The sequence below is a fragment of the Acinonyx jubatus genome, chromosome C1 (genome assembly GCF_027475565.1).
Source record: "Acinonyx jubatus isolate Ajub_Pintada_27869175 chromosome C1, VMU_Ajub_asm_v1.0, whole genome shotgun sequence".
NCBI lineage: Eukaryota > Metazoa > Chordata > Mammalia > Carnivora > Felidae > Acinonyx > Acinonyx jubatus.
In genome coordinates this window covers 30,891,349-30,958,389 of record NC_069381.1, presented here as the reverse complement: position 1 = coordinate 30,958,389, position 67,041 = coordinate 30,891,349, and the positions used below count along the sequence as shown (strand labels likewise).

The 67,041-nt window shown below is 41.3% G+C and overlaps 1 protein-coding gene and 1 long non-coding RNA gene across 3 annotated transcripts; one reads left to right on the top strand and one right to left on the bottom strand.

Moving 5' to 3' along the window:
- The first annotated feature begins 17,795 nt into the window (after positions 1–17,795).
- On the top strand, positions 17,796–20,269 carry LOC128313463 (uncharacterized). 2 transcript variants are annotated; one of them, XR_008294214.1, is made up of 3 exons: positions 17,796–18,025; positions 19,312–19,803; positions 20,033–20,269. It is a non-coding gene; the product is annotated as an uncharacterized LOC128313463 (long non-coding RNA). The 2 variants fall into 2 exon arrangements; XR_008294215.1 differs by having other exon boundaries at positions 17,832–18,025; positions 19,312–19,513.
- On the bottom strand, positions 18,376–66,276 carry SMAP2 (small ArfGAP2). Its single transcript, XM_053212175.1, has 10 exons — positions 65,738–66,276; positions 34,564–34,697; positions 33,217–33,302; positions 32,166–32,244; positions 28,745–28,831; positions 27,632–27,713; positions 26,274–26,383; positions 25,293–25,458; positions 24,522–24,838; positions 18,376–19,735 (listed from the first exon to the last, which is right to left on the bottom strand). Exons 1-10 carry the CDS (start codon positions 65,838–65,840, stop codon positions 19,610–19,612), a joined length of 1,290 nt encoding a protein of 429 aa, XP_053068150.1. The 5' UTR covers positions 65,841–66,276; the 3' UTR covers positions 18,376–19,609.
- Between the last annotated feature and the right edge of the window lie 765 nt (positions 66,277–67,041).

The following is a 67,041-nucleotide window of genomic DNA, read 5'->3' as shown; positions in this document are numbered from 1 at the left end:
GAGTGATTAGCCCAGTCTGTGGAAGTTTAGGAACCAGTGTGTCTCTGACCATCGCAAAGTAAAGTGCCCAGAGGGATGCCTCTGAGCCACCCCGCTTAATATGGTTCAGGTGTAGCAACTCCCAGTGTCTGTTACCCAATTCAAAATTCTAGATCTTGGCAAGATCATTTGATCAGGGAGCTGTGACCAGGTGGGCAGGCAGTGTCCTAGTAGACCTAGTTTCTGGGCTCTCATGTGAGTAAGGGGCAGTTCTCAACAAAAGGAGTGTTCTAGACTAAGAAAAAAGATGTATGTTCCTTGATTCATTTAATGACACAAAAAACTTCAATGCTAAAACATGGTTTTTTTAAGTACAAAAGAACAAATAGATAATTTACGACTTCATTGCAAGTTTTCTAAATAAAATGTTAACAGGTAGAACCAGAAATGCACTAAAGACATAATATATATGACCAAGCAAAGTTTTCCCATGGTGTTTCAGTACCAGGAAATATATTCACACAATCCATAAGGTCAAGAGAACTGTATGATCATGTCAATAGTCACTGAAAAGGGCATTAAAAACCTTCAGCATTAATATACCTTTATTTGTTTAACAAGTAGTCATCGAGCACCTGCTCTCTGTCAAGTATTGTTCTAATTAATATACTGAAAACTCAAAGTAAAATGGGAATAGAAGGACACTACTTGAATCTAACAAAGACTATTTATAAAAGACCATAGCAAATAGTATTCTAAATGGTTGCAACACTAAAACCATTTTGATTAAAATCAGAAACTTGCCAGCACGTTACTTCTTAACATTGTCTTGAAGGATTTATCAAATACAATAGTATAAGGAAACTAGCAAAAATTTTGGAAAAGAACAGTTAGAGCTATATATCCTTATGCTGATAATATGATGGACCATCTAGAAAAACCTAAGTCTCAAATAAAAACTTCTAAAATTAATAGGGGACATTCATGTGAGGAACTTACCTCATCAGAAATACATATAAAGTAAGTATCTTTCTTGCTCTAGAAACGAGCCCCTAGAATGGAATATATATGAAAAAAAGTGGAAACAAAAATTGTTAAAAGCCATAAAATAAGATTTGAATGACTGTAAAAGCCTATTCTACTTGAGGAAGGTTTAATATCATACCTGTCAAATAATATAAAACTTCATTGTAGTTCCTATTAGAATTTCAACAGGGTTTCACTTTGATTTCTGAACTAGATAAAAAGATCTTAAGATTCATATGCAACAATAAGGTCCAAGAAGACACGAACAACAACAACAAAAAAAAAGTGAGGAAAAGAACGGTGATGAAGGGCTTGCCTTCCAGATACTACAAGGCACTGAGAAGTCGTTATAGCTATGTAATTATGATACTGGTGAGAAATGACAAAGAAAACAATGTAACAGACTAGGGAATCCCAAAATAGATTCTGGATTCTGTGAGATGTTCTTAAATGACAAATATGGTAGTTTAATGAATGAAACGTATCGAATTTAAATATTTAGCAACCTGAAAGAAAATAAAAACGGATCTCTGTCTTAAACCATTTTAAGAAATAATTCCAGCTGCATTAAATCTTTACATGTAAAAACAGAACAAAAATCTTGCAAGAAAATCCAAGATAGTGAGGGAAATGCTTTTAACCAAGTCTGGGAACCTAATCAACATGCTTGACTGTATAAAAATTAAAAACCTTTGTAAGTAAAAATGCCTGAAACAAAGTCAATTTGACACAGAATATATTTGTTTTAATTTTTTTTAACGTTTTATTTATTTTTGAGACAGAGAGTGACAGAGCATGAACAGGGGAGGGTCAGAGAGAGGGAGACACAGAATCGGAAACAGGCTCCAGGCTCTGAGCTGTCAGCAGAGCCCGACGTGGGGCTCGAACTCACGGACTGCTAGATCACGACCTGAGCCGAAGTCGGCCGCTTAACTGACTGAGCCACCCAGGCGCCCCGACACAGAATATATTTGTAATGCCGATGACAGACAAAACATGTATTTGATTGACTCCAAAATACCATTTGTGTTAAAATACACCATTATGTATGTACCACTAATACAGAAAAATTCTGCAATTAAAGTATGCACAATGCTTTCTTATAGCTCAGAATTTTATGTTATACTTAATGAAAGAGCTCTTTAGACTATTTTTAGACACTGATTTTTATCACATCTGATGCTGCTGTGTTTCTGTGCCTTTATGAACATGATAATTTTTTTTAAAATTTATTTTTAAGACAGAGAGAGACAGAGCATGAGTAGGGATGGGGCAGAGAGAGAGGGAGACACAGAATCTGAAGCAGGCTCCAGGCTCTGAGCTGTCAGCACAGACCCCGACGCGGGGCTCGAACTCACAAACTGTGAGATCGTGACCTGGGCCGAAGCCGGACGCTCAACCAACTGAGCCATCCGGGCGCCCCAAACATGATAGCTTTTTTCATTGTAATGCCAAATTACTTTGTAACTTAAGACATTTAGAATAGTACTCAAATTCAACACATCTAATACCACTAATGCACATAACTGATGCCTGGGCAATCACAGTCGATGACAATATCTTAACTACTGATTTCAGGTTAGCTTCAGGCCACTAAAAGAGGTGGAGGCAGGAGGAGAAAAAATAACCTGATAGGACAATGGGCAAAGGATATAACTAGATAATCCACAGAAGAGAACTCCAAATAGCAAGCATATGGAAAATAGCCAAACATGCAAGCTAAAAGTAATAACGAGATACCACTTGATACCCAAGTTGGTCAAAAATAAGAACTATGACAGCGACTGCAAGTAGGAATGCAGGGAGAGAATATTCCCATACACTGCTAACAGAAGCGTGCACCAGCCTTTTGGAAAGCAAGCTGGCAATATTTCTCTCTCTTTTTTTAAAATGTTTTTATTATTTATTTTTGAGACAGAGAGAGACAGAGCATGAGCTGGGGAGGGGCAGAGAGAGGGGGAGACACGGAATCCGAAACAGGCTCCAGGCTCTGAGCTGTCAGCACAGAGCCCGATGTGGGGCTCGAACTCACGAACCGTGAGATCATGACCTGAGCCGAAGTCAGACGCTTAAACGACTGAGCCACCCAGGTGCCCCAAGCTGGCAATAGCTCTTAAAATAAAAAAATATAGACTCCTTTTTTTTTTTAACGTTTATTTATTTTTGAGAGAGAGAGCATGAGAAGGGGGAGGGGCAGAAAGAGAGGGGAACAGAGGATATGAAGCAGGTTCTGTGCTAACAGCAGAGAGCTCCACGCAGGGATTGAACTCGTGAACCGTGAGATCATGACCTGAGCGGAAGTCAAGCCACCCAGGTGCCTCTAGACTTCTTTTGACAAAGCATTCCCACTCCCGAGGATCTATCCCTTGAAAGCAAAAGCGCTGTTACAACTGTTACAAGCGCTGCAGAACTGTTTCCATACGCAGAAAATAGGAAAGTAAATGCCGACGACTACAGAGACGGCTGAATGATAATACACCCACACACCAAGGCCTTTGACAAGAATTAATTAGAGCTATACATCACTTGGCAGGATTTCCATGAAGTAGTTTTAAGCGAGACAGTATTAGATTAAACCATATGAACTTCCTGATATTTAATCATTTTTAACATACAGAAAGGCAATTTCATATGTTTTAGCCTAATAATTATCCCATAAATATGTATATTCTTGTGTGTGTGTATATATGCACATACATGTTAGTGAGGATTATCTGAATATAGAGAAAAATACATGCTAAGTTGTTAACATGTGCAAGTGAAACAAAAGGCATATAACATGATCTAAAAGCAAGCTAGTATCTCATAACACTGAGCTTGAACTGGGGACTTATGCCAAACGATGTTGGCTGTATCATATTGAAGGTCTCAAATCCCTTTTTTTAAAAAAAAATTTTTTTAAGTAGGCTCCATGCCCAACATGGGGCTTGAACTCATGATCCAGGATCAAGAATCAGATGCTCTCTACCCACAGAGCCTGCCAGGTGCCCCTCAAATCCCTTTTTTATTTCAACAAATGTATTAAAAAAAGAGAGAACAAATTTGTCTACTGTAAATAGGAAAGCAGCAGTGTCACAAAATGTGATAAAAATATTAAATCCAATACATTAAAGTTTTAAATAAAACAATGAAAATAAGTGATGATAAATCCAATTTCTAAAGTACATATCTGAAAATAAGTCTCAACGCAAAGAATAGAATCGTTTTTCAACTTAAAAGGGGAGATATATTTAGGTTGCTGCCACTTACTTAAAAAAAAAAGTTTGGGCTTTTGTATTAATAAGAGGTTTCCATTTTGCAGTATGGATATGAGCCAGCACTGGAAATCCATGCATAGTGTATAAGGGCAAGATACTCAACTGTATTCTCTGATGGAGCTAGACAGTCACCAAAATTATTAGAAATTTTGTTTAATAAACTATTATTTCCATAAGACATCTAATACAATATCTAGAAATGGTTCTTCAAACTATGCCAGGTTATTTGCTTATGTGTACAGAGGTGCTGGGGAAAGGACTCATCTATTCATCTCTGCCATTAGATTCAGAAAACCCTTATGACGACACTTTATGAAGTCTTTCCAAAGTCTCTTCGCAATCTTCAAAATACAGACTCAAGGAGTAGTTCAGAGGAGTTGGTAACCGTATCATCCAAAGAAAAGGCCCCAGCTCACCCTTTTAAAGAGGTATGCCCCACAACTCCGGTTACACAACCTTAATACACTTGATCTCTCAAGTAGAAAACAGGTTTAAATCTTCCCTTGCAGGACTGGATTTCGATTGTTTGCACGGGCAACGTTCTGAAAGGAAAAAATAAGCAGTTCAGCCAGCGAAATCGAGTTGACTTGGGAATAGCAGAAAAACTGTAATTCAGGACAAGCAAACTGTGGTGAACCACAGGCGAGTCCAAAGTACAAAGGCGGAGAGAGCGTCCTTTTACGGAGGAAAGAAGGAAGCCGGGAGGGGTTGTTTTGAACAAAAGTTCACTGGAGGCAAATGAGAGTTCTAGCCGTGGTACCTTCTCACTGACTTGCAGGAGGCGGAAGTGGTTACGACCTCTCACTGACTGCTTGCTGTTGCCAGGCCACAAGGAAATCTTCCTTCTGCTGGACGATGCAAGCTGTGACTAGTGGTGCTCAAGTAAGAGCCCTCCCCTCCTGGCCTCTCAACTCCACTTTTTGAGTTAGGTTTCCTTAACGCATTTTCACAAAGTGATACGTGGCTCTTGAGCCAATGCTGTTATGCACGTGCTCTCACAAAAGTGCATGTGTTCCAGAAAGATGAAGCCATTTCATCATCCCGATGAGACAAACGGGGGATTCTTCAGCAGAAAAGCCAATGAGCTTCTGAATGAAACAGAAACTGTTTGAAATCATTGCCCATCTCTTAACGGAACTGAGAAAAAGGGAGAATTCAGTGACCCACTCTCATATAAACTGACCACCTGAACAGCTTCATCAGGTATTTGTCACAAATGTTCGTCCTCAGGTTCTCCTCATGCATAGTCAGTATATTTTCTTCAAGCCACCATAACTGTTCATATTTTCATTCCAATTTTCAGTCTTTTAGAAATACCTTTTTTTTTTTTTTTTTTTTTTTACCCCAGATTTATGATAGGGTCACGAGGAAATTGACATTATCAATACAGAGTCAGGCTCAATTCCAATTGACAATTATAGAGTCTTCTACGCATTTTTGGTAGCAAATGATTGTCAACTTCCAGCAGGAGAACGTTGAAGAGAATGCAGAAAAAATCCATGTTGGCACTCAGCATCATCTGTGCTGTCCACGCTTCCAAGCATTTAGGATGGAAAATGTAGTTACGGTAGCTAATGCTGTTGGTGTCCTGTGCATGTCCTTCAGACCTTCCAGTGTGTTCCAGTGGACGTCAGCTGCCAATGTCTGCACCTCTGCACCTGAAGCTGGGCTGCCTCAAATGTCCGGGACTGACACTGACTACCCTCCCACCACCACAACCGCCCCCCCTCAAACCAGGACTCTTGGTAGTTGGTAAGAGAATGCCCAGCCTGCTCACCACTAGGTGGCATCATTCTGAGCTTTGTATTTTGCAGTCCCAGAGTTTCAGTGAGACTGAGCTCCAGTCTCCTACAGTGGTAACCGGCTTAATAGTATGCACATTACTGGCTCTCTTCCTTTGCCTGTATTGTTTCTTCTACTTGCCTACAGGTATTTCTTGTATCCCCTAAATAAACAACTTGCACATCAATCCTCGCTTCAGAGTCTGCTTTGGAGCGGTCCCAGATGGAAGCATGAACAACGATCCTGGAAGTTATACAGTCCTTGTAAGGTGAATTATCGTGCCCTACCAGACTATGTTAGCCTCATCCCAAGCAATATTAATCTTAAAATTCCGTATTTGATGTCCCAGTTATGGTTCTTCAAATACAAAGTAAAATTAGATAGCTAACCACTTCATCAAGCTATCCATATTTATCATTTGTGTACTTTCCTCTAGGTAGGATACACTTCAATCAAACAGTTAAAAAGATGAACACATAACTACTAGAATTGCCTTTCCAAGCCGCAGTCACCCCTGGCTCTGAGCTTCTACTTCCAGTGAATTCCTTCAGTTTATAAATTATCTCACCACTCCACTTAAATAATCCAGAATTTTGCTGGAGTCCTTCTTTCTGCTTGGGGAACAACCTTCACTAACACATGAGAGTGCAGAGCAGTTATTCTCTCTTCTCTGGAAGAAGCTCCAGAGTTTTGTGTTTCTTTGCAACTACTGGTTTCACTAGGGGTGGGTTCTCAAAACTATTTAATGCCCCTGCTCCATTCTGGGAAACCATAGGATAGAGCAAAGCCATCTTCATTTTGCTTTTCTTAAGCCTCCACAAAATGAGTAAGTCAGACACTATAGTTTTGTGACACTTTTTATGGGAGAGTCAGAAAACTTCAGGACTCAGTTTGTAATTAACTTGAACTCTCTTAAAGAGAACGTACTTGACAACATGGGACTTCTCAAAGACTGTGGTCACAACCCACATCCTACAGGCGCCTCTAAGTTTGCAATTCCCTCCCCTGAAAAAGGACACACCTTCACAAAAAAGGGTCTCACCCCTGGCCTTTCTGCTTTCCCAGCCTTTGTCTTCTGGTCTTACAGGCTAGTTAAAGGGAACAGATGAAATGCCCCACTCCCTCCTCACAAGACCCCATCATAACACAGAGAAAGGGATTTGGAACCAAAGCCATAAACTCACAGGGACAAACTGAATAGAGGGAAAAAAAAAACCAATAAAATTTTGGAAACTAGAAAATGGATGAATGATGACAGACTTGTGAGTTTTGCAAAGGCTGGATCCTGCACGAGCAGTGGAGAAAGCCAAGAAGCAATCCAATATATATCACAGAATCCCAAAAGAAAAAAAAAATTGGTTGCCTGGGGAACCTCTGAAAATGGGGAGTGAAAGTGAGGCTAAAAAAAAGAATATTGATTGCAAATCTGCTGCAGGAGCAGTTAGATTTCCAGCACCCCCCACAGTATCTAGTCAAGTGACTGTCCTTCTTTTAGCTTTCTGCGGGAGAGTGGAAGACTAGTCTCAGGAGAGGGTAAAACAGAGAAGACTCTGAACTGAAGGACACCAGGCACAGTGGAAGCAGTGGAAGAGGAAAGGGTAAGGACACATGAAAATGTACACATTGAACTTAAGACTCCCAACCTTCTTTCCAGAATGCTTCCAACCAGGTCCATACTCCCTGGGCAACACATGTGAAAAAAGACTTCTCCAGTGACTCCAATTGGCTTATGAGAAAAAGATCTAAGTAGATTGATACTGAGGGTTTCCCAAGGATATGGCCCAGGCAGACCACCACTCAGTTCATGATGGGTAGCTGTGGTCCCATGGCACCTAGGGTCTCATGATCTGGGATTCAGTGCCAACCAGAGCCAGGTAGGAAAATAATTACTTGCCCAAGAGGGCATAGCTTTGAAAACCATAGTTGCCTCCTTGGTGGTTCTTTCATTGGAACTGTAAGAGTCCCCATGCAGAATCCTGATCTGTTACTGATGTACAGAATCTTAAGGGCCAAGGGCAGAGCTGCCTAGAGCCTGAACTAGGAGAAACCTCTTTTATTCTGGGCTCTTTTCAGGAGGCCACTTTTCAGGTCAGTCCAATAATTGGCTGGGCCAATACACCCAACCACAATATATGTGCTTAACAAATCCAAAGAGACTCGCCAAGTACTGTACTTCTCTTTTGATACAGAGGCTAGAAAGTTCAGGACTTTAAAAGGGTTATCCCTTGGAAACCAATTTGACAATACATTTCACATTAAAAAAAAAAAATAAAAGGGTTATCCCTGAGGCGCCTGGGTGGCTCTCAGTCAGTTAAGCATCCGACTTCTGCTCAGGTCATGATCTCGTAATTCATGAGTTCGAGCCCTGTGTCAGGCTCTGTGCTGACAGCTCAGAGCCTGGACCCTGCTTCAGATTCTGTGTCTCCCTCTCTCTGTGCCCCTCCCCCACTCATGCTCTGTCTCTTTCTCTCTCAAAAATAAATAAAAAAATAATAAAAGGGTTATCCCAACATGCCTCAAATGATTCATTGATGTAGCTGGATTCCCTATATATTAGATTATATTACAGATTGCCTATTACTTCCTGCTTAAAACAACAAGAATGTACTATCTCTCATAGTTCCCATGAATCAGGAATTTAGACAGGGTGCATAGTGAAGACAGTTTGTCTTTGCTCTGTGACATTGGGGTCCTAACAGAGAAACTCGAAGGCAAAGAGCTGGAATCATCTAAAGGTGTATTCATTATCAAATATGGTGTCTGGGTTTGAAGGAAAAGAGTCCTGAGTGGGGTGAGGAGTGGTAAGCCATGGTGCCCTTTTATAACCTAGCCTCAGAAGTCATACTGGGTCATATCTGCTGCCTTCTATTGGTCAAGGCAGTTATAAAGGTCTATTTATTCAAGGGGAGAAGAAATAACCCCACCTTTCAATGGAAGAATTCCAATGTCACCTTATAAGATAAACATGTGGAATGGGATATGCATTGGTGCGGCCATCTCTGGAAAATACAATCTACCATAGTGATGGAGTCCAAGCCTCTATAGACTAGATTATGGCAGAGATCCGCCATATTCTCCATCTGCTGGACCACCTAGACTGACAAGTTAAAAATGAACATGTAATAGGAATCATCACTGCTGCATCTGTTATGCCTCTCTGGTCACACTCATCTCTACAGTTCCCCCGGGCATGTAGTACTGTTACTGACTCATTATTTTGGTAGGGAGAAGCTCTGGGAAAAGCGTCCTCTTCTCCATTCATTTCTTAACAGTTCTTACTTCACAGGCCAGCAGAACAGTGTGTGAATTCCATCAGTTGCTAAAGACAGCTTTTCCAACTAGAGACTCAGGAACTTAGGGGAAATACTATAGGAGGTACTTAAGGTTCCACTAGGCCTATGATGAGGTTGACTTGGGTCCAAACTCCATTACCTGATCCCCACGGGCTCCCACCCTAACATGCGGACAGTGACATTCTGGGCAGTTAGGAATTAGTGATAGCTAACAGCCAGTACCCAGATATTGTCCAAGTTTTTTTTTTTTTAATTTTTTTTTTCAACGTTTATTTATTTTTGGGACAGAGAGAGACAGAGCATGAACGGGGGAGGGGCAGAGAGGGAGGGAGACACAGAATCGGAAGCAGGCTCCAGGCTCTGAGCCACCAGCCCAGAGCCCGACGCGGGGCTCGAACTCACGGAAGGCGAGATCGTGACCTGGCTGAAGTCGGACGCTTAACCGACTGCGCCACCCAGGCGCCCCTTGTCCAAGTTTTTGTATAGTTTCCCCAGTGTAGTTACCCAGATCAAATGGTAATGGGTCCCTTTGGGGAAAGCCAGGAGTAAGATACACATTATGGACTTACAGAGCACTTACCAAGCTTCCTCCTCAAGGAAACCTGGCCTCCATATTATTCAGTAGGCTGTACGGCAGGTCTAACAATAGAATGCAGGGCTCCATTTCTACCGTGATGACCTCTGTCACCAAACGTGGAGAAATTTCAGCCATATAGTCATATAGGACTATAGTGTACTGCCATTTATCTGGGACTCTATCCTCAATTAATCACCTCCAAAGATCTTGGTATCCATTCTGCAACCATAAATTTCAGGCCAGTCACTGTTGAAGACTTCTATTTTGGAATATCCCAACTCCACCAAAAATAGGAACTACACATTGCTAGCATTCTTGACCTACAGGGAACATCTACTAAGTCATGTTTTAATTATTCTAGTACTTCTATAACAAAATATGCCTCATGCCTTTGGTAAAGGGAAGGTCTTCAGGGTTCTTCCAGAGACAGTTTGGGGGAAAGGGGTGACATATTTGGTAATTCATTTCAGAATCCTTGAATCTTGGATTCTTTTCTCCATATTATACAAAGAAATTCCATCATCTCAGCTTTTTGGGATTGGCCAATATTATGTTTAGTTTTGTCTACTAAAAACATGCCCAGATGCTAGATGAAGGACATTATTTTTTTGTTTTTTTTTGTTTGTTTGTTTTTAATATATGAAATTTATTGTCAAATTGGTTTCCATACAACACCCAGTGCTCATCCCAACAGGTGCCCTCCTCAATACCCATCACCCACCCTCCCCTCCCTCCCACTCCCCATCAGCCCTTAGTTTGTTTTCAGTTTTTAAGAGTCTCTTATGCTTTGGCTCTCTCCCACTCCAACCTCTTTTTTTTTTTTCCCCTTCCCCTCCCCCATGGGTTCCTGTTAAGTTTCTCAGGATCCACATAAGAGTGAACACGTATGGTATCTGTCTTTCTCTGTATGGCTTATCTCACTTAGCATAACACTCTCCAGTTCCATCCACGTTGCTATAAAGGGCCATATTTCATTCTTTCTCATTGCCACGTAGTACTCCATTGTGTATATAAACCACAATTTCTTTATCCAAGAAGGGCATTAAATCTAAATAAAATCTGTGGTGCATCCATATCAATACATACCACTGTACTATAAATTATATCTTTCCCTTCTTGATTGAACACCTTAATATTTTCATACTAATGCAGCTTATTTTTGCCAATTACTGTATAAGTCCCTTTTTCTGGGTATCTTTTGCTCCCTGGAGTGATAAGATGTACCCCAAATAAACTATGAGATATTCCTGCCAACATATTTAACCTGAATCTAATTGGTCCTCTAGACCTAATTTCCAGTTTCCAGGTAGATAAATAATGTAGAAATTTTTGGGTGCCTGGGTGGCTCATTTGGTTAAACATCCAACTCTTGATTTCAGTTCAGGTTATGATTTCATGGTTTGTGAGATGGAGCCCAGTGTCAGGCTCTGTGCTGACAGCCCAGAGCCTGCTTCGGATTCTCTCTCCCCTTCTCTATCTGCCCCTCCCCTGTGCTCTCTCCCTCAAAATAAATAAACAAGCTTTCTTTAAAAAAAAATGTAGAACTTTCCAACAATTGGATTGAGTCCTTCAAAAAGTCAATGGCATGGGGGGGGGGGGAGAAGTTGACACGGCTTCAAACTAAAAGAAATCAAGTAGACATAGTAATCAAATGCAATGGTTAAAAAAAAAAAAAGCAACAAAGGACATTCTTGGGATAAGTGGCAAAAGTTGAAAATGGACTGAATTTTAGGTGATACGGAATTATTAATTTACAATGGTATGAAAATGGCATTGTGGTTAGATAGACAGGAGACTATATCATTCTTAGGAAGTGCATGCTCAGATATTTAGGGGGGAAGCATCACTACGTCTGCACCATACTTTCAAATAAAATAGTGAAAAATGTGTTCAGTGTTAAGTTTGTGAGATTCCTCTATGTGGTTATGTAGAACTGTAGTTCGATAATATCCACTGCTGTTTAGTATTCTATTGTGTGAGTATACCCCAGTGTATTCATTTTTCTGCAGATGGACGTTTGGGTAGTTGTATCCATTTATACTCCCACCAACTGTGCAGGAGAGTTCCCCTTGCCCACGTTCTTGTCAACACTTGGATTACCTTTTTCCATTTTAGCCATTCTGGTAGGTGTTCAGTAGTGTCTCATTATGGTCTTATTTGTATTTTCCTAATTACTCATGAGATTGGGTATCTCTTCATATATTTGTTAGTTATTTGGATATCCCCTTGAAGTGGCCAATCAGGTCTCCATTGCCTAGTTTTTGCTAGGTTGTCTGTCTCTTTCTAATTTTGTAGGAGTTCTTCATATACTCTGGATACAAGCCCTTAATCATGCGTTTCAAATATATTCTTATTCTGTGGCAAGCCTATCCACTGGCTTAATGGAATCTTTTGACAAACAGTTCTTAGTTTTAATCTAGTCAACTGTATAAACCTCATTATGATTAGTGCTATTCAGTTTTTTCCTTCTACCACAAATAGATATTCCCTCATATGACCTTTTCGGAGCTTTATCATTTTGCACTTCACATTTAGATGTGCAATCCACCTAGGGTTCATTTTTGTTATGGTGTGAGGTAGAGGGTCAACTTTCACTTTTTTCTAAATGTATATCTAATGTCCCAGCATCCTTTATTTGGACAACTTTCCTTTCACTACTCTGCATTGCCGCTTTCGTAAATCAACGTGCCTGGGGCTGTGACTGGGCTCTATATTCAACTGTGTTGATCTATCTATTCTGCACCAATTCCACACTTACTCTAGTTTCAGAATAAATCTTAAAATCTGGTAGTGTAATCTCTCCAAATGTTTGTTCTTTTTCCAAAATTATCATGCTATTCTAGGTCCTTTGCAATTCCAGATAAATTTTAGAATCAGACTGGCAGTTTCTACAAAAAAGCCTGATGGAGATTGTTTTATGCACTGATGGTAGATCATCTCTTTCCCCTTGAAGTTCTATAAATGTCTGCTTTATTTTGAGGCTGTTAAAAATGCATACTGGTTTAGAATTATATTTTCCTAAAAAAAAAAAAGAAAAAGAAAAGAAAAAGGGCGCCTGGGTGGCTCAGTCGGTTGGGTGTCCGACTTCAGCTCAGGTCACAATCTCACGGTCTGTGAGTTCGAGCCCCGCGTCCGGCTCTGGGCTGATGGCTCAGAGCCTGGAGCCTGCTTCCGATTCTGTGTCTCCCTCTCTCTCTGCCCCTCCCCCGTTCAGGCTCTGTCTCTCTCTGTCTCAAAAATAAAATAAACGTAAAAAAAAATCATATTTTCCTTGTGAATTGAACTGTTAGTTATTACAGAAATCCTCCGTTTCTAATACTGCTTTCTGCCTTAAAGTCTATTTTGTCAATATATTGACCTCTGCTCACTTTCGATTATTTGCTTGATCTTTCTTTTTCCATTCTTTCATTTTAAACATTTTCCTGTCCTTATGCTTCTGGCAAGACTCAAAAAGACCTTCACTAAAGGAACTTCCAAAGGATACACTTCAGTTTAAGGCAAGTGGTCTTAGAAGAAAAAAGGTCTAAAAAGCAAGAGAATGGATTTTAATTATCCAATCTGACAATCTCAATATTTTGAATATTCCATTTATTGTATTATTAATTCTATTCTACCTTTCTATTTTTACTTTTTATTCTTAGTTTGCCTTAAGCTTACAGACTCGATATTTTTATTTATTTGCATTTTCTTATTCCAAAGTTTCCCTCTTTATTGGTTTGTGATTTACATACCCTATTTCTATTCTTTTAAATTATTATTTTTTATTTTTATAATGTTTATTTTTGAGAGAGAGAGAGAGAGAGAGAGAGAGAGACAGAGAGAGAGGGAGACACAGAATGCGAAGCAGGCTCCAGGCTCTGAGCTGTCAGCACAGAGCTCGATGCAGGGCTCGAACCCACAAACCGTGAGTTCATGAACTGAACCGAAGTCGGACGCTCAACCGACTGAGCCACCCAGGTGCCCCCACTATTTATATTCTTAAGAGTAATCATTAGGGACACCTGGGTGGCTCAGTCGGTTAAGCGTCCGAATTTGGCTCAGGTCATGATCTCGCTGTTCGTGGGTTCAAGCCCCATATGGGGCTCAGTGCTGACAGCTCAGAGCCTGGAGCCTTCTTCGGATTCTGTGTCTCCCTCGCTCTCTTCCCCTCCTCCGCTTGTGCTCTGTGTCTCTCTCAAAAATAAACATTAAAAAAACCTAAAAACAAAAAAGAGAAATGCTTAAAGCTTACCACGTACTGAATAGAGCTTGTTTCTCTACTTTTTCAGCTCCTTCGATTCATTCCCCAGCCCACCATACTCTGGCTTCTGGCCCCACCATTCCACTAAAACTGCTTCTGCATAAGTTTCCAGATGCTGAATTAAATAGTCCTTTTATCAATCCATTATCTCACTGAATTTTCCTGCTAATTTGATATTTGTGATCATCCCTCCTTCTTGATATTCTTGTCCCTAAGGCTTCTTGACATTGCACTTTCTTGGACTTGTTTTGTTTTGCCAGGGGCGCCTGAATGGCTCACTCAATTAGGCACTGGACTGTGGACTGCAGCTCAGGTCCTCATGAGCTGAAGCCCTGCATCTGGTGAGCTCTGCTTCTCTCTCCCTCCCTGCCCCTCATGGGATTCTCTTTCTGCCCCTTGCTCACTTGTGCCCCTTCTCTCTGAAAGAAAGAAAGAAAGAAAGAAAGAAAGAAAGAAAGAAAGAAAGAAAGAAGAAAAGAAAGAAAGAAAGAAGAAAAGAAAGAAAGAAAGAAAGAAAGAAAGAAAGAAAGAAAGAAAGAAAGAAAGAAGTGGAGAGAGAGAGAGGGAGGGAGGGAGGAAGAAAGAAAAAGTAATGAATAATTCCCCCAAGATTCTGTGCCCAGCCCACTGCTCTTATTTTTTTTTAAGTTTATTTATTTTGAGAGAGACAGAGAGAGAGAGAGACGAGAGAGAGAGAGAGAGAGAGCATGAGCAGGGGAGGGGCAGAGACAGAGAGAGAGAGAGAGCGAGAGAGAGAGAATCCCAAGCAGGTTTCACACTGTCAGTGTGGAACCCGCCAATTGCGAGATCATGACCTGAGCCAAAACCAAGAGTGGGATGCTTAACTGACTAAGCCACCCAGATGCTCCTGCTCTTATTTAAAAAAATCCATCCTGTATGATCCCCTCCAATCCCATGTCATCGATTACCACCTCCATGGGGCTGACTCTCAAGTTCATTTCTCCATCTTGGCTTCTTCCTTGAACAAACCTCAGACTCAAATCCATTTCCAGCTGGTCAACCAGACCTGAATATACCACAGGCATTGCAAATTCACCACGCCTAAAACCAAACTTCTAATTTTCTGTAGCTGCCCTCTGAGAGGGAAAAGCCAGCTTTTCCTCCTATTAATTCTCTCGCACAAGCTAGAAATGTGGGAGATTTGATTTCTTCTCTCCCTCCATCCCACATCTCATCCATTACTGAGACCTCCCAATTCTCATTCCTAAGATATTTTTTTCTGGTTGTTTTCCCCAAGTAATATTCTATAGTTATTAGATATTCCAGATAAAAAATGGATGTCACCAAAAAATGTCTTGGTAAATGCTAGAAAAACACACAAAAAAAGGTCTTACTCAAGAAAATGAAAAGACAAGCCACAGACTGGGAAAAACTACTTGCAAAAAAACACCTCTGAAAAAGGACTGTTATCCAAAGTACACAAAGAACTCTTAAAACACAACACTAAGAAAACAACCTGATTTTTAAAATAGGCAAAGACCTGAACAGACACCTCACCAAGGAAGGCATATGGATACCAAGTAAGCATCTGAAAATGTTTTCAACATCATGTCAGTAGGGGATTACAAATTAAAACGATGAGATACCACCATACCCCTAGTAGAATGGCCATGATAGAAAACACCGACAACACCAAAGGCTGACGAGCATGTGGCACAACAGGGACACTCATTCATTGTTGATGGGAATGCAGCATGGTTCAGCCACTTTGGAAGAGTTTTGGCAGTTTCTTACAAAAGTAATCATACTCTTATCATATGACCCAGCAATTATACTCCATGCTATTTACTCAAATGAATTAGAAACTTATGTCCACACAAAAACCTGCACATGGGTGTTTACAGCAATTTTATTTATCCTTGTCAAAACTTGGAAGCAACCAAGATGTCCTTCGGCAAGTGAATTGATAAGTAAACTGTGGTACATCCAGACAATGAAGTATTATTTAGTGCTAAAAAGAAATGAGCTCTCAAGCCATGAGAGACATGGAAGAATCTTTTTTTAAAAATGTTTATTTATTTTTGGGTGCCTGGGTGGCTCAGTTGTTTGAGCGTCTGACTTCAGCTCAGGTCATGATCTCACAGCTTGTGAGTTCGAACCCCACGTCGGGCTCTGTGCTGACAGCTTGGAACCTGGAGCCTGCTTCAGATTCTGTATCTTCCTCTCTCTCTATCCCTAACCCACTCACATTCTATCTCTGCCTCTCTCAAAAATAAAGAAACATTAAAAATTTAAGAAAAAATGTTTATTTATTTTTAAGAAAGAGAGAGAGACAGGGTGTGAGTGGGGTAGGGGCAGAGAGCGAGGGAAACCGAATCCGAAACAGGATCCAGGCTCTGAGCTGTCAGCACAGAGCCCAATGTGGGGCTTGAACTCACAAACGGTGAGATCATCACCTGAGCCGAAGTCAGAGGCTTGACCAACTGAGCCACCCAGGCGCCCTGGCCTATTGATTTTTTTTTTTTTTTTAAAGTCTTTACCACAGGACTTTTCAGAGCCATTACTATGTGGATATTATATTCTAGATGCACAAGAGGCGATATTAACATGAGGTCTTTCCCAAACTTATTTCGGTGTTGTGGGGCACCTTTTAGCATCTCACATGCCTCATACGCAGTTCATGAAATGCTGCTCTCACTCCATTCTCCCCTACCCCCACCTACCATGGCCTGGGTTCAGCTTTCGCCATCTCTCTGGTCCACTAGATCTGGTCTTGTTCCCTCGAACACTTTGTTCTCAGCAGTGCAAGAGTGAGCAGCCTCAAACGCAACTCTGTGTCACTCCACCATTTACAACACTAAGGCTAACTCCTTCCTAGGGCATAGGAAGCCCCCACGATCTGGCTTGGCCATACCTCAGTCTCACTTCGCATACCGACTCACATCAGACCATACAATGAACTGCTTGCGCTTCCCCAAATGTTCTTGCTCTTTATCTTTGTTCACAGGGTGCTGTCTTTTATACTCTTCTCCCCGCTCACATCCAACCTGCTGGTTAACTCCTACCTCCCCTGTAAGACTAGTTCTGACACCCTGATCCTTAGAGAGTTATCCCTGACTGGGCTAGGAGCCCCTGAGCTCCCGTAATATACCGTATAAGCAATTCTAAATCTGTTGTGCCATGAGACTATGAACTTAAGAGCAGAAACTATGTCAGATTCATTTTTGCTCATCTGTTCTTCCCAAATTCTACAAGCTGATGGGTCCCAAGGCTCAGTCCTCTTCTCTCCACGCTTTCTCCTTAGGTACTTCATCTGGTCTCACGGCTTCACACACCATCCATACCCTGATGACTCCCAAACCAATACCTCCAGCCAAACAATTTCCAAGGCAGACATTTACGCTTGCTCTATTGTCTTTCCAAATCTCCACGGAAGTGGCTACTTATTCAGGTCTCAGTTCAAATGTAACTTCCTGACTACTCACTCCATCTTGGTGGTCACGCACCCACTCTCTCCTCTTGACTTGTCCTACCTTGTACTGTTACTATCTGAAATTAAACAGTCTATTTACTTGTTTTCTGTCTCTCCTACCACACTTATCCCATGAAATTGAGGAGTATTGATTCATTGCTTAGTGTTTGGCATATTGCAAAGACACTTATGAAACCATTTGCTGAATGAGTTAATGCCCAGCATAGGCCTGGCCCACGATACTTGCCAACATTTGAATGCTCAGGGTCCAACGCTGCGCAGAATGTACCACAGGAATTGCCTCATTTGACCATTGGCTCCACTTTACACTGAGACCCAGGGGTTCGGTGGCTTGCCCAGGAGTGGATATGAATATTGGCAGCCTGCTCCAGAGCTTACTTTCTTCGCCACTGTGCTATCCTCTCATTACCTCTGAAGGTATTTAGAAGGTGTCCTCGAAGGAAAGAAGGGAGGGTGGGAGGAAGGGAGGTGGCTCTCGGCTTCTCTATCTGTTGGGGAGTAAAGGACTTCTGACTTCTGGGTTCCGTGTTCTGTGGCTCTAGCGGGAGCGGATATGCACGGTTCCCTCAGCACACGCCTCCAGACACCACTGGACAAAGGACAAAGGTCCCCTCTCTGACCACCGGAGCCTGGGCCCTGTCCTTGGGGCATGCCCAGTATAGAATTTTTTTAGAATCCAGGAAGTGGGGGAACTGCGCCTGGAAAGCAGAAAACCTAGGTGCAGCTCCCCCTCCTCCGTGAGTGATACACAGCAAGAGCCAAGCAAATGGTCCTTCCCTGCAATATTTATTAAGGAATTTACACATACACAGGAGAAAGGCAACCAGGAATTGTGGTTCCCACAGGTGAAATCTTTTAAGCAAAGTTTTCTCGTTTTAATTTTCACGTAGGGTGAATAATGACCGAGAGGAAAGCTCCAGGCTCTCTGCCTCACACACCTGGAGAAGGTGGGGAAACAGCAGCCTGGGATACCATAGGCATGAGAGAGTGACTGGCGGATTGGGAGAGAAGGGGGAGGAGGAAGAGAGCGATCTGTGAGACTGCAATTTTTTTAAACTATAAGAAAAAGTGGCAACAGTTTTAGGCTGTTGATAAATTAACTCCTCTCTGTGTAAACCTAAAACAAAACAAAACACCCAGAGCAGATGGGGAAAGGATCCACACGCACACACACGCACACACACCACACACACACACGCAGTACACACATTAAGCTCTGCATTCCCGCTGGAGGGGCTGGTCCTCCAGCCATACAGCCAGATCCCACTGCAGGTAGCATGGAGGCGGGGCAGGGTGTGTGTTCTCGTGTGGGACCTTCGTAAAGTCTTTGGTGCTAATAAATGCTGACTGAAGCGGCGAGTCCTGAAGCCTCGATTCAGGGCAAAGTAGAGTAGTATTTTTGCTCATCCCTACAGCAGGGTGTTTGCCTCAGCTCAGGGCTAGGGCCAACCTGACCTAAGACGCAAGGGGTATTTAATTTGATTTCAGTACTTTCTTCTTTCCCATAAATTATGGGAGCATGATGCCTCCCTCTTCAACCAAAAATTTAAACATGCAGAAATAGCTTAGCAACACATACGGAAGTACCTCTGCACCTTCCCCTCTTTGCCTAAAAGACAACACCTACAGACCTTCCTGAGAGTCTGATAGGAGGTTTAACCTCACGGGAAAGGTACTCAAAGGTGTGCACTTTTCTCCCACAGTTTAAGTGCCTTCTGCCAACAATTCCTAAGGTGCTGGTGCCAGGAGAGGACTGGGGCTGAGGCTGCAGAGGAAGGCGGGATGGCGAGGGGACATGTTCGTCATAAAGCAACAGAGAGGCCTGCGTGTCCGGGAAGTGGCTGGGCTGGGCAGAATGCCAACCCCCAAACGACAGATTGCGTAATTTCTAAACCAAACAGAGAGGTAGGAAAGGGGGATGGGGTGGGAGGAGTTGGGGAAAGAGGAAAAGTGGGGGAGAGAGGGCTGAGGAGAGTGGTAGCCATACAGGTGTTTTGTTTTTTATTTCCACATCTGAGGGCTGAGAGTCTGATTTGCTGCCTGTCCATTTCCGCCGCTCATCGACTGTCCATAGCTCAGCATGCCATGGGCTCCACAGAAGTTCATCCCAGCCATCTGCTGGGTCATCTGAAAGGGAGAGAGGAGACTTTCAGACCAGGCTGTGGGCATGCAGCCAATTACTGCAAAAAGACAGGGTAGGAGTCCTTCTGTCTGCGGGGAGGGGGCAATGAGACAAGGGGAACTGTTATGGGACAGATCTGCCCTGAACCTTAACAGATCATTTTGAGGGCTCCAGATCATGTAAATGAAGGACTTTTCAGAAAGGAGATGTTGACAGAGACGAGTGCTCAGGGAAGGAAAGGAGTCCTAGGGCTAGTCAACATAAAAGCATCGTGAGAAGCTATTCTCTTTTTCCCTCTCTAGTCTTTCCTCCTAAAAAGAAGGGGCCTATTGTTAACTTGCTGGCCCCGAGAGTTACAGACGAGCCCCGGACCAGCGCTCCTGTTCTATCTCCAGCAGAGTTATTACTGTCAGTGTCAGTGAAGTGCTTGTGCACACTCAAGCACAGAGAAAAAGAAAGAGAAACTGGACTGTTCAGAATGAACAAAGGAAGGCAAAAAAAAAAAAAGAAAGAAAGAAAGAAAGAAAGAAAGAAAGAAAGAAAGAAAGAAAGAAAGAAAGAAAGAAAAAAAGACCAACATGTCTTCAGTGTGTGAGAAGGGAAGTTGCTGGGTGAAAAGAACCAATGGAATAAGGTCTGGGTGGGGCTGAGGCCTCTTTATGAATGAGACTGAAAGACTGGCCTCTGGGAGTGAACAGAAGAAACTACTTATCAAGAAAAATGCCTTAAATTTCCCAAGTCTGGTACATTTCTGTACAAGTGTTTTTCTTGAGAAGTTCTATTTTTCTCCCACCAATATTTTTTAAAGAAAACCTCAAGCTTATAGAAAAGCTGAAAGAATATAACGAAACCCATAAGTCCTTCCTTAAATTCACAATTGGTAACACTTTGCCGTATTTTCTCTCTGAGATAGATATATCTTGTGTGGGATCTTCATATATATATATATATATATATATATATATATATATATATGAATTTTTGATGAGCATTGAAAATTGCAGAACATAACATTTCATCTCTTAGTAAGTTAGGAGGCATCTCATAAGAAAGAACACTTTCCTAGAACCACAATACAAGAGATTTGATATGAATACAATAATATATGTTACATTTCATTTTCACGTCTCTTGTCTCCTTTAATATAGAATAATTCCCCCACCACTTTTTCTTTCTTGACACCGTTTTAGGAATCCAGGCCGTTATTTTGCAGTAAATCCTCTGATTTGGATTCACCTTACATTTTCTCATGATTGGATCCAAGTTAAATACTTTTGGCAAGATTTCTATAGAAGTGATATTGTGTCCTTCTTAGTACAAGATACCAGGAGGCACATGATGTTAATTTGTCCCATTGTTGCTAATCTGATGTTTGAGCACTTGGCTAGGGTAGTATCCACTGTTTTTTTTCACTGTAATGTGTATGTAATCTAAAGGGTATTTCTTGGAGAATATGTGAATACCCTATTCTTTCTACAATTACTAGATGCCATAAGGCATCTAGGCACTGTAAATCTAAGGCAGTGTAAATAAGGCTTTCCCTCCCTCTCTCTTCCACACCCATTTAAAAATATGTATCACTATGGACTCATGGATTTTTTTTTTTCCCTTCAGTGTTATAATCCATAAGTATCACTCTTTTGGATGTTCACACTATCCCACGTTTGGACAGCGGGAGCCTCTGGAAGTTGGCTCATATGTCCTCTTGACATGTCCTAATCAGTTTCACAGCACTTCATTACATATACAAATAAACATGAAGGACTGAAAATAGGCAAATTAAAACCCCACCTATGAAAGCTAGAAAAAGAAAAGCAAAAGTAAATCAAAAGACAGCATAAGAAGGAAACAAGAGATAAAACAGAAATTGAAGTCAAAAACAAACAAACAAACAAAAAATTGTGGAATAAATAAAACAAAATCCTGTGGGTTTTAAAAATATATATATAATTAACAAAATAGACCACCAGTTAACCTAATTGAAAGCAAGGGCAAAGGGAAAGGAGAACACAAACATACAAAATAGGAAATGACAAGGGAGAAATAACTACTGGAACAGGAAACTAAAAAGTCATGAGACAGACTGCTTGGTATAATCTTTGATAAATGAATTTAAAACCTTAGGTTCACTGGCTAATCTAGGCACCTAGAGTTTTCCACAGCTGACTTTCATAGAACAGAGAAAGCTATCAAAGAATCAGTACACACCAAAAAAGCAAAAGGCCCATACAGTGGCACATGGGAATTCCGAATTCCACCCCATCTCCAAAGACCAATACTATATAAATGATTCCAGACTCCAGAAAAAGGAAAGCATGAAGACAGTTTTTATAAAGCAGTTAAACATCGCCTCCTAAACTTGAGAAAGATAGCCAAGGGCATGCGTACGTGTGGACACGCACGCACGCTGCTCCACCGATACTCCTTCGCCCATCTTTTTGCTTTCAGACTTGGAATCGCTCTTGTTTCAGTTGGGTTTCTTTGCATCTAGTGTAAAATCAGCCATTGCTCTGTGAGCCAATTTAAACATCTTTTTCTTTTCATAGAAGAGCTACCTATTGATATGACTGATGTGTTTGGTCTTAATTTTATCACATTACATTTTTGCTGTGTTTATTATATTTGCTGTACTTCATAGTCTATGCATTCCATTTTATTCTAAAATATTTGCTTGGCATTTATAAAGTTTCATTTTTGTTCTAGTGGTTACCTTTATGCTAATACTTTCTTTTGCTTGCTTTAGTCTGTACTCAAGCTTCTACCATTTGGTTTGTCAGCTTATTTCATCCTTGGACTTCCACCTATTTCCTAACAATCAGTTTATTCTACTTCCCCCTTCTCACTTTCTCCTCCCATTATGTTCAGTTGCATTGCTTGTTCAGAATACTATATATATTCTTCTACCCTTATCATTACCTTAATTTTAGATTCTCAATTAAATATTTAATCATCATCGGTCCTTCTGCCAAAATGTCCTCAGTCATCTCTTAAATGGATGAAGCTTGTCTTCTGGTATACTCCTCAGGAAAGACTTATAAGTCTTGACTTCTTACATATTTAAGATTTTTTTAAAGATTTTTTTTTAATAGCTTCAATCCTTGAAGGATGATAGCTTGTCTAGCTATAAAATACCTGTCTCATGTGTACGTGAGTACCTTGTTGTTGTTTTGTCTGTTGCTATTAGAAGTCTGTTCCTTTTGCTTTATAGATGGCAGATCTTGGGGGTTGGGTGGTGGTAAGGAGAGGGTTGGAGCCCTCAGAACTTTTCTTATTCCATAAAGTCTCAAAGTTTACTGAGATGTATGTTAGAGTTGACCATTCTGGATCAACTTTTCCATACACAGTAGGCTCTTTCAATATTGTATTCAAGTCTTTTGTTTATAGGAAGTTTTCTTGTATTACAGATTTAAATATATTAATTCTGCTCCACTATATTGTTTTTCTTCTTTGGCAGTCTCCAAATATATTTATGTTAGGCCTTCTTTGCTTAATTTCTGTATCACTTTCTCTTGGATTTATTTTCCTGCTTTCTATATTTAGTTTCCATTCTCTTACCTGTTTCATGACTTTCTTCAATGCAAAATATATTTTCAGTTGAATCTATTCTTCTCTGGGTAACTTGTAATTCAGTCTTTATTTCTATGATAATTGTCTTTTTTCAATTTACTTCCTGAATTTAGTAGTTTCATTTCACAACTTCCAGTTTTTTGTCCATTTTGGTTCTAAGCTTTTAAATTTCTGGTTCAAGCTGTTTCGTCTTCCATTATTAAAGGACATTTCCTTCAGGTTGGTGGTTTGTGTAACAGTTTTCTTCTGTTCATGGCCGTTTTGGGGGGGAGAATTTTCATTTATTGAAATGTTTTGATTTTCATTTTCTAGTTTCTTCCCATAGTAGTTCTGTATAAATGTCACTTGCCACCTTCTGTTTATTTTGTAGTGCCTTGTCTTCTGAATCAGCAATACTACAGCCAGGTGTGAGGGGTTTGGGGAAGCTTGCTAGATTTCTTAGTTCAAGAGTGCCCTCTTCGGTCACTATAGTGAAATGATTATTTGGATGGGGGGAAGAGGATGGTTTATCTTCTCATCTTGTAATTCCTTCTTTCCACTTCTCATTTGTTACTTTCCTTTCATTACCAGGTCCCCAAAGGGCACCTCTTCCTTCTAAGTCACCTCCATTACCCTTGAAGCAATACTTTTCCAGAGATACCACCTATTACCCTGTATATTTCAGGCCCCTCATTTTCGATTCTCCACGTAACCAGAGTTCTAGTTGCTAAGTCTCAGACCTCTTCTCAATGTGCCCCTGATTGAGATACGTCTTTCTCTTTCTAGGGGATGATTTTATCTATGTTCTGTCACCTTTAGCCCCCTGCACCTTCTCGTCTTTCCACACAAGTCTCTCTGATGATGGCTCTGCTGGATTTGGTTGATCCCACCATGTAACTTGAAGTTTGGAGTATTCTGTCTACTGGATGTGGTAGTCATGGGTTATAAGTGGTTTTACTTGCACTCCTTGTTTACCTGTATAGGTTGTTTCTGCTATTGTTTTAATATAAGTGTGGAGAAATTTAGATTTAGGCAGTTGCCCTCATTTTACAGTAACCCAGAACTCCTCAGAAAATCTGCCATTGGGCAGATCTGGAAAAGAAAAGGGCGTGGCAAACCTAAGAAGGTCTCTGCGTTATCTATCTCATCTACACTGTAAGGATTCAAAGAATAAGGAAGAGACAAAATGAGATGGCCTTGAGGAAGGCTCAAAAACCCTTGTCCCAAGTAAATGGGGTAGCTTACCTGAGTAAGGTTCCACTGCAGCTGCTGAGCTGGCTGAACCCCATACATTGTCTGGGGCACAGCTGCCATGCCTGCCATGTAGCCAGCTTGCTGGGTGGTCATCATTCCATTTGGCACACCCATCATTGAAGCCTGCATGCCACCCATATAGCCTGCAGGCATGGCCATGGGGGCAACCATCCCAGAAGCTCCTGGCTGAGCTACCATGCCTACTGGAGGGGGCATCATGCTCCCCATTATGCTGTTAGGAGGTGTGACCCCAGGGAAGCTGGGGTAGGCTGTGGGATACGCCATCTGAGCTGGAGCCATGAACATTGCTGCCAAGAAAACACACACACAGGTTTAAGAGGAAAGTGCACAAAGTCAATCTAAATTCTCACTGGCTACTCCTTTCCAGCTAGAATTTCTCAGTAGCATTTCTACTCAACTCATAATGCTCGTTTACATAGCAAAATAGATTCCCTACAAGGCTTGCGACAGCTTACCAGTGGGCTGCCGACTTAGCCACTTTCCTTTCAGGGTCCAGGTCCAGACCTTGAGTCAGACTTCACACAAGTGTGACACCAGACCCCACAGGAGTATGGCTCTGAGTTACATTACTACCCATCTGCTGACACTTCGTAGCTTCACAAAAAAATGTCAGCTTCAGGTTTGTTTACAGTATAACGTCCTGGCCCCCAAAGCAATTGCTCCTTATTACAACAAGTAATTCTTGCATATAAGTCCTCTTGTCTCTATCTGGCATTTTGCCACCACCCCCATGAATTCTACCTTGGGCAGGCATTTGAGGTGTCTGGGATCCATACAGTGAAAGGATGGAGTCTTTTGAGAGCTGTTTCTTGCCTGTTTCTTCTGATTTGCTCCCTGGCTCTGGAAACAGGTTCAGGTTTTCAGGAACAGAGCCAGCACTCCCTGAAGTTGGCATGGAACCTACAACCTTAGGGCAAAGAGGGGAGGGGGAGAATTGGAATGGTTCTCACAGGGGTCTCGGTAAGGACCTCCCTCATCTCTCTGCCGCTTCTAACATCTGCAATAAGAATTCACAGCTCAAGTTAATAGCTTCCTAACATTCCTACCATACAAATATGTGAAAACACCGGATAGTTAAGTTCTGGTACAATTCTTTGATCTACAGAACAAATCTACAGATTTGGTGAAAAACAAACAAACAAACAAACAAATAAAAACAACCTACAAATGATGCAGCCACAGAGAATGGAGTTTAGGTCCCAGCACAGCCATTTACTAGTCGCATAATGAGAGGCTAGTCACATAACCTTTCTGAATTCATGTTTCCTCATCAATAAACTCCCTGTTTTGTAGGGTTGTGGTAAATATTTTAAATTATAAAAGAAATATGCAAGCTGATATACAAAATCACCTAGCACTGTGCCTGGTCCTAAGCAGGCATTCCACAGATGGTGGTCATTAATAGTTTCAAGTCTTTCAAACCTACAAATTCTCTGGCAGTAACTCATGCTGAGGAGCTGACCTAAAGTACCAGCCTTTATAAGGTGACACACCTTCAACAGAAGCCCACTCAAAGGACTCACTCTTTTGGGGCAGGAGACAAAATGGAATGAATAGTAATCTTGGGCTGTAACAGAGATGACAATATTAAGGGAAGAATCAAGAAATCAAGAAAACCGAAGTCCAATTCCACCAAGGAAGTATGACTTGGCTCCATTACTAAGTTATCAAAATTACCCTTTTCAAAATGCTCTTTAATTCGGAGGAGCCCACGTGACTCACCTTTCTGGAAACTGAAGAAGAGGGGGATGGAACAGAAGCCAAAAGATCTAAATCCTTCTCTAGAGTATTGCTGGTCTTACTATTTGCAATGGAGCAGGACACAGGAGCATCTGGAAAGAGAGATGAAAGCTAACCTGTAGCACTGCTCATTAAGTCCATGTCTTTCTTCTGTTCTAGACGAGAAGCAGACAGAGTAGGCCTATGCTCCATCAGGGCCCTGGAAATCTAAGCTTCTGAAACCACCCAGCTTGGATGGGACCTCTCAAAAAAGACCTCACCCTATGTTCCCAGGAGCATGCCGGAGAAGCCTGCAGCCCAGCTATCAGGCACAGGGCAGCAGAAACCCAGGCCTGAAGGCTATATTAGCACCACAGCAAACGGGCTGGCTGGCTCCCTTCCAGCTATGTGAGGGGTAAAGCTGTGTAGCTTTTATCTCTTTTTCAGAGATAAATGAAAATGAAAGGTACAGAAATTATAAACCTAAATAGCCAATAACCTAAATCAGCAGAAATGTACTAAAGTATAGCCGTCAGATCTGTGAAAGGTAAAGAGTACTCTATTTCTGAAAGGGGCAGAACCGCTAGTTCAGGGTTTCAAAGGTTTGGAGAAAAATAAACACAGGTAATAATAGGCCATCTCAGAAACAGGCTGCACCTGAAAAATGAGAGGGCTGGGGCATGGCTCACAGGTGCTGCTTTAGTGAAGCTTGCTGACCTTTACTGAATGATTAGTATGTGCCAGGTAAGAGGCCAAGAGCTTGAGAGGCACTATCTCATTTAATCCTTCCAGCACTTTTGAAGTAGAGACTGTTATCATCTTTGCAGACACAGATTAGGAAAGTACTGTTCAGAGGTTAAGCAAACTACCCAGGGTCACATAGGTAGCAAGTGGAGAGATGGACCTCTGACTCCAAAGGCCATGCTCTTAAACCACGACACTATACTGTCATTCTGAAAAGCGTAAACACTTCTTAGAACAACTGCTCAGACATAAAACAACAGGAAAAACATGAGAGAACAATCTAAATGATGAAGACACAAACTGAAGAATCCCATCTCCACCTATCTTCCCAGGGTGACTGAGAACTCATCATAATTTGTAAGATTATGGGAGTGGAAAAGTCTGACTTTTTTTTTTAAGTTTATTTATTTATTTTGAGAGAGAAAGAAAGTGTGAGTAGTATAGTAATCTTGGGCTGGGGGGGGGGTGGAGGGGTGGAGAGAGGGAGAGCTCTGTACTGTCAGCACAGAGCCCCATGCGGGGCTTGAACCCACAAACCACGAGATCATGGCCTGAGCCGAAGTCAGACGCTTAAATGGACTGAGCCACTCAGGCGCCCCGAAAAGTCTGACTCTTACCAAGGCCCAACAAATCCATGACAGGTGCTGAGGATTTCGGGGAGCTTTTCCGAGGTAGCTGTGGATCTTCTTTTTTCTGTGGCTAAGGTGAAAATATGTTAAAGAAAGAAATAAGCAGGTGTTTTTGAACGCTTTTTTCCCCCCTCTTCACTGTAAAGCCACAGGTATTCTTGTGGTATGGCTGCTGTTATTCAAAGGGTTACCAAAGAAACAAAACTCAGGAAGTGTCAGGTGAAAGAATCAAGTCAGGAAGTACGAGTGCATAAACCAAGCCTAAGGTGAAAAAAATATCGTCTGTGCTTGTTTGGCTTTCTGAAACCAAGACAACCACACCAGGAGGTCCAACCAAAACAGCAGGTTTGGGTCCCAGGAAAAGCCAAGAACAAAGGTGGGTGTCTGACGGTGTAAGAGCCAAGAGCCAACAAATCTCCCAGTGATTAGAAAACCTTTGATACCAAAAGGGAGATCAGTTTAAAGATTACCTAATTCACTCTGCCAATATCATTAAGGACTGTGTTCTGCAGGCAGTGCGACTCAGAGTGATGATAAAAGACTCTTCCTTAAGCAAATAGTAAAAAGTCCTCTCTCCCAAGATTCCAAGCTCTTACATTAGGGTATCTACTACTACAGCCACAATGTCCTGTGAAAAAAGAAAGGTGTCTACTTCAATATGACAGAGCAAGAATACAAGAAGGAGTGCAATGGATTAGTACGGCCAGGCTTCTGGACTGTTCTTAACTGCAACAGGAAAATGAGGCAGAGAGGGTCTAAAGAGAGAAGGATTAATGTAGCATCTGCTCAGAAGGTATCACATAGCCTAGGCATTCCGGCATGGAACGTGCCTCCTGCTCAGAAGGGCAGATGCAGTTCCCAAACTCCCAACCAGCCCCAAGGAGAAGTGTCACGGAGCAGCTGAGGCAGCAAGAAGGCAATGGGAAAGCAGCAGAAATGGCAGCAGGCAATCTAATGTAAATGTGGAACCCTTGGGCCCCAGGAAAAGTGGTGCAGTATGCTATCAACCGCACCCCACCCACCAGAAGGCCTCCTACCCCTCCCCTCCACATATAAACACACCTGAGGTCATCCACCCAGTGCAAAGACTTTCCCACTTACCATTTTAACTTTCTCAAAAACAACAGGTTCCATTTTTTTCTCTGGAGCTGGTTCACTCCCTCTTTTCCACTTGTCATCTTTTTCTTTCTATAATGATTTAACAAAACAAGACAAAGAACACACGTGACTAATAGTTTGAAAATTATAATTCCAAATGTGCAAAAAGGACACAAAATATTCCTGTTGAACGGATGCAGGGTCTGACAAACTTGGGGGTTTCTTCATATGGGGCATGAGAGCTGGCCTCTTCCACATTAGCCTTAGTGCTGTAAGAGACATCTTTCACATACCATTAAGTACCTCCTCATTCTGTCTAACTCATTTGTGACTCCTGAACTGTGAGTCTAGGCTATCTATAGAAGTTAAAAATGTTTTACCAGTTTGCTGCCCCTTTGTGACTCAAGTTTAACTTGCTCATGCTTGGAGGCGAGCCGCCTCACCTTGGTACAACAGTGAATAAGTTCATGTTCATCTTACTTGACAGATATCCTTTGTGATTTTATTTTTTTTTTTAATGTTCATTTATTTTTTAGAGAGAAACAGAACACAAGTGGAGAAGGGACAGAGAGAGAGGGGGACACAGAATCTGAAGCAGGCTCCAAGCTCCAAGCTGTCAGCATAGAGCCTGACGCAGGGCTCAAACCCACGAACTGTGAGATCATGACCTGAGCCAAAGTCGGATGCTTAAACAATTGAGCTACCCAGGCACTCTCTCCCTTGTGTTTTTAAATTCAATCATAAGTCTTCCCAGTCTTTATCTCCTTTTTTAAAAGTCAGGAAATAAACTGTAATTTCAAGCTTAAGGATTAGGGAAACAAAAATCAAGGAAATAAGGCAAAAAAAAAAAAAAAAGAGCAAAAGGATTAAAGTATCCCTTTTAGGGTGTCCTGAATAAAATCAAAAGCACTTCAAAAATAAAAGATCAGAATGTCTCAGTTTCTGTTACTTCCAGAGGCAGTTTCATAATGCTTTCATAGACTATAATGTTATTAGTCACATTTTTAACACCAAATAAATGTTGTCACATTTTTAACATTTAAATGCAAAAAAACAAAAACAAAAACAAAAAAAAACAAACCACAGAGTAAACTTAAGACAGGCATATAAAAGTACATTTAAAAAAATGTTCAGCCTTGCCTATGATCAAAAAATGAAGTTTAAAATACTTTTTTGAGAGGAGAAAGATCTCAGTAATACCTAACGTTGATATGGATGAACTAGCCCTCTTACATGACACTGAGAACAGAGTATAAAACAGTACAACTTCTGGAAAGTATACTAGCAAAAGGAGGAAGAGACAAATACTGAAGCCCTTCAACCTAGATAATACCGTATCTTGTAACGTATCTTAAGAAAATAATCCAAAATATGGAAATATAACTCTATGCAGCAAGAAGTTCACCCCAGAATTATCTATGCTGAAGGAAAATTTAAACAATCTCTCTTGTCTCCTATATTGTCTCTTCCACAGAAGGAAAATGGTAAAATATACTGTGAGCTAGTTACTCACTGAAGGATGTAACAATTAAAAGCTATGAACACTATATAAGTACATAAAAACATATGATATGCTAAATTGAATGAAAATAGTAGACAATCTATATAACTATTATAATTAGGCCTCCAGAAAGTAACTACATAGGAAAAAGGAGGGAACACACCAAGGTGATAATCATTGGTAAAGATGATAAGAGTAGGCATAGATTTTCCACTTCAATTTTCATATTATCTGTAATATGATATTTTAATCACAAAAGAACACGTGTGGCTATGTCTGTTCCACACACGGTGCAATGTTTTAATACAGAACACTTAATTTCTCAAAGTTAAAAACGCTTTCTCTGTCCATTTAAAAATAATACTCTTTAATTAACAGAACCACTTTCTTTTCAACTTGATACTGTCTTCACTTAGCAAATATTAATTCTTGGCATATAAATCTTCACAAGGATATTTTTAAAACTAAGTACATCAAAGAAAAAATTTTTGGAATAGATTTTTGGTAAACAGGAGGTATTTCCTCCCTAAGTGAAAACATTCCGTGATTAAAACGGGCTGTTTACATGGGTACAGTACAGCAGCAACATAATTATGAATGAACACTATCTTCATACGGCCACTCTTCCCTCCTCCCCCATCTTCTGGATTGTCTCAGATACTCTTTTCTGACCTTGTATGATTTCTTATCTTTTGGTACAATTGACAGAGCTAAGCAGACCATAGTTTTCTACAAATAAAAGGAGATATGTGTGCTTTGGTTCCAAACTCTTTTTGATGATGCCATCCAAGCTGTGGCTGTACACTGGGTTAATTCTCTCTTGAAACGGTTAGGATAAATTCCAGGTTCCTTTTCTGGATGACCACAAGTAAGAGTCCCTCACACTGAGTTCAGAAGGAATCATCTTTACCCAACTAAATGTATTACCTTGCACTTCCCTGCCTACATTGAAACTCACCTACAAGTTGATGGCCCTTTTCACACAAACCCAAAACATCAATCTGGAGTATGTTCCAATTAGTTTGACTTTAAATTCCCTGGAAGGACTTAGAGCCCTGTGAAAATTTAAGTGATTTCACGGGCTAGTACAAACCCCATTAAAAGGCAAAACTAGATAGATGATAGATAGATAGATAGATAGATAGATAGACAGATAGACAGACAGACAGACAGACAGACAGGGCTCATGCGTGCGAGAGCTGGAGAATCCCATACTCTCTTCTCTATACTTCTGCAGACAAAGAAATAGTCAATTATTCCTAAGCAAATTTACTGTAGAATCTTGTCAAAAGTTTTTTTAGGTCTAAATAATTATATTGGTTCTCCTTTAGCTGTCATTAGTCAGACCTATCTTCTTCTTCCAGAAACCATGCTGTATTTCCTCCTGTATATTATACTTGCCTTAGCTGTCAGACATCGTATTTGATTCTAACCACATGCCTAGGATGGAAAGCGAGCTTGGCAACTAGTAGTCTCCTCCTAAAACCCTTCTCAGGAACAGGGTCCCACTGGCAATTAGCCCATCAACACACTGGAAATACATCCTGGCCAAACTGAAGAAAAACTCTGGTGATTTCATTAATTTTGTTGACGTCATTTACAGAAAAAATGCACATATACACACACATGTTTACACATATTATTGTTTGATCTAGTATGCCTAATATGTCCATTTGAAGAAACAATTTGGAAGTGGGAATCACTAACACCTAAATACAGATCAAGGCAAAGAACTCACTAATGATTTGCCCTATCTGTCCCTGATGCAGAAGTCTGCTCCATATTTCATGGTCTTGACTCAATAATTGGCTTTTTTCTACTTTTTAAAAATGGCTTTGGAGTATTTCAGTGGCTCTTCTCAAATTCTTCCCTGGCCTGATTAATAAGCAAACTACTCATTATGAACAAAGCTTGATAACCAACCCTAAAGGCATTGATGTCCAAACTTCGGTCCATGTATTTCTTCTTCTCATATTTATCTCGAATAAATCCCTCAACAGCTCTGCAGAAAGCTTATTAAGGATAAGTCAAACAAATCCTTCCCCCAGTATGACTACAATAGGTCAATCTGTATTCAGTGTAACGTTGTTCTCCCCTCTCCCTCCTGCCTGGTTTCTCCATATGGTTCCTGTTTCTTCACATGCAGTTTCCCCGACCAAAACCTTACAATGCCTCCGTCACCGTTACTGCCATTTCCTATGACTTTCCTTCAGGGTAATGATAGCAGCAAATGGGCTTATTCTTCATATGGACATCAGAGGAACCTGTGGCTCTTCTAGAATACTGGTACAGCAGTCAATTATCTATTTTAAAACCCTTAGGTCAATAGGCCTTAAACAAAGGCAACTGAGTGCCCTTAAAGCTATTAACTCTTGTGCCCCACTACCAGATTCTGCTGTATATCTTTTGCAGGGCCCCAAATCTACATTTTAACAGGTTCCACCTGCACCCAACAAAAGGCAAACTCTAGCGAGACAGTTTACAAACCACATTTGAGAAGCACTGCCTTTAGGGGGTTTGGTGTTGTGAGTAGGGTGCTATCCCCTGTTGACAGGGGAAGAAGGTTATTGATTAGCTGGTCAGTAACAGTTAATTCTTTCACATAGGACACAGAAAAGGCATTTAAAAATGAATGGTAGTTTTACTGATTCAATACAGCACAGTAATCTACTCTTTTCAGCACACAATAGTTTCAGAGATGCCAAGACTATCAGAGATGTCACTTTGTGGGAGAATTCAGTGAACTACTGCAGTCTTAATTCTTGAATGAATCTTCCCCATGTGACAGCACCATTCCGACATCAGAAAGTACACATATGCTTTTTGTATGTGTTGGTGGCAGGAGAGAAGAAAGAAAGACTTTGTCTAAACCACATAGAGACGGCCCAGTCAGATCACGGGGCTTGAGTCTTGTGTGACTTTCCCCAAACACCAAAATACCACTCAGCCTTCTAAGTTGCTCCAAAAAAGATACGGGTCTATTTGAGGTCGCCGAAAAGTCTCAGGAAGATAGGCTTCATAGAGTCGGTTTGCCTTTCCATTCCCCATCTCTTGCATGCACTGCAATCAAAGAGATGGGGACACATGGAATGTCAGATGAGAAAAGAACTGGAAAACTCACCCAACTGCAGCATTTTACAACTGAAGGACCAACCAAACAATGGCAGAACCAAGATCTACGTGCATACCTGATTTCCAGAACACCATTCTCTCCACTGCCAACCATTTGCTCCCATGGTTGTCGTTCCCATCCCCCTCCCCGAGTTCTTTTTCTTGAAAGATTCATCTGACAAGATGCATTTAATTCAGTAATAATTCAAGATCCCATTTGAGGGCCCAAGACACATAACTACCAATCAAAATGTCTACTTGATAGGCAATAATCAGTATCGAATCAGGCAGGCAATAATTGGGCAATAACTACAATTCTGAGTTTATACTATTAATTAATCTATTCGGCTTTATTACCAATAAATGTGTTTCCCATGAGGCCTTTGAAATAGATTCCTTAGCACTTGTGAGGGACAAATCCCAAGAGTTTTTAAATCTTCAAATTCCCAAATACCTCTATGGCATGTAATTTCCTCCATAAGATAAAATAAAGTGCAACTGAAAAATATAACTAATCTTTTAGACTTTTACTGAATCAATAAAAGCAGTCTAATTTCTAAAGCCATTTTCTGGTTAAGAATAACCTCTTATTTCTATTGCCAACTTTACTAACTGTTTTCTTTAGATCCTTTCTCCCCCTCTCCACCCCCCAAAAAAGAAAAAACAATTTAATTACGTTTAAAAGTTTCAAAGCAGGAAGAAAATAGAGAATAATGAAGCCATATCACGGTGCAGATCTTAAGCCATCTAGTCTCACTAACTTAAGTATCTCATCCCCAGCCCACCAACCTAACAGCAAGCAAGATTTGCATAGACATTTTAGCAATAAAATATTGTAAGTCTAGAAGCTGGAGGGTGTGTGTGTGTGTGCGTGCGCGTGACTATCTAAAACTACAAATGTTAGATCTGCAAATGCCAGGGGTCTCATAAAATAATCCAAAGATCCCCCTTTATACCTTGGGGGTATACCCATGGGATCCTAGACCATAGACTATGTTTTGAAGAAAGTAAAATATAAGTAGAATAACTTGTATCTTAACTATAAAGATTACAAATTTCTCTATTAAGGTATAAGAATTTGACATACGTGTTTGACAACTAAATTTTCCTTTATTTTCACCTTTGTGCCCAGTCTGACTGAAATTCATCTGGAACTGCTCTTACATGGAAATATGAGAGCAGCTGACATACTGTTGGGCTATTTAAGTACCTGAATCTGTTCTTGAGTCCACTGGTCGAGGTTAACTGATTTTACCCTGGATATGTGCACCCCCAGATTCCTGTGGATTCCAGCACATCGAATGCAGATGAATACACCAATGTTCCAGGAGGCCCATCGTGGCCCTGTGAAGGTCGAGAAGAGGGCATTAAAATACAAATTAAAACAACATTCAAGGCCCAAGCTGGAATATTTAGATTATCAGACATTTCTGCTAGAACATAAATGAGAGAATTGTTACCACATTCACCTTTTTTTATTGATTTGGTTCACTTCTCCATGGATCGGCACTTTTTTTTTAAGTTTAGTTTAAATTTAAGGGTACAGCACAGTGTTTTTTTAGTACATTCACACAGTTGTGCAACCATCACCACTATTTAATTCCAAAGCATTTCAATTACCCAAAAAGAAATAAACTCCTTAACAGGCACTCCCCATTTCCTCTCAACTCCAACTCCTCCCGCACCCCCCTCCCCGCCCCCCGCTCCCCCCCCCGCCCCCCCCCCCCCCCCCCCCCGCCGCCAGATCCCTTGCAACCACAAATCTCTTTCTGTCTCTATAGATCTGCCAATTCTGGATATATTATGTAAGTGGAATTATACAATATGTGGGCATTTGTGTATGGAGTGGCTTTGTACAGTGTCTGAGAACATGACTGTTAGAATGCAGAGTTACTATACTGTTACTTATATAAAAAATATCCCAGGGGAAAGTGCAAATTCATGTCACATTCTATTTAGTAGCTTACATGAATAACCTTCTCTCAAGAAACTTTTCAATGGTGGTGGGGCCTGGATTCAATTTTCCTACTAGGAAAAAAGATACAGACATGCCATGCCAGCCCAAGTCTCAACCTGAAATTTAAAACTTTATTATCTTCCCTTCCCCACCAGGCCTATAAAATATGCATCCTGATTAACTTAATAGCATCCTTTCCCTTCGAGCTGATGTCCCTACTTTACCCAACTACACAATTATCTCAATTCAAGATTGCCAAATAATAAAGATGCTTATTGCAATAAAAAAGAAATCTCAGATATAAATTTTAATAAAAAGAACTTGCCAACTTTGCTCATCCTAATAATCACTCTGGAAAATCATCAAACTCCTCTTTATAATTTTTATACAAGAAAGAAACAACTTGCTTTTATATGGTACCCGCCAAAAAAATTACTGAAAGTCACTAATATTTCCTTCTCCGTCATTCCACTAGAAAAAATTTGCCACATAAAATAAGCACGCTATCCCAGTTAGAGGTTGCACTGAAGAGTGAAAAGACACCCATTGATTTTTTACAGAGATAAATGAGGCCTGTGTTTGGAAGAACCAAGGGCAACAGACTTCAATTCTGCCAGACACAATCACTTGGTTGGTCTGCAGGTTTTGACAGCAGGGTTAAAAAAAAATTTTTTTTTTAATGTTTATTTATTTTTGAGAGAGAGAGAGTGCAAGCGGGGAAGGGTCAGAGAGAGAGGGAGACACAGAATCTGAAGCAGGCTCCAGGCTCTGAGCTGTCAGCACAGAGCCCATCATGGCTGGAACTCAAAAATCATGAGATCATGACCTGAGCCGAAGACGGATGCTTAACTGACTGAGCCACCCAGGCGTCCCTGACAGCAGTTTTAATGAAGCAATGCTAGAATCGTATGGCAGAAAATTATTCTTAGAAATCTGAAGTCACCATTATTATAAATAAGAATGTAATTTCTTTATAGCATTCAGACATTCTGGCAAATACTACAAATGCAGAAAGCTCAAATCCTCCCTATAACCACCAGGTGGTGTTCTCTGCCTGAGATTTTATCCCAATAATGTCTTACTGCTATTAGCTTGATAGGCTCAGATTTATCTTCAGCCCCTTGAAACCCCTAGATTGATTTGCATAGTAGGTCTGCCATATAGTTAACACACACAAATCATTAACACACATCTTTCAGTGGCAGGGAGCTATATAAAAACAAAATGAAAAGCCTAAACAGATGTGAATGTGGTTTCTTAAGGGTGTGGTGTGTCTACTTTGGGCTATAGTTTTCATAAAGGAATTCAGATAAAATTTAAGTTATATAGGATTAAAAATGGGACCAAGGGTGCTTGGGTGGCTCAGTCAGTTGAGCATCTGGCTCTTGATTTTGGCTCAGGTAATGATCTAAGGGTGGTGAGATCAAGCCCTGCGTCGACTTTGCACATGCACCCACTTTCTCTCTCAAAAAAAAAAAAACAAAAAACAAAAAACAAAAAAAGAAAAAAAAAACAAAGAAAAAGAAAAGAAAAAGGGGGACCAAAAGCTAACATTTCATGTTTCTTTACCATTTTCTCTTTGCTCTAGATTCTAGAACCTAATGACGAGATAGTTAAAATATATTTGTTTCCTAACACAATCAAAAGCCACAACACTAATTAAAAGTTAGCTGTGGAATGTTCTGCCGTTTGCTTCCTGGCTCTAAGTCCAGAGGGTGATTCCCAATCATCTAAGTCACTGCCACTGCTGTGGACTTTCTCCAGCTCTCATTCCAGAGTACGTAAAGTCCTTTTGCCTCTGAGGAATACATTACCGAGACCTGATACTCTGGAGCCACTGACGAGGCCTCAGTACAGAGGCAATAATAATTAATGCAGGCAATAATATTTTCATGAAAGTCAGAGGACAGCCTCCTCTTCTCCCCTCCCACATCTCTCCATAACCTTTTCCCAATGAAATAGTAACAGTTGTAACTTGGCCACTCAGCATCCTTTAGTTTTCAGCCACTAGATTTACTAATCAATAACTGCATGCTCCATAAAAGATTATGAAATTGCAGAAGAGGAAAAGACAAAAGACAAAAGTTACTTTATATGGCTGAAAATGTAGGGGAAAGGTGTCGTTATTAAAAGTACAATCTATACAGCCAGAAAAAACTTTGGTTTGAATGTCAGCTCCATCAATTATACTGCAGAGACAGTACAGATGAGATCCCCAGATTCAAAGAGCTCACAGACTAATTGGTCTCCAGCCTCCTACCAGAATAAACTTTCATCAATTAATAATTGATCTCTTCAGAGATATTTAAATTTTCTAAGCCTCAGTTTCTTCATCTGTAAAATGTGTATCTCACAGAATACAGACGGACAATATGAGAGAGCCCCACGTAATAACATGGTACAGAATGAGATTTCCAGAACCCATCTCCCACTCATCTTCACTGTAAAGGCTGGTTAACTCATTCGTATACATATACGAACACTATGCCCCATCACAGAATGCTTCTTTTTAGACAGGAATATGAGTTCCAGTCCTAAAATGTCAGAACCAAAATTGACTGACTAAATACCCCAAAGAAGAAATCTACCCTGGATCCCATTTCAAATCTTCTAAAACACATGAAATTTTAACCAGCTTCATCTCCCTGAAAATATTCTTTGAAAATACGCTATCTAAACCCCCACCTATTCCCCTTCTCTGCTTGACTCCCCCACTCTGCCTTTGTGCCCACACATGTCTTCATGACACATACAAAGGCCCAAAACTGTCAACCTGACACGCTTGGATTCCACAGTACCTGGTACTGGTGCTACCAAGGCCTGCCTACTTAAATCTGGTAAACTTCATTGTTCGATACACATTGGTCATGGCAATGAAGGAGAAAATACAAAAGATACCACTCCGAAGTTGAAAATGGAGAGAGACTCTGAGAGGCAATATTCCGAACTATTTTGAAAACAAACAAAATAGAAAAGGAACATAAATTGATAGTAATTAGCACAACACAAGAACAAGGTCATGGATAAGTGAACATATTCCACAGGTGCTTCACAGCAGACTCTGGAAGCATTAAACAGTGTTAAAATTAAATGCAATCACTCTGCAATAAGCAATCATGAAAATTTGAAAAGTATATGAATTTGGTTGATCTATCAAGAATTTGACTGTAGTTAGTACTAGCCCAGTATCAGGGAAATCTAGGTTTACACTGACTAGTTGCATGTGTTTTGACAAGTCTCTCTAGGGCTTATGTTTCCATTTGTAAAATGGAAAGCATGTAATTAAATACTATTTACGTTCAACTACTGGACAGTTTCTACATACCAACTACTGCCGCCCTGCTGTAAATTTCTTTTGCTGCTCCAACTTCCCCCACCACCAAAGCTGCTAGCCTTAGTGGGTTCTGGGCTTGAGGAGTCAGCAGAGAGAAGAAAACTAGAATTACAGATAGCTTGAAGCTACTATTATAATAATTACAGCTTGTTGATCTCTAACCTATAGAGTTCCAAACAAATAAATATTGAGCAAAAGAAAAACACAGTGCTTGGGTGGCTCAGTTGTTAAACATCTGACTTGGGCTTAGGTCATGATCTCACGGTTCATGAGTTCAAGTCCCACATCAGGTGAGCACAAGCCCCACTTCAGGTGACCCACACTTCTCTCTCTCTGCCCCTCATGCGATTCTCTCTCTCTCTGCCTCCCCCCCCAAAAAAGAAAAACACACTAATAAATTGATGGCTACCCATAGGGAGACTTGTCAGCATCATGGAACTGTTGAAAAGCTCTTCAACAGGAAGGGTCAAGGAAAAGAAAATCTCTTTCATCTTACTACATCCAAGCCCTGTTGAATCTACCCTGGAAACTCCCTGAATCTATCAATCTCTACCTAAACCTATAAGCATTCATTCTTGGAACATTATTTGCTGAGTACCTACTATGTGCCAAACACTCTGCCTACCTAAGTACTAGGGATACAAAGGCAGAGACAGTACAGATGAGATCCCCAGATTCAAAGAGCTCACGGACTAATTGGTCTCCAGCCTCCTACCAGAATAAACTTTCTTTTAAAAAAAAAAATGTTTATTTACTTATTTTGAGAGAGTCCTTATTTTGAACATTCCTCCCCACCTCCTTGCAAATGAGCAGGGGAGGGGCAGAAGAGAGAGGGAGACGGAATGTGCTGTCAGCGCAGAGCCGGACTGGGCTCTAAATCATGAACTGTGAGATCATGACCTGAGCCAAAATCAAGAGTTGGATGCTTAACGGACTGAGCCACCAGGCACCCCAGAATCTTTCTAAAACTTAAACCTGTACAGATCAGAAGCCCGAATATCAACTTTACACGTGTCTCATATATAGGTGTGAAAATGTAAACTGGTGCAAATTTTCTGAATGGCATATTCCAAACTGAGCTCTCAGTCTTGACACAAAACCTGCTTTCTCCATCCTTCTTAGGGTCTTAGTCAGTTACACCTCCACCCATTCAATTGCATCAGTCAGAAATGTACACCTTTCTCCTTCCATCCCCATATCTACATCATCACCAAGATCAAAATATCTCTCAGTTCAGTATCCCTTCTCTTCATCGGCAACCCTATTTCTCTAATACAAAGTCTCCAGACCGCCTGGACTGGTGCAATAACCTCCTGACACCTCCCCACTTTTATGTTCTCTTCTCCTCCAGCCCCAAACCAAAACCATTCTCCACAAAACAGCCAGCTTGAACTCTTAGAGAAGCAAAAGGGACCTTTTGTAAAGGGCCATGTAAAACCCTTCTGTGAAAGGCTTCCCTCTCTCACTGTGGGATTAAACAACAAAATCCTTAACATGGTCTCCAAAGTCCACGTGATCTGGCCCGCGCCTACTTCCCCAGTCTGTCAACTCCAATACCAGTCTTCTTTCATTTCCTCAAAGCACCAATACATTCCTTACTTGGCTTTTGGCCTTTACACACTGACCCCACTGCCTAAAAAGCTCTCTCCCCAACCACCATCTGCCACTTATAGCCTGGTCAACTCCTGTATCTATCAAAGATCTCAGCTGAAAAGTTTCTTCCTCAAAGGAACTCTTCGGCCTCCCAATCAAAACCAGAGAATAATCTCTCTTCCATCTTTTCTTCTGGTTTTTGCATTTTATTACAGACAGTGTCAAACACACAAAAGCAGAGTATAATTGACCACCACCTTCTGCAATTATCAACCTCTGGCCAATGTCTTTTCAGTTATACTCCCACACACTTTCCCTTTCTCCCAACCGTGGAACATTTTGAAGCAAATCTCAAATATTATACCATTTGATCTGTGCATGATTTGGTGTAAGTCGGTAAAAGATAAGGACTTTTTAAAGATCATAAACCTTCATTTACCCTTTAGTTTCTTAAGCTGTACAACATTTTGTCATGTTTTTATTTGTGCAGCTGTGTACCACCTCTTTTCCACTAGACTGTAAGTGCCACAAGAGCAGACAGCAGATAATATTTTAATTTTAATATTTTAATATGTAAAATACCAAAAGATATTTTTTTCTGGGGAGTAGCGTTGTGAAATATCTATTTCCTTCTCTATATTTTTATGTACTTACTGAATGGTTTGCAATGAACCTGTGTTACTTCTGTAATGAGAAAGAACAGTACCGGTATTTTAAAAACAGCACAGCCACCCATGCCTCCTTATTGGCTGCAAGAGAGGTTGAAACTCCTTAACATGACAGATAAAGCCCTCTAAAAGCCTGTGCTTTATACATGCTGAGGAAATCATCATTCTGAAATTTGCCATCCGCTCACACCTGTTTGCCTACACCATTCTTCCTACCTGGAATGGCTTTCTTCTCATTCCCTGCTTCACAAACTTCAAATCCAGTCCAATGCCACCTCCTCTGTGAAGCTCTCTAATGGAAGAAATCTCGACCTTATTTATGGCTAATAGTGTCTATGTACTTTGCTCTTCTAATACTCAATAACTTATTATAGCTAGTTGCTTATGGTCTCTCTTGCCCTAAATAGAATGTGAGCTCTAAAAGGCAAGGACCACACACCTTCATCATTTACCCCAAATACTTAGCACAATGCAAGCAACTAGTATATCCAAAACTAATATTTTTTTAAATGAAGTTATCAATAAGATAAAAGTAATATAATTTTTTTCCCTGTTTTGCAAAATGAAGGGAGATGTTTTCAAACACCTTAAAGGTGAAGCTACCACACAGAAAAGGGATTAAGTTACTTTGGTGAGGCTCCAAAGGCAGAGCTAGCACCAGTGAGTAGAAGTGGATTTTAGCACACTCTGGGGAAGAGTTCTGAAACAATTAAGGCTGTGTGAAAACAAATGCAGCCTATCCTGAAATGGCAGAATCCAGTTAAGTGCAGGTGTTCAAGCAGAGGCTGGATGATCATTTCTCAGGGACGGCAGAGACATGATCCCTGCATGATCTCTTCTAATATCACAGTTCTATTAGCTGATCTGTAGGTAACGGTGGGGTTCCTTCCTGCTTGACATTCAATGGTTCTGAAGATGCAACATGAGATAATCAATTTATGAAGATGTTAAGGCTCAATGAACTTAAAGAACTGAGTCAAATTCAGTTCACGGAGCTTGTGACTGGCACCGAAAACTGGTTTGAATGTGATACACACGTGAGGAAGAAGCCAAATCAACAAACTCTGGTTTGAAAACAGTTTATTTCTCTTTGACTTGGCCTGTCATTAACTCCAACATGAAATTTGGGAGGCAAAGTGATGAAGATGCAGTGATTGTTTTAAGAACAATTCTAATGATAGTTACCTCATTTCCACTCACCATATCCCTTCACCCCCTGTTTCACTACGAAGAAGAATACACAGAAAGGCCAGTGCTTCTTGGAGAAATTAAGTAAGTCTGCTGAGAGGTATGTCTACCAGCCTATTTTCACCTATACAAGAGAGAATTCACTTAGTTCCTTGTTCGAAAATAACAATAAACAGTAACTTTGAACTTCTGTAAGCACGAACATTTTAAGGAACCAGCACATCAGAACAAGGGCTTACTCAATCAACCTCTGCTCTCAGAATGTTCTGCAAGAGAAGTTCCTTTCCATCTGGTCTCTCTTGCAAGAATGTTGTTTCCTTTTTTCAAAATGAGACACCATTCACATTCATATATTTGAAAGAAAAACGGAAGTTAAGCTTTTTAAATGTTTGAGACAAAGCAAATTGAAACATTTCTGAGACTGATTAGAGAATAAAGGTAAATACTACCCCAAGAAATGTTAATTTGGGAAATCCGAGGTAGAAAGAACCTCAGAAGTCACTAAGTCTAAGCCCTCACTGAATGTGGGCAATCCTTCTTCAGGTGACCACCTGGGTCCTCCTTGAACAGCTCCAGTGCTAAGTCAGTTATATACCATTTCAAAAGAGTCACTTTTACTGTTAGATGGCACTCATTATTAGAGATGCCTTATACTGAGTCCCGTTATTCTGCATTTTTATCTCCTGGTGCTACATCTACACTCCTCTCATATTTACATAAAATAACACGATATGCAAGATAAAGACATGTAAGATATGGGGCACCCGGGTGGCTCAGTCAGTTAAGCATCTGACTTCCGCTCAGGTCATGATCTCACAACTCGTGAGTTCGAGCCCCATGTCAGGCTCTGTGCCGACAGCTCAGAGCCTGGAGCCTGCTTTGGATTCTGTGTCTCCCTCTCTTCTGCCCCTCCCCCACTCCCACTCTGTCTCTGTCCATCAAAAATAAATAAACATTGAAAAAAAAGACACGCAAGATAAAGACGGAAGTTTGGAGATTCTAGTAGAAGATAGCAGCTGTCATACACTCAACCAAAATATGAGATAGGTGAACCAACTCCACTCAGGACATCAGTGATAAAACAGAGATAGCAATCAGCTTGCTATGACATCAGTGGAGATGAAGCAGAGCAACATTATCCTCCTACCAGGTAGCCAGAAAAAGGTTAGTGAAGTACAACACTGCTAAGTCCTCATTGATGAAATGATTAGTCAACTTAAAATGGCTTTTCTCTAAAGACATTAAAGCTAAGAAATCAGTAGGGAAGCAGACACTCTTCATCTTTCTGTATGTGTCAGCAGTGCTTACAGACCTGGATTTGCCTGGACTTTGCTCAGCCCTGGGCAACGGAGGACCAAAAAATTAAATACAACTGAAAAAGAGCCTATAGGAATTACATAGCCAAAGGGCCCAAAACAGGGCACATGTCTATAGCTGAGTGCAGCAACTTTCCTCAGCAACTCTATACAGTGGCTATTCATTTCCTTTAAATCCTAGCAAAAACAGTAATTGCTCTGAACTAGTCCAAAACATGCTTGTACATATCTCATGTTATTTACTTAGCCCCTGCTATCCACAGAGCTAAAAATATGGGTTATCTAAGCTGTACCACAAAATCAGCTGTTTAACTTCAGGCAAGTCAATTCACTTCTCCAAGAGTCAATTTCCTTACCTAGATTAGATCTCTGAATCTACCTCTTCTAAAACGTAGTAACAGTATCTCTAAAATTCACTGAACTACTCTGAAAAGACTATAGGAAGGGCAGTTAACTTTTAGTAAATGTAGGTTCAAGGTCCACCCCAGTCTTATTTTCCTGGTCCATAGTAGGTAGGGATTCACTGTAGGTTAGGCTATATAACTCATGCTATCTGTCCTGGCAATAGATAACTAGTGCATACTTAGGTGATCTTACTGGTAATAAAGAACTACCAAATCAACCAACCTGTACCATTATTATTCAACTCTTCAGAACACTTCAGAGGGGAAAGGGCAGGGTCCTAGTTTGGCCTTTTTCCTGCCCCCCCCCCCCCCCCCCGAAAAGGACATTCTGGCAAGGTATGTTCTGATGATGTCATTACCCCATTCAAAGACATGTAACTGGACCTTCGTGGTCAAGTGAACTCCAAAATCCTAAGTGTGGCTTAAATTCTTGCCTGATCGGGGCCTTTCTAGAATCAATTCTTATTACTCCTCTCTTCACATGACGACATCACTCCCCCCTTAAAACCACATATACAGGTGCCAGCTGCTATGTTCCAGCCTCACAGAGAAATGTTGGAGGGTCAATCCTACCCATAGACACCCAGAGGCCTTTTTCACACTCAGGGACAGGACACAGACAGAGGGACTCCTGGGCGTGGTAAGTCCCTGATTCCAAACAGAGGGCCTCCTGACTGCCACAAAGTGTCTTTCCAGCCAGTCCTGGACCAGCTGTTCTTGGTGGTGCTGTCTGAAAGCTTGAGACAAGGCCCAAGTCTCTTGGGGTTTCCCTGGGAGGTTCTGGTATGTGCTGCTATGACTGTTTTTATAGTAAAGAACAAACATATTTTAAGGAGAGGAAAAGAGTTAGTCAAAAGATTTTCTGCCCGGGGTTGAAGAATCTCATAAAGTCAAGGAGAAGATTAGGCTGATTGCACAAGCTCCACAACCTCCAGTGGAGGCTAGTCTTCTGATATTATGAACACAGAGTATGACAAAAAATACAAATCTAAATATATGCACCTCTTCACTTTAACACACAATAGGCTTTCTCAAAAAAAGAATAGAAAAGTGAGCCCCCTAAACTTTCATTTCATGCAGTGATGACAGCTTGCTTTCGAGGACACACACGGTCACTCAAAGATACATTGAAATCTCTCCAATTCCTAGAGACTGGTGCCAAAACACTAAGAGCATCTCAGAAGAATGTAGAACAACTTCAGAGGGAAAGAACGGATGGTGTGGTTGAAAACACGCATCTTCAGGAAAGCCTAGAGTTGCTTTCCCAAGAAGCCACAGGACGGAAGCAGAGTACGGGAACAAGAGGAAAAAAAAATGCTTGAAAACTCAAAGACGCAAATGAAATAAGTTGCAAATGATACAGAGAGCCAGCTAAAAATCTATGACTGAAGTGTGCTGGAAATGATAAACCTGCCTGCTCTCTAGAGATTATTACGCGAATAACAGCAATTTGGGATTAGACAAAGAGAGTGGATCAGAAAATGGAGACCACCTAGACTATGAGTCCAAAAGCAATTTGAAGAAACTCGTCCATGCCGTTACCTTAAATGTCCCTTTAAAAAGGCTTGAAGGAGAAAAGCCAGGAACATTTAAACAATTATGTGAAGAAAGTCAAATGAAAACAAGAGCCTGCAGGTCCAGTGAAATTTCCAAACAGAGCAGGCATCTTTACAGTTTGACTATTCACAGCTTGAAAGTGAAACTCCAAAGCTTCAGCTGAAACTTCAAATGCTGACGGGACTACAGCAAGAACATATAATGAAACATGCAGAAGGTTCATTAACAAGGTAACTTACTGCTTAGAAATAAAGAAACTTCCCAAAGTGTACAAAACATCAGCAGTGTATAACAGAAGTGCAACTCCTACAGAAAGAGGGCCAAAGACCTTGAGAGAGAACTGGAGAGAAATATTTTTCCTCTGCCAAAGATGGATTATGTTCCATGAGAAAAAAGCTCAACAAAGTTGGTTGGCATCCCTGTCGACTGGGAGGAAAGCTCAATGAGCTAAGAAAAGAAAATGGTCCCAGCAGACAAATACTGGCTCACAGAAAGTTTAAATTCCAACTTCTCCCAAGTGGCTAATTCATCAAGCAGAAGCCTGAGAGGGTCAGGGCACGCTTTCCCTTCATCAGGTTCCCCAGGAATGAAGAGGGTTAAACTGTGAGGCCTGAGGGTCACATGCAAATTTGATTTAGCTTCAACAGCAGTTGCCTCCTGAACATCCACAACCACAGCAGGACATTTGCCTATTTCTCTCTTTAAAAGTAATTTCGATTTACCTCTTTTTTAGGAAATGGTTGTTATTTAATTGATACTACATTTGCTCTCATTATAATTCCTGAGCCAGTGCTTAATATAATTCTTAGGAACACGTTATTACCAATTAATTGGACTCTCTAGAATTGGGCAGTATAACTATTGCACTTTGACAGTAATAAAATAGCCACTATTACTTAAGCCATTAATTGAAGTTTGACACAACCAGGTAGAGACACTTGAAACAATACAGAAAATGCAATGAGCTGTTATTTAAAAATCTACAAAAGTAACTTAATATTTATCTAAACAAATTTTGATTCGTTTTTTAAGTTTTACTTATTTTTTTTTAGTAATCTGTACACCCGACGTGGGGCTCGAACTCATGACCCTGAGACCAGGTGTCGCACGCTCCACTGACTGAGCCAGCCAGGTGCCCCGTAAATTTTGATTGATTGGTTTTAAAAACCATGCAACACAAACAAAAAGTAAACAGCAACACCCCCAGCTAAATTTAGTAATATTTATATCCATTTACTTCTAACTTCATAGATTAGGGGAACTGACATTTTACAATTATTTGTTTCTTAATTGTTAAATTTCTTTATAACCTTTGCTATTTTGTTTAGAATGTGCTTTGTGGGGTGGCTCAGTCAATTAAGTGTCTGACTCCTGATTTTAGCTTAGGTCATGATCTCATGTTTTGTGAGATCTGGCTATGCTGACAGTGTGGAACCTGCTTGGGATTCTCTCTCTCCCTCTCTCTCTCTGTCCCTCTCCTGTTCGAGCAGATGTGCACTCTCTCTCTCTCAAAAATAAACTTTAGAACGTGCTTTGTTGTAGGGGCGCCTGGGTGGCTCAGTTGGTCAGGCGTCTGACTTCAGCTCAGGTCATGGTCTCACAGCCCGTTAGCTCGAGCCCCGCGTTGGGCTCTGTGCTGACGGCTCAGAGCCTGGAGCCTGCTTCAGATTCTGTGTCTCCCTCTCTCTCTGCCCCTCCCCGACTCATGCTCTGTCTCTCTCTGTCTCAAAAATGAATAATAAAAACATTAAAAAAAAAAAAAGAATGTGTTTTGCTGTTAAAAAGAAGAAGAGGGGCACCTGGGTGGCTCAGTCGGATAAACATTTAACTTCAGCTCAGGTCATGATCTCATGGTTCGTTGCTTCAAGCCCCTCGTCAGGCTCTGTGCTAACAGCTCAGAGCCTGGAGCCTGCTTGGGATTCTATGCCTCCCGTGCTCTCTGTCCCTCTCCCGCTCGCACTCGATCTCTCTCTCTCCTTCAAAAATAAATAAAAATTTTGATTAAAAAGAAGAAAAAGATGAAGAAGAAAGGAAGAAAAGAATGTGCTTTTGTATTTAACTGTTTTTAAATTTCATGCAGCCAAATAAAAGTTTCCCTTCTAAAAAAAAAAAAACCCAGTGTGTACACAGTTCTTGTTAAATAAATGCTCCCTGAGAAAGCAGTACAAGTTGTGGCATATGCTGCTGGGCCTCCAAGTGGAAAGCCCCACTCTTTCTGGAGAATGTTGAATTTAACCCGGAGGATGAGGTCTCCTATGTCAACAACCTCAGGAAGAGGCCTGGATGCCTATCTACTAAGAAATGAATAAAAGAGCCCTAAGTGAGCAACAGCACAAGGCTACTTTGGCTTTTACCTCTAGGTCAAGTTCTCTAGAGCATAAACTCCTGCGTGGTGGGTCCTTAGACAGCACCTTTCACATGGAGGAGAGCCTGGTGCTGAGCAAAAAGAAATCAAGCAAGGTAATCAAGAAGCTGGTCCCATAAAGCTAAGGCACAGAGACCTCAGAATTGGGAAGCAGAACAGGGACTAGAAACAAGCCAAGGTAGGATCAGCAATTAAACTTTGAAAGGGCGACTATTTTTTAGTTTCGTATATATTTTGTAAGAAAGTCCCTTTTTTATTCTCCCTTTGTACTCAAAGTTCTAAACAGTCTTTTTTTTTCTTTTCTTTTTTGAAAGGGAGAGGGAGAGGAAGAGGGAGAGGGAGAGGGAGAGGGAGAGGGAGAGGGAGAGGGAGGGGGAGGGAGGGGGGAGGGAGAGGGAGGGGGAGGGGGAGGGAGAGGGAGAAAATAAATCTTAAGCAGGCTGGAGCAGGGCTCAATCTCACCACTATGAATGAAATAATGAGCTGAGCCAAATCAAGAGTCAGATGCTTCACTGACTGAGCCACCCAGGCACCCCAAAGTTCCAAACAGTCTTAAGAGGGCTAAGGGGAAAGAATGAGAGGAAGTGACTGTGTCTCTATGTGAGCCAGAGCTTTAGAGTAGACGTGGCAACACGTGAAAGCACCGATAATCCAGAAGAAGCTACCCAAAGTGGGAAAGAGAAGCAGGACACACTGGAGTTCCCTGGGATTCTCTCCCTGAATTCACATTCTGGCGATTCTAAAGTTTGGTCATAAGGAAAACTGGATTACTCATACTTTCTGATCAACTTAAGATCTCTCACAAATAGCTGTATCTGGGCTATTACTTGTATTTACAAAACATGATTTTATGAAAATCTTGCTCCATCCACTTTCCCAGTCGAGCCTCTTCTCCTTCCTGCCCTGATTCCCACAGCATCTTATTGTTGTCCTGTGGCACTCATCTATGGTTGTTTTGTGGTTCAGTTTTATTTTTAGTTTTGGTTATTTCTGTGAGCTCCTTTAGGTAACAACGGCCCAATTTAGTATACTGTTAAAAAACCTAGTATTTTTCTTATGTGGACTTGAGGTTTAAATCACTTATTACTCAGAAAAATCACACAAAGGTAATTTAAATATCCTACACAGAAAGTTGGGGAAAGGGTGTCCTTTCTGCTCTTTGTCTCCTAGTTAGCCCATGATATTTTGGCTCTAGCCAATTTCCTCTGCACAAAGACCCTGCTTAAAGCATTTATGAATACGATAGAAGAGTGGGGGCTGAGATACAGCGTCTCCAAAAAGGGAGGGAGGAAATAAAAAATAGCTGCTTTCATTGGGGGCAGGAAGGAGATTGTTTCATTAGGAGCTAAACAGTGAGACTATCTCAGTACGAACAATTGTTTGGCTTGAAGGCTCTATGTGGGCAATTACTCCAGCAAAAGCTCAGCTGGGATGGAACATAGAGCCTGCCAGGACCAAGGGATAGGGACCAACACAGGCTTAAGCATTTAAATCATGGCTTTGGGATCCCACAGCATCCCAGCGAGGATGGTCACGAAACACACTCTACCCCAGTCAGCCAACAGCATCATTCTGTACCCAACCTAGTCAAGACTGTAGATTTATAAGAAATGAGGAAAAGGTGGCACTGGGGGCAAATGCAAAATCATTCAACCAAAACCCAACATATTATAGCAAAAATAACAAGTATTAAAATTAGGTCTCATAAGGGAACTAGTACATTTCAATCACTACCTCAATGGTGTGAGGGGGGAGGTGGGGAGGAGGTATGTAGGGGAGGGATGGCTGAGCTAACAGCTAGGCAATCATTTCAAAGTCTGCAAGGTGGGGGCGCCTGGCTGGCTCAGTCAGCAGAGCACTGGACTTTCAATCTCAGGGTTGTAAGTTCAAGCCCCATGGTGGGTATAGAGACGACTTAAAAATAAAATCTTAAACAAACAAACAAACCCCAAAGTCTCCCAGGTGGACCTGATATTTCAACACTTGATATTATGATTAAACTATCACTCATGACCTCACTTTAGGCAGCAACAGCTAACTTGATCCACTAGAAGTCACAGTCTTCACTCCCTGGGGACACTTACTTCTTTACATTTTTTAGGTTGTTTCAGGTTAAAGCCTTAACTTCCTCTTTGCAACAACCAGTATCTACTCATATTCTAAAAATAATTCTGAAGATCCAAACCGAGCCCACTGGCTGGGAAATGCATATTTCTTCTTCTTTGGAAGAATTTCTTTAGTAGCTAAAGAAGAGTGATATAGCTCTTGACCAATGAGGTTGCTCTTCATTCACCACCCCCAGGATAGGTAATAAGCAGAAGAGGAACAAAATGAAAATAGATATTAAGAATAGTCCACATTCAATGAACTACTGGGACCTCCTCAAAATAAAAAGCTTCTGCACAGTGAAGGAAACAATCAGCAAAACTAAAAGGCAACCGACAGAATGGGAGAAGATATTTGCAAATGACATATCAGATAAAGGGTTAGTATCCAAAATCTATAAAGAACTTACTAAACTCAACACCCAAAAAACAAATAATCCAGTGAAAAAATGGGCAAAAGACATGAATAGACACTTCTCCAAAGAAGACATCCAGATGGCCAACCGACACATGAAAAAATACTCCACATCACTCATCATCAGGGAAATAAAATCAAAACCACAATGAGGCACCACCTCACACCTGTCAGAATGGCTAACATAAACAACTCAGGCAACTACAGATGTTGGCGAGGATGCGAAGAAAGAGGATCTCTTTTGCATTGTTGGTGGGAATGCAAGCTGGTGCAGCCACTCTGGAAAACAATATGGAGGTTCCTCAAAAAACTAAAAATAGAACTACCCTATGACCCAGCAATTGCACTACTAGGCATTTATCCACGGGATACAGGTGTGCTGTTTCGAAGGGACACATGCACCCCCATGTTTATAGCAGCACTATCAACAATAGCCAAAGTATGGAAAGAGCCCAAATGTCCATGGATGGATAAATGGATAAAGAAAACGTGTTATATATATATACAATGGAGTATTACTCGGCAATCAAAAAGAATGAAATCTTGCCATTTGCAACTACGTGGATGGAACTGGAGGGTATTATGCTAAGTGAAATTAGTCAGTCAGAGAAAGACAAAACTCATGTGCCTTCACTCATATGAGGACTTTAAAAGACAAAACAGATGAACATAAGGGAAGGGAAACAAAAATAAGATAAAAACAGGGAGGGGGACAAAACAGAAGAGGCTCTTAAATATGGAGAACTGAGGGTGACCGGAGGGGTTGGGGGAGGGGGGAATGGGCTAAATGGGGAAGGGGCACTAAGGAAGCTACTCCTGAAATCATTGTTGCACTGTATGCTAACTAATTTAGATGTAAATTTTAAAAAATAAAAAATAAAATTAAAAAAAAAGAAAGAATAGCCCACATTCAAACAGTACCACTCTTTGCCCTCTAGAGCAGTGCTTCTCAACTGTAGCAACTTCCCCCCAAGAGGCAATGTCAATGTCTGGAGACATTTTTAGTTGTCACGATTGGCAGGGGGTGGGGACTGTCATGACTGGCATCTAGTGGGCAAGGCCAGGGAAGCTGGTAAACATCCTACAAGGCACAGGACAATCTCTCAACAAAGAAGTAGCCAAAATATCAATAGGGCTGATATTGAGAAGTTCTTCTCTACAGGAATTATTTCTAGGCCATTTAGTCTGAAGCACATGAGATTTAAGAATATATCAATTCTGTGAAAAAGTCTTTTCTCTTGTTCTGTAACAAACAGATAAACATTAAGTACAGAAAGAACCATAAGGATTGTCTAGTCCAAGCACAGATGGAGAAACCAAGACCCAGAGAGGTCAAGTCATTTACCCAACTTCATAGAAGAAATCACCAGCTGGGCTGGAGCCAGAATCATCTTTCTATACCCCCAAAAGTGTGTTACACATAGATGCTCAATAATGGTTGCTAAACTGATACCCTGTTCTTTAGATGTTCTTTTCTATCACAACATACAGTTCACTCTCTGCTACTGGGATGCCCAACAACTGAGATTGTGTGTGAAGGCTTATTCACACCTCTTCCTACCCACATTCCTCTTCCTCAAAAGAAGCCCAAAAGTGGAGAAGAGTGGAACATACCAGGGCTCCAGAACAAGTGGCCAGGCAGAATATGCCTTTCCATTATTTGAAGGGAAGCTCGTGCCTTTCACCCAGAAGGAGGCTTTACACAAAATCTGAGTCAACAAACAAACCCTTGTGTAAGACCATGACATATGGCCTTCTCTCTGCAATGGTGTGCAGCAGCTTTCCTAACACATCAGTGGATCCCCAACCAATGGCAAACAGACGGAAAATCAGGTCCAGTTTAACTGAATCACAGTTGTATCCAAACAAGCTAGAGAACTTTCATTTTCAAACAAACAGCATACTAGAAATGAATTCGGGGATCAAAGTACAGACGGTCCAGTAGTCATCTAAACAGTCCTGGCTTAAGGGAGGAGAGCAAAAGGTAGAGATTTGCCCTTTCAAAAAGAAAACACTCACTACCATGTTTCAAAACTCGATGTTTCAGAATTGGGCATAATGAGATACGGGTCAGAAAGTGTGGGGCAATGGGGTGAGGCAAATGTCACCGGTGTGGACAGAAAGATCCTGCAAAAGGAACAGTGTGTAGAGGAACCCAGGGCAGGCCTCTAGGAAAAAAAAATCGCAGCTTCAAAACAGCTAAAGCAGGGTTCTCCAAATTAAGTAAACCTGTTCCAGTGGGTACAAGAAGAGCTTCTAAAACTGCTGCAAGGTGATTATTAATTTCTGTAGCACCTGAGAGCAGTGTCTAAACATTTACTCCCATCCCACAAAAAGGCTAAAGGAGTGCTTTTTCAGCCTCCTGTTTCACACCCCATGCTACATTTCTCCCAAGATGATGTGTCACACGAAAACCTCCCACTGAGAGGGCAGAGTACTGGCTTCGTGACTGGCTCCCTCTTTCAAGGTGGCACAGATGCCAGAAGCACAAAAAGGAGATGGCGCAAAGAAGTAACCACAATAAAGCAACCACGAAATTCACCTGCTCGGCTTCCTGGGCTGTCACAGGTCTTCCAACATCAGAGTTAACAGCATGAGGATGACTTTCAAAAACCAAAACAAAAAAAGAATATGATCTGAACACACATTAATAGAATAATCGTGTTCATGATGGAGACGTGGACAATGTGCGCCAGATGCTGTGCATTAGGTATACAGAAATACATGGAACACACAGTCCCTGTCCTTGTGGAATTTACAGTCCAAGGAAAGCTCTTAAAACAGAACCAAAAAAATCTACCGCAAAACAAACAAAAAAGGCAGCAGTATTACCCCCTTTCTACCAATGGAGGACTTCTAATCTACCTTCCCAGTGGACTGGTTAAGTGAAGGAGGACTGTATGAACAACAAAAGATGCTCATCAGTGAACAACAACATGTCCATATATCAAGCATATAATGTGGAAGACTATGCATAAAATAAGAATATATCTTGGGGGGCACCTGGGTGGCTCAGTGAAGTGTCCAACTCTTGGTTTTGGCTCAGGTCATAATCTCATGGTTTGTGAGTTCGACCTCTGAGTCAAGCTCCCACACTGACAGTGAGGAGCCTGCCTTGGGATTCTCTTTTTTCCTCTCTCTCTCTCTCTCTCTCTCTCTCTCTCAGGCTCCACATTGACAGTGAGGAGCCTGCTTGGAGTTCTCTCTTTTCCTCTCTCTCTCTCTCTCTCTGCCCCTCTCCTGCTTGCGTGTGTGCTCTCTCTCTCAAAATAAATTAAATAAAACTTAAAAAAAAAAAAAGAATGTATCTTGGCCCATCTTGCTGTGATCATGTCCCATAAATTTGTTCTTTATGGTTAAGCCAGGATTCTCTGCAGCTCTCCACTCCTCACTTCAACAGATGTCTACTGCGGTGAAGCAGTTCACAATGACAACCCCACAGCAAGGCCATCTCTGCATGGGCTCAGCCCAGAGGACTCCCTGACAACATTTTAAAATTAGAGGGCCCACGTGACCACTCAACTCTGAACACACAAATAACCCATGAGTCTAACAACAACACAAAAATTTACATTATACCATTATTTATAATACTGAATAACTAAAAACCCAAATGTTCAACAACTGGGCAAGAATTAAATAAGCAATGACATATTCAAATGAGGGAATACAGTAAAGGTACCTAAATGTTTTTAATGTCATGAAATACGCTTATGATGAGTGTTAAGCAAAACAATGATATAAAATTATTATGGAATAATTTCAAGTAAAACAATGGGTGATAGGGATTATGTGAAATATCTTCTGCATCATTACCCTTTTTCATACTTCCCAATCATTTTTTTCACAAATATGAGTAATTTTCAAAAGCAGAAAAAAAAAAGTTTGTTTTTTAAAGAAAATAACATTTAAAGATGTTTAACTAATAGGCATAAGGACCTTCCTGCTTCCCCACTCCCCAATATCCCACAATACAAAAAATAATTGGTCTATGGTGATGAATTTTTTTCTTTTCCTTAAATGCATTAAGAAGTCTAATGAGGGGCGTCTGGATGGTTCGGTTGATTAAGCATCCCACTTCAGCTCAGGTCATGATCTCACAGTTTGTGGGTTTGAGCCGTGCATTGGGCTCTGTGCTGATGGCTCAGAGCCTGGAACCTGATTCAGATTCTGTGTCTCCTTCTCTCTCTGCCCCTCCCCCATTCATGCTCTCTGTCTCTCAAAAAAGTGAATAAACATTAAAAAAATTAAAAAAGAGAAAAAGAAGTCTAATGAAACTGAGCCCTATTTTTACTCTGCCCACAATATGGGCCTTTGATTTGAGTCACTCGTATCAGACAAACCAGCTTCAGAACCTAGTCAGAAAGCTCAGAGGAACTGCTCTGGAATCTTCCTTCCAATGCCGCATTGAATGATTTTTCCTTCTCTCACATACAAGCTGGGACGTTCACACAGCACTCACACTACAGGAAAGTTTTTCTCACAATTCTCCTCTAGTCTAAGACAGTTCCTCTAACCAAACTCCTCAGGCCTACCTTCAGAGAGACAGGGCCCCCAGTTTCAAACAGCTGTTCTTTCAATACAAATGCTTTCAACATAGCAGAAGAGCCTGAATCTTTTTCACTCTTTCTTTCTCAAATCAGCTGCCACACTTAAATGGCTTTCCACTAACCGCTGCTTATCGCTACTTTGAACAAAAGCATCATGGTAAGAGCACAGAATGTCCTTCCTATTATTCATCGAAGAGCTTGTGTCAATTATAAGGCAAGTGGGAAAGTATCAGCAAGAAGACACTGATACCCTCTCCTTCAGGATCTTTAGATTGCAGCATAAGATGTTACCAGTTCACACAGAAAATTCTGTAACAAATTATTTTTTGAAGGCAGAAGAAGAAAAGCAACCATCTAAACAATATTAAGACAAAATGTTTAACTCAAGGCTTGAAATTCTAGAGAATTCATTTCTAAATCTACACATTGGGGGACTTCCAGTAAGGCAAGGAAAGAGGAAGAAGCTTAATAAAATTAACTTTGAGTGTACTTCAGTAAGTTACGTTGCAGGATTAATGTACAGGCCTTAAAGAAGTAAGCTAGACGGCCCCAGTAAAGGCTTGGGGATTTTACGGTCTTCCCATCACTAGCTGTGAAAGACAGCATGCTAATTTAAAAAAAAAAAAAGGAAAAGAGAAGGTGCTCTATTTTCTCAAATCATTACGGTAGGCCAGGCTTATGAGCTAGAGCTGAGAGTAGGCCTCCCTTACTCCTGTATTCGCTTTATTATTTTCAACGCATCATAAAATGAGAACATTACACATTTGTTTTTTGGGTGAGGAGAAATGAAATGGTGCCTGAGGGATCCAGTTCTCAGTCTTTCAGATTAAGAAATTTCTTTTTGAAAGTTCTGACTTGAAATTAAGAAAAAAAATCAACAAAGTATTCTCCAGTTGGGCTTATGAAATCCAATACTTTCTAAATAAACCATATCCTATATGCATTCAAAAGCAAACCAGAATACCCATAAGAAATATACAAACTGGGTGGGGAAAAGAGGGCTATGGTCAACAAAAACAGTCAGAGAACTATTTAACATTACCTGAAAACGAAAAGCAGCAGCGATATTAAAGTCTTATTACTACCCAGTGACATGTTACAAAGGCGGGATTCCAGGGCAAGTTTCAGCCACACACGAGGGAGGATAGGGGGAGGGGGAGCAAGGGAGAGGAGTGCTGGACAAACTGAAGACAACCGCCAGGCAACCTTACACTGATGGATGGCCACAGCTGAAGGTAGATTTGGCTCATCTCTGGGGTTTTCCACTGGGAAGGGACCTGCAGTGCAGCCATCAATGGACCAGCATCCACAAAGCCTGTGGGGAAATACAGGAGCCAGAAGAGTGGGGTAGGGAAGGAGAAAGTTTGGAAAATGGAAGAGTCAAACACAGTAGCAAAATGTTGTAACTATTAAACATGAGGCTTCAAAAAATGCATAGATGTACCTCTTAAATCGAAATGGACTGGCTGAAAAGAACTGGTACTTTGGGAAGCAGTCTGATACGCTTTTTAGAATACCAAATTACACTTTAATTACATCTGTGAATTGTACCTGCCAAGAGGAAATTAATTTGGGGAGGAAAGAGAAGAACAATGAAATCTGCAATTTTTATAGACGGCAACTTTGCTCTGAGTCCCTTACCCCATCGCCTCTGTGGAAAATAACAGCCTGAAGAGAAATATACTCACACTCTACTGAAAACCTTTGCTGGCCTAGTTCCACCAATTCCATTAATGTAGCAGGGGCCCAAAGGCAGGTGACCTGATTGACAAAAAAAGCCCTTCTAGAAAGTGCCAAACTTCTATCTTGTAACTCATTAAACATTTTATAATCAAGAAGAAAACTACTAGCAGTACCTTGGAAAGCTCTGCCTTTAAATGGAACAGCGGCAACCTTCCTTAGAAGACAAAAAATACTTTTCAGGTCCAGTATAGAAGAAAGTGGATCAGGTGATCTCACCTCCCTCCCCCAGTGCTAACCTATCTGAAGCTGTGGGGGGAAAACCCCAGACGAACCAATAACACTAGTTAAAATGATGTGTAGCACAAGGAAAATTAGCTCCACTGCAATTACTTTAACTGTCAAGGAAAGTCTCATCTGCACCATGTTAGAAGGCTGAAATCCTTAAAACTTTCTTTGTACATCTTACGTGTTATTGACTCAAGTCTACAACAATTTCAGTTGTAGATGAGACAAGCTTAGTGTATGTGTATACACACACACACACACACACACACACACACACACACACACACAATCATGCCCAACACTTCCCAGGATCGACAGGGTGGGAACTTATTTTCTGAGTACCCAAACTGAGAAACTGCTCCTAGAGCGAAAAATAGCGAAATACAGATTCAACAGAAGCCAATTTTCCCGGTCACACATCCTAATTATATAGGATGCCAGCTCAATAACTGAGTTGTTACGTTACTTCCTGGGACTAATTATTTTTTCAGCAACCGTTAAGATTCTTTAGAAGCACACAAGGTCGTATCTGCCTGAAAACACTTATCTCTTGTCCAAAATAACTCAACTATTTACCTATAAAGAGAAAGAATAACATCTTGGAGATTTTTTTTAAGTGCCCCTGTGCCTTGCCTGTTTCCACTTGGATCCTACCCCTGCTCCACTCTGTCAGTGGGACCTACATCTCCCAGGCTCCCTTGCCAACCGATTTCTGGGTAAGTTCCATCAATGGGAGGCACCGATGAGGTTAAGAGGGAGGAGGAAGAGGGAAGCCAGGGTAATGCTCTCTTATAGGGTCACAGTTCCAGCTGCACCACACAGCTTTGCTTTCTGTGCGTCTAGCTTACACCAGATAGCTCAGACTTCTGGCCTTTGGTGACACGAGCACCTTCTCATTTCCTTAGGGGCACAGTAGCTCCCAGGTGTTGCTAATATCTGGGTTGCCTCACCAGCCCATTTACCTGCTAAGCTTTTATATCATCCATTACGTATGTTACTATTACGTATGTTAGATCCCCTCTGCTTGTACTACCTACAGTGGTTTCTGTTTCCCTGACAGGTCCCGGACTTTAAAATATATTTTAAAACTTAACTTTCTTAAGAATTAAACAACTATTCAGATAATCTGTAAAAGATTTCTTCTAATAAGAAACAAAGGATTTATAATGACAAGATCAATTCATTCATTCAAACAAATATTTACTAAGAGCTACATCTATGCCTGCCCCTGTAGAGCTTACATTCTAGTGGACATGTTAATTGTGGCACATTATAATTTTTTTAAATGTATCAGTATAGGAATATTTCTTTAACAATAGAGGAATTTGGTAAAAGTGAATTAACTTTAAAGTGTTCTACTCTACATAGATTGGTTCCTACCTTTTCAGTGTGGTAAGCTGAACTGTCACATTCCAGGGCCAATACAGAACTTCTTCAAAATTAGTATCTACATAAACTGGCCACTTGCTCAAACAGAAGTACAACTGTGATAAGGATTTAAGCAGACACAATAACAGAAGTTAGGCACTGTATGCTCAGAATGTAACACGTGTGTGCGTTACGCAGATTCTTTCTTGGCGTCTTTATTACGGGGGGATATCATTTGAAGGAATTGAGTCTGAGTCCATTGAACAAGTCACTTTATCCCGTGTCTATGGCACAGGTAGGTTCCATCAACATAGCATACAGAGCCAACTGCAATGTGCATAATGAGTAAAGTGTTGCAGTCACCAACTGCATGACATCATTTCCAAGAGGGAATTTTCAGGTAGAAGAATAGGAACAGACAATGACTCATGTGGTGAACAGTTATATAGACAACTGTGCCCAAGAAAGCTGCCACCTACATATCATAATGACATCAGATGAAAAATGCAGAAAGAAAGTAATTTTCTGGTTTATTGGAAAGCAATATGTTTGCTGAAAAGTGCACTGAGAGATCAGGCTGCAAGCTACCTGCTTACACCTCCTAAGCACTCAGCAACCAAGAGCACACATCAAATATTCAGCACTCTTAAACCGCTTGAGTATCTAAGCATGCTCAGCCTCAAAATCAACGTCGTCAACTCCAGAAATGACATAATATCTACTGCTGGCATTTCACTAGACTTTTCTAAGATCATTTAATGTACTCGTGAAGGCACACTTCCATATTGATCTTGTGGGCACAATATTGAGACCTTTCTTACTACTCATCAATTAGAAAACATTTCATGTCTGCAATACTTATTATTCCATTTGAGTAGCAGGTAGACTTCCAATAGTATGGGCTTCTTACACAGCAGAGGGTCTAAAGCATATCCATAATCTCAATACTATACACCAAATCAACTACAGGGCTAGGATTTTAACCTTATTGGCCCCTGACTACCTGTCAAAACCTTTATCCCTTGCCACTTCCCAACATGTAGTCAAAATATACTAGAGAATCAATCTCTCTCTCTCTCTCTCTCTCTCTCTCTCTCTCACACACACACACACACTACTTTGGAAGCTTTGCACATTCCATTTTCCTCTGCTTAGAATGCAAAGTCCCCTAAATTCACCTAGCAAAGTCATGCTTATCATTCAAGACACAGCCTACACAGCCTTTGAAGTCATGACTTCCTGAGGCGGACTTGTTTGCTTTCTCCAGTCTTTCCTTTCTCCCTGCACACAGTGCCATCATGATAATACTACATTGCATCATTATCAGTTTACACATCTGCTTCCCCATTCAACTGTGTAATCCTTCAGACCAAAGGCCCTAGCTCTGAATCTACCACATATCCTGGTACAGTGTCTGACGCAAAGTAAGTGCTTAGAAATATTTTCAGAAAGAATATATATGGTGTGGATTTGAGGTTTGCAGAGTTCTGCCTAAATGATAAGGTATTTTGTACCCTATCCCACTGCCACCGAATGTTATTTAAAGGACAAGGAGAACAAATAGGAAAGCATCTCCCAGGGAACAGGCTTAACAAGTTGATATTAAAAGACAGTCTAATGAGGATTTTAATAAATTACTCTCAGTGTAACTGTGTCAACCCAGCCATGACTGTTAGAGTTAAGGTGCATTTGCTGTAAAAACCCAGAAACTTATTTGATCTTGGCCGGAGAAGAGTGTTTAACAACTAGAGATGGACACAAAACTTCTTCTGTTGTCTAGATTTGATGGAATTTTTTTAACCTCTCAAAAGGTGTCACAATATAGGTAAAATAATTAAAAACTGATAGGAAAGTTCATGTTCTAAAAAATGCTACTTAACAAGCAATGACTTAACTATCAACACAAAACAAATATAAAGCAAAGCCAGAAATTAATTTACTGGAGTTAAAATTTAGGACTACTTTAGAAAATCTCTACATAAAGTTCCCTGGTCTAATCTTTCATACAATTTTGAAGAGTGAGGAAAAATTCCGAGACCATCCTCAAGGGTACCATAAAATACATTTGCAAAAATGCCAGAACCCCCATATATAGGAAATGGTTTTGGCTTAAAGACTAGGGAATTATTGAGTGAGTCATTCTAACCATGGCTTCCAGTCACCAGAGTATTTAAGGGCATAAAATCAGAAAGTGAAACAACTAAAACCAAGGCCGCATCAATCAGACCAGCAATGGTGATAGCAAGTGATGCTTACATTTGTGGAACATTTATTTTACAAAGCACTTTCATTTTTCAAATGAGGAAAATTCAGGGCAGTGCTGAAGGCCACAAAGCTAAAACAAGAGTGAAGGAGTTTAATTGGATGTTTCAACATCAAGTCTGCAGCCCCTTCCATTCCTATACTTCTTTACCACCTGAAATGTGGTAAATATGTGCTATGGACAGACCTAGGACATTTTCTAAAATGACTTCAACAAGAGCAGATGTTTCCAAATCACTTAGGCATATCTTTGAACTTAATCAAAATATCCTAGGTATCACCTTAGAAAACACCTGGAGAGAATGAAGAAGCTCCTGAATGTGCATGGACAGAGCACCTGCATGCTGTCCATATTATACTACTGCTTGAAAATGAACTGTAATATTACTCCCTGCATGAAAGCACTGAAAAAGCATATAATTAAATGTAGTTGCTTGTAGGGTGCTTGGCTGGCTCAGTCAGAGGAGCTTGTGACTCCTGATCTTGGGGTCGTAGGTTCAAGCCCTACACTGGGTACAGAGATTACTAAAAGAAGTAAACTTTCAAAAAAGCAGTTGTTTGTGTATATATCATCTCTCAAAAATCACATAAGGTATTACCAAAAGTGGTTACTTCGAGGAAGGGAAAATGGTGGCTAAAGGATCAGGGATTATTTATTTTTCATTTTTTAAACATTTATTTATTTTTGAGAGATGGAGACAGAACATGAGCAGGGGAGGGGCACAGATAGAGGGAGACACAGAATCTGAAGCAGGCTCCAGGTTCTGAGCTGTCAGCACAGAGCCCAACGTGGGGCTAGAACTCATGAACCACCAGATAATGATCTGAGCCGAAGTCAGTGCTTAACTGGCTGAACCTCCTCCCCCACCCCAGGTGCCCCAAGGGATCGGGAATTCGAATACAACTTTTTCTGTCTACGGCCACACCACCCTGAATGCACCTGGATCTAGTCTGATCTCAGAAGCTAACCAGGGTTGGGCCTAGTTAGTAGTTGGATCAAAGAATACAACTTTTTCTTGTACATATTTGCCTTTGAAGCTTTTACATTTTGAACCACAGGACAGTGATATCTCTTAAATTTAAAAGTATAGGGGCTTCTGGGTGGCTCGGTCGGTTGAGCTTCCAACTCTCAATTTCAGCTCAGGTCATGATCCCAGGGTTGTGGGATCGAGCCCTGAGTTGGGCTCCACGTTGAGCGTGGAGCCTGCTTAAGATTCTCTTTCTCCCTCTGCCCCTCTTCCCCGCTTACACTCTCTTTCTCTCACAAAAACACAAAATTTTAAAAATAAAATAAATTTAAGAACATATAATGGAAACTGGAACAGAAGCAATGGTTAGGTAATTCAAGGTAAAACATTTCAGAGACAGGATGCAGCAGAAGGGGAAAGTACCAAATATTACAAAGTTTCTGTCAAACTCCAGAATTCCATGTGGTATTTCACAGTCTGTAGTAAATATTCCACAAGACCATCAAATCTCTTCCATTTTAATTCTCTGCTCATTAAAAAGCTCTCAATTTTTTTTAAAAAATTTGATACTGAGAGAGTAACGTCCCATTAGTGGAAACAGGTATTCAGGTCATGACAAAGATCCTTACATGGTAAGTAAGATAGTGTCTAGTTTAAACCAGTCTCTGAAGAGGTTGATTAGTAGGAGTCATTCCAGGGCCACTGACTATGGAACTACAGAGTTAAGATTAAGCCTTGGACTAGTACAACCCCACAAGGTTCTATCCAAAAATGGGACCCAGCCTCAACTGAGTAGAGCTACCATTGGCATATCTGGAATTTTTAGTAAGCTTGTCCTTTGTTCTATCACTACTTAAATCAGTCCAAAAATTTACCCAAAAGGTCACAATATCCTTGGGTGAGGAGGAAACCATATCTTTGGACCTAAAAGTAAGTCAAAGCACTTAAAAAAAATTTTTTTTTTCAACGTTTATTTATTTTTGGGACAGAGAGAGACAGAGCATGAACGGGGGAGGGGCAGAGAGAGAGGGAGACACAGAATCGGAAACAGGCTCCAGGCTCTGAGCCATCAGCCCAGATGCCGACGCGGGGCTCGAACTCACGGAGTGTGAGATCGTGACCTGGCTGAAGTCGGACGCTTAACCGACTGCGCCACCCAGGCGCCCCAACAAAGCACTTTTTAAAAGGTAGTAACAAAGCAGCTTCCTTTGCCACACAGGAATCACTTCAGTGCCTTAGAAGTCCCAGAAACTGGTGAGTCTTGTGTTCAAGAGAGTTAAAAATCCCAGGACCAACAAAGCTCATACTACGTAAAGAACACACATGCTTGTTTTCTACTCTGGTGTTCACATTACATATCTAAAGATAGTAACACCCTTAAGCAAGTATAAGATTTTAAACAGAAGAGCCATTACCAAAGGGTTGTTTTAGAACATCACAAAAATACCTGCTCATAGGTCTGCAGCCCAGGGCTATATTATGTGATTTAATATTAATGGATTAGTAATCACTCACCAAGTTCTGTATAGTTAGCTCTCAATTTCTAAGTAAGAAACAACATGAGACATAGGGACAAATAAACTCAGATCTGAATCTCATTTTCCAAACCCAATAGTTTTTAAATACCTCCTCCCACTACATGTATTTTTTACCAGAGCTAACAGGTAACTTAATCTCCTGATATAAGTGTCTCTTCCATGGACACTTCCATGGAAGTGTCAACTTCCATGACCCGGTAGTTGTCTACATGATCATTATGGAAACCAAAATGAGGAAAGAGGAGGAAAATGAGTGACAAAGATTGAAAGAGTGGAAGGAGCTAGATTATTCACAAAATGGATAAACTGAGGCTTCATCAATGTGTAATTTAACTGAATTGAGAGATGACTTGGGGCACCTGGGTGGCTCAGTCAGTTAAATATCCGACTTTGGCTCAGGTCACGATCTCACAGTCTGAGTTCAAGCCCCGCATCAGGCTCTGTGCTGACCGCTCAGAGCCTGGAGCCTGCTTCAGATTCTGTGTCTCCCTCTCTCTCTTCCCCTCACCTGCTTGCACTCTGTCTCTCACTTTCAAAAATAAATAAACATTTTAAAAAATTAGAAAGATGACTGACACCTTGTCATTACATGTCTACTACAATGGCCAAGTCACTGAAGCCACTAAGCCAAAATGTGAAACTAATTTGTGATAAGACATCATTTCAGGAGGCAGAATTCTACCATTAATAGCAGTTAAGAAAGTTCACAAGCCAGTAGTTACTAGTTCTCATTAAGAATTAACTAATATTTCATTACCTGATCCCCAGTAATGCTATTAAGAAAGAGTAGTGGAAAGTTTGGGGGAAAGAAGTGATGAATCAAGCTCTCTCTTCCATATGCTATATTTCATTGGAATATGAGTAAGTATGAGTAGTAGGAGAAATGGGGGGTTGAAAGCAGTACTAATCATCAAAATGGCATCTGACTCCCCAAATGTAGCAATGCTCACTCTCGTGGGTTGCTTCACTGTGACTCCAGATCTGTCAACTAAGGACATAAGGGAATGCGAGTAAAGCCAGGAGATACACTCCTAAATTTTAAACTGAATCTTCCAGTAGATCTAGGACAAGATTTAACAAGAGTCAACTATAAGAAATTAACCTACTCAATATAAATTGCCTCTAAAATACTTTTTTTTTTAAGTTTATTTATGTTTTGAGAGAGAAAGCACCAGCAGAGGAAGGCAGTGAGAGGGGGGGAAGAGAGGATTCAAAGCTGGCTCTGCATTGACAGCAGAGAGCCTAATGTGGGTCTTAAACCCATGAACTGGGAGATCATGACCTGAGCCGAAGTCCACCACTCAACCAACTGAGCCACCCAGGCTCCCCGATTCTAAAATACTTTTTAAAGCAAATTCTTGCTACAGCAAAAATTCAGGAAAGAGGTCTGGGGACCTTTTTCCTAAGAGCACATGCCATTTATCTATTAGCAGAGGGCATCAAAATATACTACTAGGTATTTAAATCTATGTGTCCCTGTTCTCCTTTCATAACCTCATGTTTCTAAAATAAAAGTTAATTACCTAAAGGTATGAATTAGGCATGTCCTTCCTTTCTCAATATTGATAAATACAAATACATTTGAATCTTTGTTGTATACTGTGTGCCCAATATGCTATATGGCAAAGGACTGTGGTAAATCCACTGCATTATGAACAGAAGCAAATTAACAATAGCTCCCCAAATAGAACTATCCCCTTCCCCCCAAAGGGAAAAGTATTTTCCCAACTTCTCCAATTGTATTCCAAAGAATTCAGAAGGAAAATAAGGAAACAAAATATTTACAGAATTTCGTATCTGTACATTTTGGGTGCATATAACCAAGCTTTCACTTATAACCAAGCTTTCCTATCATACTGATTTTTAATGGGATCAAATCATGAATCTTTGAGGACACAGAAAACAAAGAATAAATGGCTTTGCCCATTTACAATGATCGCATTTCACCTTTGGAAGGGTAAGCATCATGGAACAACATATTTGATGCATCCACTGCTTCCTTCTCTCCACTGACTAAACAGGATCCTGCACTTCAGCCACAATGTGCCACCACACACACACACACACACACACACACACACACACACACACACATTAGGCTTCCAACGCACTCCACGGCCAGGGCCAGGCTGTCTAGAAATCCGCACTGTGTCACTGCATAAGGCATGTACCCACTTCACATATCCAGAAAGAAAGCTACCCATGCACTCTGACAGAGTTCAGCAAGGCTGTAAAATGACAGAAGGAGCTGCTACGCAAGTAGCGGGCAGCAACAATCACCACCTTAAAAAATTATTTAAGCAGTTTTTCTACCGTCATGTCACTTCCCTCCTCCCCCTCCCTCCCTCTCTTCCTCTCCCGCTCTCTGCCTCTCCGCCCCCCCCCACCGTCTACACACACACACACACACACACACACACACACACACACACACACACTGCAGTTCCTCCTCCTTCCCCCCCTCCCCTCCCGCCCCCAGCTTTGCAAGTGGAAGGCGGTGAGCTCTGGGTTGCCTCTAAATGACAGTCGGCCCAGAACTCCTTCGGAGCCCTGACATACAGACATTCTCACCTGCACACACCACGCCACTTCCACCCCCATCATCACCGGCCCTCCCAGGCACTCACACTCGCCCTCGCAGCCTCTCCCCACAGCATCCCGGCGCCGCAGAACACGCGGCAGCCTCATCAGTAAGAGTAAGCACGCCTTACCATTTAACGTGATTCGGGCGGCCTAAAAGCTCCAGAAACCCCCTCCCCACACAGGCCACCTCCCAGGCGCGGCCGGAGGCTAGCTACACCCCGTGCCCGCCAGGAGGGATGCGCTACCTTTGGACTGGCAGTCGGCACAGAACTTGTTATCCTCCTCCAGCAGCAGGTTGGCCAGAACCGCCTGGTACCGATCCACGTCCTTCACCGACTTGCCCGTCATGGCCAGGGTGCCGGCGGGGGCAGAGGGCGAAGCGCCCTCCTCGCCCCCAGGAACCCCTGCCTCAGTTCGGAGGTGAGGACTCCGGGTCCCCCGCCCAGGGGCACCTCCTGAGCGGGGGGAAAAGCCCTCCCCCTCGGGCCGGGCCGGGCGCCCCCTTCTCTTGTCAGCCGCGCCCGCCCCCCACTCTGCAGCCCCCTCAGTGCGGCGCCCCCTGGCGGGCTCAGGGAAAGGCCCGAGTCCAGAGGAGGCTGCCGGACTAGAGACCCTCAGCCCAGGCAAACGGGGCACTCCTGGGCGCGCAGAGACGCCGCCTGGCCTGCCTGTCTGCGGGCCGTGCGTCCCGTGCCTCGGTTTCCCTGGCAGCTGCCGCCGGCTCTGCCACCACCTCCGCCGCCTACTTCCGGCAGCTCTTCCTCTCCACCTCCACCCAGCCCAGCCCGCGCATGCGCCCCGCCCTTACCGCGTCGCCCTGGGCTCTTCCCTCGGCTCCGCCTCTCAAGAACCAAGCCAGGCAGAAGTGAGGGGCGGAGCTTGTGGTGGGCGGAGAGAGGACAGGGCACGCCCCCTAAGTGTCCTTGGAAAAGAATGAATGGAGCCTGGCAGAAAGCTAGTGGAGGGAGTGGAAGAAAGTGAAGAGAAACAATTAACATTTGCTGAGTTCTTACTATGTGCCAGGCTTTGTGCTAAGTGCTTTATATGAATTATCCCAATATAATCCTCAAAACACACGTCTCTATGAGTTAAATATTTATCATTCTTATGTAACCTGAGGGTTGTGGCTACTCCAAAGTCGTCCAGCTTATTCTTTTCTTCAACAGCCAAATGGAGGGCCCAAGCCCCTAATCCACCATAAGGGGGACAGCACATCTTCCCCCACGTTTTCAGAGGATTCTGGTCACCTCTCACTGGTCCCACTGAATTCTGGGTTCCCCTGTTCATTAGATTTCCTGCCATCTTTGGACATTGTTTGCCTAGATACTTTTTTTCATTTCTTAAATCCTCCCCAAACAGTGCTGTTTTGTGCAGCAGACTTTCACTGAAGGTTATCTGGGGGGATGTGGTGGAGAGGAAGGGTGATTACAGCAAAACAAATGGGGAACTACTTAAAATGACTATTAACCATCAGTGTCCAAAACCGCCCTCACTACACAGAACTTCTCCACAAAAGTCTCTTTCTTTAGGGATCCACCTGCTACCTGGC

Coding starts and splice junctions, on each gene's coding strand:
- SMAP2 (XM_053212175.1), bottom strand. CDS start 65,840: ATGACGGGCAAGTCGGTGAAGGACGTGGATCGGTACCAGGCGGTTCTG. Junction 27,714..28,744: donor TTTTTGAGAAAGTTAAAATG/GTAAGTGGGAAA, acceptor TTTTCACCTTAG/CCACAGAAAAAAGAAGATCC. Junction 19,736..24,521: donor TGCAGTGGAACCTTACTCAG/GTAAGCTACCCC, acceptor TCTCCCTTTCAG/ATGACCCAGCAGATGGCTGG.